Source organism: Triticum aestivum, chromosome 2A (assembly GCF_018294505.1).
Source record: "Triticum aestivum cultivar Chinese Spring chromosome 2A, IWGSC CS RefSeq v2.1, whole genome shotgun sequence".
Lineage (NCBI taxonomy): Eukaryota > Viridiplantae > Streptophyta > Magnoliopsida > Poales > Poaceae > Triticum > Triticum aestivum.
This window is the reverse complement of record NC_057797.1, coordinates 97,006,404-97,076,854: the sequence shown is the minus strand read 5'-3', so window position 1 is coordinate 97,076,854 and position 70,451 is coordinate 97,006,404. Positions and strand designations below refer to the sequence as shown.

Sequence of the window (70,451 nt, the reverse complement as noted above, 5' to 3'; positions counted from 1 at the left end):
TGATGCCTAACCGTCTGGAAGAAGCACAGTCTTCAAAGGTAACAAGCGTCGGATCCATGCAGGATCAATCTCTTCAGTGATGCTCAATCACTTTGGGTTTGTAGGTGTTTGGGTTTGGATTTTCCTCACTTGATGATTTTCGCTCAAAGTCCTCGGAGGATGGGATGCTCTCAAATGATAAGTGTCAGTTTCTCACGGAGCAGCCAACCAGCTAGTGGTTGTAGGGGGCGGCTATTTATAGCCTAGGGAGCAGCCCGACATGATAAGACATAAATGCCCTTCAATGATATGACCGTTGGATGGATAAGATATTTTGGGACAGCTGGCGCGTAGCACAGCAACGGTCGGAAATTTGAGGTTCAAATCCCTCGGGGCTATCATGTTCCTCACAGTGTAGGCAATTCGCACTGGCGAATTCCTAACTCCTCAGTCAGAGCAAAGTCCTCAGTGACCAGAAGAACTGTGTCTCTGTCACTGAAGAAATTGACTGAACTGTATGAGATTTCCAATGGCTTCACTCGAAGGGATTGGTAGGTGTAGGATTTGAGTTGAGCATCACATGGAAATTTTCTCCTTAGTATTTCCTCGACCCCCTTTAACAATACGGTGTTTCCTATGACTCAAGAAAGAGAAAATGAAACTACGAAAACAAAAGTCTTCACGCTTCATGTTCCTCGAATGAATACCAAGTCTTCAAGGTTACACCAATTTCTTCACTTTCAAAGTCTTCAGAAAGTCTTCAGAATATCAAAGTCTTCAGTCGAAGAACTTCATTTTTAGGGGTCGACTTTCTCTGTAAATATCAAACTCCTCATAGACTTATAGACCTGTGTACACTCATAAACACATTAGATCCTTAACCTATAAGTCTTCAATACACCAAAATCACTAAGGGGCACTAGATGCACTTACAAACATGCCCTGCAAAAACAAGTTAGACGTCCTCTACTTTGTTGTTGCAAGTTTTATGTGGCTGCTACGGTCTTTAGTAAGAACTGTTCTTACCTACTCATAAAAACCACAACAATTTTGCTGTTTTAACCTTCAACAAGGACCGGACGTAGTCACACTCGATTCAACTAAAGTTGGAGAAACAGACACCCACTAGCCACCTGTGTGCGAAGCACGTCGGTAGAACCAGTCTCGTGTAAGCGTACATGTAATGTCGGTCTGAGCCGCTTCATCCAACAATACCGCCGAATCAAAGTATGACATGCTGGTAAGCAGTATGACTATTATTGACCACAACTCTTTGTGGTCTACTCATGCATATAACATCTACGCATAGACCTAGCTCGGATGCCACTGTTGGGGAACGTAGCATGCAATTTTAAAAAAATTCCTATGATCACGCAAGATCTATCTAGGAGGTGCATAGCAACAAGAGAGGGAGAGTGTGTCCACGTACCCTCGTAGACCGAAAGCGGAAGCATTAGCTTAACGCGGTTGATGTAGTCGAACATCTTCGCGATCCAACCGATCAAGCACCGAACGTACGACACATCCGAGTTTAGCACACTTTCAGCTCGATGACGTCCCTCGAACTCTTGATCCAGCAGAGGGTCGAGAGTTTCGTCAGCACGACGGCGTGGTGATGGTGATGGTGAAGTGATCCGCGCAGGTCTTCGCCTAAGCACTACATGAATATGACCGGAGGCGTAAATTGTGGAGGGGGGCGCCGCACATGACTAACAATGTTTGTTGTGTGTTCTAGGCGCTCCCTCCCCACATATATATAGGTGGGAGGGGGAGGGGGACAGACATGGGGCACCCCAAGTAGGAGGAATCCTACTTGGGGCCTCCTCCAATTCGGCCTCCCCCTTTCCTTATCTCCGGAGGGGGGAAGGAAAGAGGGGATAGGGGAAAGGAAGGGGGAATCCTATTCCCTCTATTTCCTTTCCTCCTCCCCTTTTCCTTTCTCCACTTAGATCAGCCCATATGGGGGCGCACCATCCCACAAGGGACTGGTCTTTCCCGCCCTAGGCCCAATAAGGCCCATATCTTGGCCGGGGGGGGGGGGGGGGGTGCCCGGAACCCCTTCCGGTGATCCGATACGTACCCGATACCCCCAGAACACTTCCGGTGTCCGAATACTATCGTCCTATATATGAATCTTTACCTCTCGACCATTTCGAGACTCCTCGTCATGTCCATGACCACATCCGGGACTCCGAACAACCTTCGGTCACCAAATCACATAACTCATATAATACAAATCGTCATCGAACGTTAAGCGTGCGGACCCTACGGGTTCGAGAACTATGTAGACATGAACGAGACACCTCTCCGTTCAATAACCAATAGCGAAACCTGGATGATCATATTGGTTCCTACATATTCTACGAAGATCTTTATCGGTCAAACCGTAATGACAACATACATTGTTCCCTTTGTCATCGGTATGTTACTTGCCCGAGATTCGATCGTCGGTATCATCATACCTAGTTCAATCTCATTACTGGCAAGTCTCTTTACTCGTTCCGTAATGCATCATCCCACAACTAACTCATTAGTCACATTGCTTGCAAGGCTTATAGTGATGAGCATTACCGAGAGGGCCCAGAGATACCTCTCTGATACACGGAGTGACAAATCCTAATATCGATCTATGCCAACTCAACAAACACCATCGGAGACACCTGTAGAGCATATTTATAATCACCCAGTTACGTTGTGACGTTTGATAGCACACAAGGTGTTCCTCCGGTATTCGGGAGTTGCATAATCTCATAGTCAAAGGAACATGTATAAGTCATGAAGAAAGCAATAGCAGTAAAACTAAACGATCATTATGCTAAGCTAACGGATGGGTCTTGTCCATCACATCATTCTCCTAGTGATGTGATCCCGTTCATCAAATGGCAACACATGTCTATGATCAGGAAACTTAACCATCATTGATTAACGAGCTAGTCAAGTAGAGGCATAGTAGGGACACTTTGTTTTGTCTACGTATTCACACATGTATCAAGTTTCCGATTGATAGAATTCTAGCATGAATAATAAACATTTATCATGATATAAGAAAATATAAATAATAACTTTATTATTGCCTCTAGGGCATATTTCCTTCATATAATCCGTCAATCCCCTGCTTTAATTGTCATTGCTCTTTTCTTCATCCCCACTTCAGTTGCCACCATCTTCATGCCGGCCGGCCGCCCTGCCACTACACACTTACAGACACTCTGCAATCTAGCTTTCTCGTGGTTTGTACGTAGTGTAGCCATGTCGTTCTTCGCGAGCGACAGTTCCGCTAGTAGGCGCCCACTCTAAGATCAACCTCAGAATCATCGCGCTCGTCTTCCATGAGTCCGGCATCGAGCCCTAACCTCGATTATATCCAGTTTACGGAAGGGACGCCGCGGCCCGAGTCGTCGGACGATGACCAGATGAACAAGGAGCCGCTGAAGGACAAAGAAGACGATGATGAGGAGAAGGAATGGTGGAGCAAGGAGGACGAGGAACAATGATGATAGTGACGAAAAGCCAATGGTCAGCGGTAAGAAGCGTCCTCGCCAACATGTTTGTCGCGGGGCCATCCAACAACGACAACAACAACAACAACAACAACAATGACGACGACGACGACGACGACGACGACGACGACGACGACGACGACGACGACGACGACGACGACAACAACAACAACAACAACAACAACAATAACAACAACAACGACAACAAGGATTAAAGCAGACTGTATACTCTCTACCTATTGTATATCTGGACCTTAATATGTAATGCACTTGATTTAATTACCAATCTGGGATGTGTTTCTCTTGTCGATCTAATCGCAAATGATTAATAATACTAAATCGACAACGATCTTTCACATTATGGCACACAATTGGTTTTCCTCGATTGTGCTCCCTGTAGAGCACACAATTCACAACAACCAATCGTATGCCTATCTATAATTATCGCACACGAGTGTCCTTCAAAACTCGTCTCTGCACCTCTGAACTCATCACGCACACACACGTAATCTTGTAGTCGACCGTGTGCGCTACTTTGCACACACTTAGTTTTTGCAAAGTGTTTGCCAATCAACACCCACAATTACGAATCCAGAAATCGTCTGTGTTATTACTAAACCGTATAACTCAGCAAGCTACGACGCCTCATAGCGGTTTGACCTCGTCAACCGTCGATCTAGCTTACGAGTGGAACAGATCGTTCAATTGTTCCACTGTGCATCCCGATTGCCTAACGTGTAAGGGCCGCTGCTCCTGAGATTGACCCGGGCTTGTTCTAATCAACCGGGCCAATAAATTACTAAGTGGGTCGCAATTCTTGCTCTGCCCGTAGAGAGACCAACTGGCAACAGCAAATTGCCGACATCCCCCTAAAAAAAGCAGATTCCCAACTGGCAACCGGAAGTGGTGACGGGGTTGACCAGTGCCCAGTAGGTTATTTTTTAGGACGTAGGAATCAAGTGCCCCATCATCAAGTAAGAATTCTAACCTTGATTTTCTTTTCTATTGCTTTTGTACGGGGAGCCCTTGCCTTTTAACCTTCCATTATGTTTGATCCCTAGCGTTCTTTGTAATTCTCCTTTGGCATATGACTGTGAGCTTGGCGCTACTTGTGTAGTTTTCGTGTTGCACTATGTATCAACAATCAACTTCAGCAGTTAGAAAATTAGCATTAGTGTACATGAGTTGTCTCAAACATTCAGTTGGATCTATCAACTTAATAGCCCTCCTAGATATATTAGCAATTTGCACATTGTTCCTCTCGTGTGCAACTATGCCAATACCATTCACATATGTTTTACCCCCCAAAAAAACCACACCTACTTGGAAAATCCATCTCTGCACCCGCCCTGACGAACAAAATCAAAACAAATATTAGAAAAATTCAAAAAATTCCATTTTTTTGTGCGTTAGACAATTTGATGCGTGAGGTTCGCTCCAATTTTCAAATCATTTGGACATTTGACGAGTTCTTAGCAAAAGAGATAAATTGGGGGTCTGTAAAAATGTTTACTGTTTATGTACTGTTTTGGTCCGATTTGTCTTTTTTACCGAGAGCTGCTCAGATGTCCAAATAACTTGAAATTTGAAGCAGGCCTCACACATCAAATTTTCTACCTCACAAATTTTGTTTTGGAATTTTTTGATTTTTTTGAATTGTTTACAATTTTTTTTTCTAACAGGGTGCAGATGAGCATGGGCACCAAAACGCCCTACTCCTCTTACTTCAGCTACTTAAATAAATCATGCGATTTTGCATGCTAGGGCCTAACTTAGATCAGTTCGTCTTGGTATCTTCCGTTAATATGTGAGATGATTCCTCATCTTATTTCTGTCACTTTTTTGTCCAGAGGCATTATGTATAATTTGCTGAAATGCAGGATTGCTCAAATTTTATTGATTTCCTTGTTATGGTCCAAATATACCAAAAGATTCTACTATCAATATTTTTTTAATATTTTATAGTTCTTTTTTAATAGACTGGCGTGGCAACGCGCACCTTAATGGTCTAGTGATGACATATCGCACACGCACGAGGACAATTTTCCATGTGCCATTGTCACACACGGTCTGCATACCAAAAACTGCCCGATGGATGGGTCGTCGCACACGTTTCGTTTTCTGTCGCAGGAGTTTATTTTCATATCGTTTGCAATTCGTGCATCGCACATAGTTTGATCAAATGATGTGCAATACATGTGTCATCTTAGGCCCTTTCTGCAGTAGTGCCATTTGATGGCAAAATTCTCCACTTGTATGTGTTTACATGTTGAGATGTTAATATTTTATTCGTTAAAGGCAACTTCTTAGCTTTTGGTGCTAAGTTTTTTTTTGTTAGAGACAGTCTTAGAGGCAAGAAAAAATATGCAATGTAGGTGCTCCTATGGTTTTTCTTGTCGTCTCGGTCCGTCACTCAAAATCCTTTAATTGTCACATTACATTTCTAGGGCAATTTTGCCCCCTCCTTACAGATGGGCATCTAATTAAAATTATTTGTTCTCTTCTCTTAGTGCAACTCTAGCAGAGTCGTCACATTAACAACATTTATATCACATATAAAACATGTTTCATATGAATATGAAGGTTGCGGAGGCAACGCACAAACACAAAATTAGATATTTGTTGCCTCCATGATCGTGGGATCCGCTCGACAATGATACATTTTTTCCTCAATCTTCTGCCATCCTACGTGAAGCTGGGGCCACCTGAAGTCTTCTTCACGCTAAACGAGATCACACATGACCACCAAAAGGCGCCATGATACGCTGCCATATATGACGATTGAGAGTCCATATATGGAGGACGCTTCATAAATTATGACGATTCTACTATACCAGAGTATTCTTTCGGCCAAAATCGTTTTATTAATAGTAGTTATTATAGCGACCAGGCAGACAAGACAACTCTCCTAGAGTCTCTTACATACATATGCTTACAAATGGGACCCAGCCGAGAAAAATGAAAATTCCTAGTAAAAACATGTCACCTACACGTGAGACCCGCCCAGAAAAGAAAAAAGAAAAGAAAGAAATGCCCACCCTCGGGAAAATATTGAAACCTGAACGCAGCAGCAGGGATGAGTAGATAATGATGACGCGAGCGATCCTTGCGCGCGACCCGAAACGGAATGGCTCCGGCATGGCCGCTCCCTGATCTCATCCTAGCTGGATAACGTCGTCCTTATCCCAGCAAGTCCTACGGGTTATATTTGTTTGTTTGTTGGTCGATCAGTCCACTTCGGCGCTACCTGCTCCTCCTCCCCGATCCGTCTGATTCCTTCCCTCCCGGCTCGTGTCCACCCGGAGCAGGGGATCGCGTGGGCGCCGACGAGGCGGACCGGTCGCCGGCAGCCATGGTCGGGCGGAGCTCCCTCCCGGATGGGGCCCTCTTCCTCGGACTGGACAGCTCCACTCAGTGAGTCCTCCCTCCTTACCCCTTTTCTTGCGTCTTTTCTTCAGTAGCTTTTGGCTTTGGACGCGAGGTCTTCTGTAACTTGTTCGTGCGGATCGAATGTTGATCCTCGTTCTGGTCGATGGGGATGATGCGGCCGATCGAGGAGGTGTGAGGTTGAATTGCAACTGCCTTTTGTGGAAGAGAAATGTTGTTGCGTAGAATTGTACTCTTTGGTGATAAGATTATCTGGTTCTCTAGTATTTGTGGTGCCTAACTGAAGATGTTAGATGTAAGACAGTGGTACGCAGGGGTAGAGCTTCTTTTTTTTTAGTTCGTAATTGAAAGGTTTCCTCACTAGATTGAATCCAGAAAAACCTGAAATGTCAATGAGAATAGCTGGTGTGAAGATCTAATTATGAGATATGAGGTTTTATAGATGCAGACACTTATGTGTCAGGTTCTGGGTTCAGCTCTATGTCCATGCTAATCACCTATGCTCCTCACTCCTTTTAAACCACACACAGGCAACAGACCGAGGGGTGTACTTTGGGCATGTTGTTTCTTTTCATTTAGATCCCGCATGCTGATAAAGCCTTGTTTGCTTTACCCGACAATGCACCCACCATTTGCTTCAGATGTGCTTACTTTTTTTTTCTTGTTTTATCATGATAATTGTGCAGTTTACCACCATTGTGGGATCTAATTCTGCAATCTTATGCCACAGGTCTGTGAAAGCTACTGTGCTCAGCAATGAGTTAATAATAGTCGCTTCTGAAACTGTTAATTTTGACTCTGAATTACCGCACTACAAAACCAAGGGTGGGGTTTACAGAGATCCTACAGATGACGGCCGTATATATTCACCAACCATAATGTGGGTTGAGGCTTTGGAACTGCTTCTTGAGAAACTAAAACCAAAGATCAACTTCAGTAAGGTTGTGGCCGTTTCAGGGAGTGGGCAACAACATGGCAGCGTTTACTGGAAGAAGGGCAGTCAAGCTGTACTGTCTTCCCTGGATCCTGGTAAGAGCTTGGCATCCCAGCTTAAGGATGCCTTTTCTACCATGGACTCGCCAATATGGATGGACAGTAGCACTACCAAGCAATGCAGAGAAATAGAAAATGCTGTCGGAGGAGCATTGGAGTTATCTAAGCTGACAGGGTCTCGTGCCTATGAGAGATTCACTGGGCCCCAGATACGGAAGATCTACCAAACAGCACCCCATATTTATGAAAATACCGAGAGAATATCTTTGGTGAGCTCATTCATGGCATCCATCCTTGCTGGATGCTATGCAAGTATTGATGAAACTGATGGTGCTGGGATGAATTTGATGGATATAAACAAGAGGACCTGGTCAAAAGCTGTTTTAGAGGTTCACCCCTTGTCTGTTTAGCTACACACCAGATTTCTTGAATGGCTTAAATATGAAAAGTATTTAAACAAATTTCACATTTCTCTAAGAATAAAATATCAAATTGTGCACTTCCTCCTCCAGGCTACTGCTCCTGATCTTGAACAGAAGTTGGGAAATCTGGCACCGGCATATGCAGCTGCAGGTCGGATTTCTTCATATTTTGTAGAAAGGTGAGTTCTTGTTTTACTGCTGCACTTGTGTGGTGCATCTGTACAAATATGGTTATGTTCTTTTTATGCTACTTGTCAATTAAGTGTACACCTGCAACTCTGGAACTCCAGTATTTTCTGTCAATCCTCTTTTTTGCTGTCGAAGGGAATCTATTACTAATTGTATTTTAGGCACCCTCGATTATAGAAATAATTTATTAACAGGTAAGCTAGCTTAATGGTCTTAACAAGTGCCATCCTAATGGCAGAAGCAATGAAGATTATTGCAGTACCATCCCATAAGTTTATTGATGCAATATGCATTTGCAGGCATCAGTTTGACAAGAACTGTTTGGTTATTCAGTGGTCAGGTGACAATCCCAATAGCCTTGCAGGTACTTCACAGTCGTTTCTTTGATTCTTTCACAAATTGCTGGTGTTGTCATTTCCAATGCAGCTGTTATATCGTTTAACAATCACAGCCCAATTAGCAGCAAGTGATTATTACTTTCCTCTATTCATCTTAACGTTCCATTGGACCATTGCATTGTAGGTTTGACACTGAATACACCTGGCGATCTTGCAATCAGCCTTGGTACTAGTGACACAGTGAGTTGCAAGGATCCTGTATCAGTTGTGTTGTATTTTCTTTTTCAAGCTGCTGTTATACTTATGTCCTAATTGTATTTTAGGTTTTTGGGATTACTGCCGAAGCTAAACCAAGCCTTGAAGGCCATGTTTTTCCCAACCCTGTTGAACCGGATGGTTACATGGTGATGCTATGTTACAAAAATGGTTCATTGACCCGGGAAGGTACAAAACTGTTATCCTTCTATCTGTATTGCGATGTATGGCATCAGGAAACTACAATGGGATCCCAGGATCCATTGAGCCCAGCTTTTAAAAATTCAAAAATAAAATCATTTTGGAGTTCTGTTAAAATCTGGAAAAAAATACATGTAAATGCAGATGCTCGCTATGTACGCACAAATAAAAATATCTATTGATAAAACTTTACAAGTATGTAGAGAGTTTCTGCATGTTCATGTGGAATTCACAAAAAATGGGAAGTTCTAAATATGGGTTTGTAATGTTTGAAAATTCTGGGCTCCATCTAGCCTGGGAGCCAAAAGTCCACACTTTATGGTTTACTACTATTACTTCGCTGACACTACTGCCGATGTTATTTCAGATGTGCGGAATCAGTGCGCAGAAAAATCGTGGGATGTTTTCAACAACTATATAGGGAAAACACCCCCTCTGAATGGTAAGTTCTTGCAGAAGTTGTCTTGGTTGTTTCTGTTCCAATATTTTTAGCATGTATAAATTAAAAATTTGAATGGATCATCAACTATGATTTGTCTTCAGGCCTGCTAATTTTCTGTAGTTTATCATGGGTTAAAAACTTCCTCATGCTAATTGTCACAACTGACAGTGAATGAAGTGTGATTCTAAGTTTCTGACATCATGAAATCCATCTGTATTTTCTCATATAGATGGGAAGTTAGGATTCTACTACAAAGACCATGAAATCCTGCCTCCTCTTCCAGGTAATCATGTAGTAGTGTTATCAAAATTTCATCCATTTCTCTTGTAAGTTGTAACCTTACACAAATTTGCTTGTTTGACGCAGTTGGTTTCCACCGATACATTGTCAAGAATTTTAATGACGCCTCATCTGACAATCTGACGGAGCATGAGGTGCAAGAATTCGATCCACGATCTGAGGTATGCTTAATGGTCTTATCTGTCTCTAACTATATATGATACTAGTGGCAAACAAATGAGCCACACACTTGTGATTCCTTGCGCGTAGGTCCGTGCCATCGTCGAGGGCCAGATGTTGTCGATGCGAGGGCATGCCGAGCGGTTTGGCATGCCCAACCCACCAAAGCGGATCATAGCAACCGGTGGGGCATCCTCCAATGAGAGCATCCTCAAGTTGATCGCGCAAATCTTTGGCTGCCCCGTCTTCACAGTTGAGAGACCCGGTATGTGGAAACTCTCTGTTGTTCATGCGTAAAATTTACACAAACTCGTAAGTCTATCCACCAACGCAATAAAAGAAAAGCGACAGAACAGAGGAAAACTGATAGTGCTTGTGGAACTGTGGCAGATTCGGCTTCGCTGGGCGCAGCCCTGAGAGCTGCCCACGGGTGGCTGTGCAAGGAGGAAGGAGGCTTTGTTCCCATTTCCCGGATGTACACGGGCAACCTGGAGAAGACCTCGCTGGGCGCAAAGCTGGCGGTGCCGGCGCCGGGGGAGGAGGGCAGGGAGCTCCTGAAGAAGTACACGCTGCTCATGAAGAAGAGGATGGAGATCGAGAGACGCCTGGTGGAGAAGATTGGGCGTGCGTAGAGATATACTAGGACATATCATATGGCGCTGGGGCCATTTGAGCATAGGGATTATAGGAAACATATAATAAAGTCATTGGATCAACTGTTAATGCTCGCTGGTGTCGTGCGCGTCAGCCGTGAAGAATGTGCCGTGGTCCTGTGAACGGATAATTTGTGATGCATTCGTTATGAAAAACTGTCACATGTTTCTACAGATGAGTTCTTCCGGTTTTCTTTGAAGTGCACAAAATATGCTACAACTCGCCTTGCAACACCAGCACTTGAACTAAGTAGTGACGTTAGCCATGGGAAGACATGGTGTGCTCCGACGAGCCCGCTTCTTCGGTCTGAGAGATGATGGCCTCGAGGTTTAAGCGGCCATTTGACACTGATAGATGACCAAGGCGGCAAGGCCCTGTTTGGTTCAGCTTTTATCGACGGATTCCGCTACCGCGCAGCAGAATCTGAACCAAAGGGCAAATCTAGCAGAATTCGATTCCAGAAATCCGCTGCCAAAATCTGAACCAAAAGCGGAAGCAGCCCAGGACGTGCTTTCCAAAATCTGATTCCGCTGCGGGTCAAAATTTGAAAAAGCTATATCAACTGGTTTGCCAAATGACCTACATTTTTTTCACATGAGATTTTCCACAGCTGTTTTTTCACAGCAGATTTTTCACAGCTATTTTTAGAAATCCACAGCCGAACCAAACAGGGCCTATACTTTGCCCCTGATACCTATCCGTTGATAATTTTTGCTGACCGGATGCGGAAAAATGTCTTTGATCGTCTCTACCATGACGCCCGTTCCTTTAATCTTCATCTTGAAGAAGGATGCAGTAGAGAGGATTGGGTTCTTTGGTTGCGAGAAATGCGCGGCCGCATTGCGAATGCTTGCATACTGCTGCATATAAAAAGTTGAACATTTTTTAGCTAACCTGAAACTAGATGTGCGGTTATTTAGAGTGTGTGGTCTGAAAAAAAACATTGGGGTGGATGTATGCGGCTAGCTTTGAATGGCCGGCTCCCGCATTCCTGTTCACGGACTAATCCCCCTGTGCGCAGACGGATGCGGTGTCCGGTTTGAGGGTCAGCGTTGGAGATGTCCTTAGATGGCAACATTCGGGCAACAACTTTAGTTTACCCTTCTTCCATCGGCTCCAGGGTCATGAGGGGCATTCTATCCAGTTCCCATATATGTAAGCTCTTCTCATGGGATACGAAGGGTTCCAGGTGAAAGTCATGCCCTAACCATGAGTCTGGGGCAGCGCCTTTGGGCGTTATTCCCCTTCTTGGAGGCAGTTCCGATATATGCAAGCTCTTTTGGAGAGGAGGAATCCCGGGTGAAAGCCATGCTCAGACCTTGAGTCGGTAGTGGTGCCTTTAGGCGTTGTTCCCCTTCTTAGAGGCACCATCGTGGAACCTTGCCTCCAGTGGCGGAGCTACACAAAAATAGTTGGGCGGGCCAGACAAACAAGTGCACATTTTTGAGAAAATATAATGAATCGTGCTATTTCATTAGACGTAAGTCAGTCCTCAGCAATTTTTTAACTAGATCAGCAGATATATACAGCCGGTAAACAAAGCGGCCGCTGGTGCTTTTTTGTTTTTTGCTTTAGGGATGCCGCTGTTGCTCGGCTGCTCCTTGGAGCCAGTAGTTAATTAGTACTTCTCTATGGCTGGGTTGTGCGAATCTCCCACTAAATCGAGCTTAGAAGGGATTAGGGGCCTAGGCAGTGTCCGATAGTAGACCAGGCTCATGGGCTACCTACCGATGCATAGTATATGAACGAAAAATCACAGAGATCCTGGGCGGGCCACGGCCACTTCGGCCTTGCCGTAGCTCCGCCAGTGCTTGCCTCCTCACGTTCACAAATGGCTTGGGCTCTTTGATTGAAAACCCAAGTTCCAGTCTTTCTCAAGCGGGCAACAACGATGCCTACGTTGTTTCTCTCTTGGGGGTGTCGCCATGAAGAGCTAGCTCTTGGTTGTGGCCCGATGCCTCTCTTGCGTCGAGGCATGTGGATGTCGGGGAAGCGGCCCTGGATGGTGGTTGTGTGCCGAGGTGGCGACCTCGGGAAGTAATGTGACGACAACCCTATTAGGTAGGGTGGTGGTTTGCATTGGTGGGGGTGTCAATTTTGTTCTACTAGTGAGGCGGGGTTGTCGGCTCGGTCGTTGCACTCCAAAGGGGGCAATTTGACTTTATGTCGGGACGGCGACCCCAGAAGAGTTTGTGTGACGGTCGTGGTATGCGGGTGGTTGCCCTATTCAACTTGGGTTGTGGGTGACTAGGTCGTGCGGTGTTGCAGCTTGAGGGTGAGCGATTATATGTCGGGACGATACCAAAAGGTGGTGTGTTGGTGGACTATGCATGGCGCAACAGAGCAATGGAGGTCGAGGCGGCAACCTTGAGAGTTCGACCACATCGATTGCATTGACCTTGCGTCACATGGGCGGCGATGTTGATCGGTCGTCTTTTGCGACAATATAGCACGAAATATATTTTAAAGGGGAAAATGCCTACATGTCTTGATTGGGTTGCACCGATGGTGAAAGACCATGCACCCAACGTTCCGTGGCCTCCCCACCGGCGGGTAAGGCTGCTCTTTCAGTTGATGGCTCCTTTTCAGTGCCGGATAGTACAACTACGACATGTATGATCTTTAGGAGTCAGGATGGGACGACGCTATTTGTGGCTTATCACTTTTATGTTCAATTGCAATGATGCCTTAGAAGCGGAGATACATGCGTTGATGCAAGGGATGACTCTTACTTCAAATCCAACTTACATGCGTTTCAGTCATTGTCCAATCGGATTCTTCAGAAGACTCTATCCATATCAGGCGATGGATTGGCTTGGTTGGCATATGGGCATCTTACCGCGGAGATCAGATCGTTGATGGTTGACATGAAGTTTATTCCACAAAGGATTAGGAGAAAACAAAATAGAGTGTTCAATCATCTGGCAAACTATAGTCGTACTAAGTGTATTACCACCGCTGTGTGGTTAGAGCATCTACAGCGAGGCTCCTCAAACGACCCCTATATGTCTGGGTGGACGACCCAGTCAGAGAGCAGTCACAAAATTGCAACCCAACCGGGCTCCAAATACCGTCTCTATATGCTCGAGCTGACCGGCAATCCTCATATCCAGCCCATATCTACAACGAATATGAGAACACCCGGTCGCCCTCGGTCGTATCCGCCAGGTCGGACTGACGAGCAGGACCCACACAGACACATGTCTAAACACAACAGTCGGTGAGGATGCATTCATGCCGCCGCTCCGATGCGCCACCCAAGACTCCAAATCTAGCTATTTAAGCCGGATGGCGGAACCGCAACCCTATCCAGTTTCATTTCCATCCTCCCTCTCATCCACGCTGCCACCGTCCAATCCGCTCGAGCTGGTCGCCCGCCGGTAGTTATGGCCCGACAATGGATCACCATGTACGTCATGCTCACTCTGGAGCGGGGGTTGGAGCTCCTAGAGGAGATCCGAGCCAGGCGCGCCGCTCAAATTGCGTCCGGCCTACCTCCGGACTCTTCAGAGGAGGAGGAGGAGGAGGAGGAAGAGGAAAGTGAGGCTGATCCGATGTGGCTATAGATGCTCTTACACCAAGGACCCTCATGCATTGAGGAATTGTTGCCAGTGCACTATAACTCTATAAATCTGGAATAAAAACTCCTTCACCCCTGAAAAAAATGGCTTAGAAATTGAACAGCAAAAAGTTTTATAAGTACTCCCTTCATTTCAAATATAAGTCTTTCTAGAGATTCCAATAAATGACTACATACGAAGCAAAATGAGTGAATCTACACTCTAAAATATGTCTACATACATCCGTATGTTGTAGTTCATTTTTTTGAACACAACACAAACGCGCTCATATACACGCGTATATACTCACCTTTATGAATACACACACGCACACCCTACCCTTATGAGCACCTCTGAAAGACTGAACCGGCATATCATCTTGAAATTTATGAAGTCACCATAGGCACCTCGTCGTTGACGGGAACATCTCCTTCCACTGAATGCGCATCGCTCGAAATCCTGAAATAAATGCGAGCACTAAGATTTGAACCTCTAGTGGGCTGGGATACCACAGTCCTTCTAACCATCCAACCACAGAAATGTTTAAAAAGACTTAATTTAGGAATGGAGTAAAAAGACTTAATTTAGGAACGGAGGGAGTATTAGTGTACAGAAGGAAGGAGTATATATTTCAGAAAAATCGGAAAGACTATAAACATATTTTGTTTCTGTCTGGGTGTTTCTCCCCCATTCAAAACGAGTGCTCGTTCTGCGGCGCACTGTGAGCCGCCACAGGCAAACGGCACCCCGGAGAGCCGCGAATTCCCTCCTCCCGCCCGCCGAGTCCCGGGCTAAACCAAGACGTTCTCCCCGGGGATCTCCTGGGATCCGCTCCGCCCCCATCGGTAAGCGAGCTTCCTCCTCCTCCTCTCCCCCTCCTCTGCATTCTCGTCTTAGTTCCGTTCCAATTGGATTCGCCGGAAAACCCTAGCTAGGCTACGGAATCGGGGGATTCACCGGCTTGCGGTGGCCCGAGTTGGAGCTGTCTCGCGCTAGACGGGCCGATGATTCGGTGGGGGGTGGGGGTCGGAGCGGGGTGGCTACTGGTTGCCCCATCCGCAGATGCACGTATGCTCAAACAGTCGCACCTGTGACCGTGAGAAGTGATTTGTACAGGTTTAGGTTTCTAATCGCGTTTGTTTGGCTCGTGTAAGAAGTTTGTGGTCGATATTAGCGTATTCCTTTGGACAGTTATGTTTTGGTTCAGGGATACAAGTAACTAGTTCTGTGGATTAATTCCAGCCGAGCTTGGGTGGTCATTTTGTCCCATTTTTTGGGTACGGCGACAGATCTAAGTGAGTGTCTGATATGTATCGAGTTATAGGTTGTATCTACAAGGAATGGATGTAGTGGAGCATCTGGTTTGAAATTCATAACTTCATAAGATATCTGCTAATTGCCAAATTCAGAATGTCCACTCTTAAGCCATGCAGATCTAGCTACCAATTGCTGGATTATTCAGTGACTTTGCTTGCCACTTTTCTCTTGTTTGCTGTATCAAGCCGTGGCTTTGTTGTATTTTTTGTGTTGTGCAAATCATTGGTTTACAGTCTATATAGAATTGACTTGGATACTCGGCTGGATTCTGGCCAACATTTTCAATCGGTGGTTCCTCTAGGAACTTTATTGTTGGTTTGTGGCTGATGATTATTAGTGCGATGCAACTGGGGTGCTCTACTACAGGTTCTCTTCATAAAAGGGCACTGTGGAAGCTATGCATTTGGTACAAATTAAATGCCTTTGGATAGCTAGTGAATTCTTCTAAGGTGCTGCTGTGTTGCTTTAGCTTAACAATCAACCTTAGGTTTTAATGCAATGTAATGAGTTCGTTTAACTATGATATTCATTACATCATACAGTTGCAAGAAAAGCAATTTCTGCTATAGTTCTTCAGTTCATATATGCGAAAGCTCATCTGTGAAATCTTACCTTTGGTATTGGATTTGCTTACTATAATCAGTACTATTTGTGATTCCCGGATACTGTCTAATATACAATTTCGTAGTGCTAGAAATGTATTTTTGACCTAGCAACGACTAAATACTATCTTGGGATTTCCTTATGTTCTGGTACAGTAGAATCATAACGCCCGAACTTCATTCATTTTTCTAACTAAAGATGAAATGATATAATTGTGTCATTACTAACTAATATAGCTTAGGTTTTCCTTGCAGGATAGTGGGATCCCCTTCCATCCCCATTTTAAAAGCCAAGCGCTAGCAGTGGCTGGAAGAAGAGATCCCTGCCTTCACTTCCATTGACCCAAACAAATCATGGCTGCTGATCGGCGCCACCCGGCTGTGAACGACGTGTACCTGACGCTCGTCGGCGCCAGCAACACCCTCGCCGACGTCCAGCGCCGCCTTGACCTCGAGTTCCGTGCCTCCTACCCTGACCACGTTAGTAATCAAACTCCCCTTCTTCTCCTCTCTAGCCGCGTCCTTCCATAACAGGATCTGGCTGACGGTTTCATTCAGGCAAACCCGGCGAAACTGGTAGGGCGAGTGAAGCGGGTGCAAGAGGAGGTGGCTGCGCTCAAGGATCTCTGCCGCGACCTCCTCGCCCAGAAGCAGGTCAGTCAGATCCCCTTCTCGAATCCTCCACACCTTCTTCTAGGTTTACTGATCCCGTGATCCTGCGCGCGTGTGCAGGAGCTGATCGACATGATGCGCACGAGCCTGGCTGCGCAGCGGAGCGCCACGCAACGGCTTCTCGCCTCCTCCGGGCTGCCCCTCATGACCGACGACGAGGAGGCCGCCTGCGCCAGCCTCAAGCAGGTGACCCCCCACCCAAAAAACCCGCAATCTAGCTACAGGTCGTGAGAGATCTGATGAGTCTGTTCTCTTTGTTTACGTTGCAGGTGATCGACGAGTGGACTGATCAGCTGAAGCCAATGGCAGGTAGGTTTTCTTTGCTTTGCAGCAGTTCGTTGGATTTTGTGACGGGGAACTCACTCCAACTGGTCGTGGTTTCACTTGCAGGGGGTCCGGATGGGGAGAATGAAGACACCAACCAGATCCTCTTCTCCGCAATCCTTTAGAGAGACTGAAAACTTCTTGAGCATCGAACAATTTCTCTGTTGGAAGTTTTTCCTTCCATCTTGTGTGCGTTTTTAGCAGATTGCGACGGGCTTGTCAATTAGCGTCTTGTTGAGTGTATATGAGAAAAACAGTGTTGATTTCTTGGTTTGGGATGCTATTCCTGTTATGTATTTACGTCCAGTGTTCTGCACACAGTTTTCTAGCTGGCTCATCATGCATTATATTTAACTCATCAGCTCTAATCACAAAAAAAGAGAGATTTGTGAGCGTCGTTCACTTTTTTATGAGTATGGAAGAAACATGGCAATTCATGTTTTGTTCTCTTTGTGCCTTTTCAAAAGCTAAATTGTGAATCCTAATGTGATTAAGATAATGTTGTCATTGGCATGGTTTAGAATCTGACCATTTTCCAACCTTTTTTTGTTGAGAAATTGTCCTTTAAAGATGAAAGAGCATGCCTATGCGGCTTAACTGTTAAAGGGCAGTTGGTGATACATTGGATGCCTGGCTGTGGCGGATGAAGTGAGGTGAGAACATCTGTTGTGGTGCGGGAGAAAGCCGGCAATGCTGTGGCATGATGTCATAATGTGCTGCTAGGGAAAAATCGATTATGGATGGTCTAATGATACTGATACAATGACAATGATCGTGCAAATGTCTGTGTCTACTTCCTGCACCTGCTTGTTGAATGCCTGCTCCATGTTCGGTAAAAATGATCGCCTTAGTTTTGCTGGAAGACATGTGTTGCCTGTGCTTCATTTCATTAGTATAGTATCAACCAGCTTAGCATGTTTTCAGTTTTAATGAAGTGTTCCTCTTAGGGAAAATTTTGCTTTTGCCACTCTAGATTTTGCCAATTTTCCTTATGCCACTCTAGATTTTGACATTTCACTTCTGCCACTCTTAGTTTTTGACAATTATCACAATTGTCATTCCCGTGGCAAAAGCAAAATTTTCAGAGTGGCATTTGTGATAATTGTCAAAAGGTAAGAGTAGCAAAAACAAAACAAAATTATTTTGCTTTTGCCACTGAATGACAATTGTGATAATTATCAAAAACTAAGAGTGGCAAAAGTGAAATGTCAAAATCTAGAGTGGCATAAGGAAAATTGGCAAAATCTAGAGTGGCAAAAACAAAATTTTCTCTTCTTATAACTGTGCAGGTGATGGGGGCAGAAGCTATTTTGGCCAACCTCATCCAGCTTTTGCTGTTCCAGCGAAGTTTTATCTTTCTGCAAAGAAGACTAGGTAATCCAATAAGAGCTCATTGTTTACGATATTTAAATTTTGTGATCCAAATGATTTTTCATGTCCAATCCTCGACGTTCAGGACTATGTGAATATCTGTTCGAAACTGCAAATTTGTGTATTGGTGGCCATTTCAGATCCTTATAACTACCTGAAAGCCACATCTGCCCGAACTGGGATGAGTGTAGCAAAGGATCACAACAGTCAAAGGTTGAGGTGAAACTGACTGGATTTTGACACAGAAGACAACCGCCAACATTCACTTTCGGCAACGGCTTAATACTTGGAGAAGACTAGACACACTGGGTGGATGGGTAGAAGGATAGGCAAGGCAAGAAACCAAGGAAGATAGCGGGAGGCCAGAGGGTCGTTTGCTGGTTGCTGACAAAGAGATAGTAGGAGGAAGAACACCAACATTCATCATGATGCAGTTGGAAATTACACATCGTCAAATTTGATGTGTATGTTCATAGTGTGGAATGGTTTGTTATTCCGAAGCGATGCACAGGTATTTAGCTGTGGTTATTAATTTTGATCATTTGGACGGATCAAGATGTCTGGCAATGCTGACAAATCTCAGCTTGCAGCTGAGCAAATAAAGGCACAGGCCTTATCAGCTGCAAAGGGATTGAGCAGGGTTCAAGCTGAACGTGCAGCTGCGGCTGCTGCCCGCAATGTGAATGCCTATGGGTAGAAGGAAGAGGAGCCAAGCCGCTGACAAGAGAAGAATGAAGCCAAGAGACAGATTTATCTGGCGAGTATGGAGAAGGCTGCAGTACCATGTGAAACCAAAAGCTTCACCAACTTCTTCTGGTGATGCATATTCCCAATTTCAGAGGTGTTTCCAGCCTGGGTACTAGAGATATGAGTGCAAGAACGACTGTGCCTACATATTACGGACTTAAAGAACGCAGCAGCTTGAAAACCCCAAGTTGACGTAGTCGACTGTGTTAGAGTCCTATCAATTTGTGAATCTTGATCTTGAAAAGGAGAGGGAGGAGGAGAAGAAGCTGATGAAAGAAAAGATGGAGAAGGAAAAATCTACAAGAAGGGAGGGGAAAAGTAAGAGAAAAAAACCGCTCACATAATGGTTCAGATCGGCATAACAGTGAGGACTCTGTTCGACTCGGACACTGAATCATCAGCTACCGGCTCTGGATATTCTTCTGAAAGTGTCAGTTCTTCGAATTCATAGAACAAGAAGCGGCGACCCAAAGGGAAGCAGAAGAAGAGAAGGCACAGAAGGGACAGCACATTGTCATCGTCATCCGATTCTGAATCAGTTTTGGAGTCTAATTCTGTTGACAAGGGCAGCCAGAGGAAGACCCGTAAGGCGAAGCAACAGGTGCTGATGCTGATGAGCCAGAGAATGGAGGAAGTCAATGAGGAAGCCAAGTATGTCATCTCCATTTCACTCCACATACGTCCTCTGAGAAACAAATGCAACCGTTTCTTTGCTGAGTGCTAGTACTATCATTTTCCTGTACTAAGAAGTGCTTGAAGCTGTAGATCTTTCCTGTTCAAAGGTGTCTGTAACAACGGCTAATCATGTACCAGATTCATGTTTACACTCCTAAATTTAGTTTGGTTGTCTTCCTGAAAGTTTCTTGTGATCATTTCGCCCTGACTCATCATGTTGGGTTCTTGCTGTATCTTCGGAGATCTGGCTTCTTATTATTTCCTATGAGAAAAGACATCACCTGGGAGTTATTTAATGGCAACTTGCATCTCCTGCAGGATGCCAGATGATCGGTATGACAGTTTGTGTCCTGCCCTCTGACAAGCTCCTGGATGCAATTGACCAAGAAAAACTTAAAGTGATCCAGCTGTACCTGAGCTGTTTGGGATTCCTTCTACAATCTGCATCTGCATCTGCATGTAAGCCTTCTTATCTGAAACACTGAAATGCAACACCTTGAAGTATGGCTGCCCATTATGCAATGACATATTTGGAACACCAGATCGGGGCCTTCAATCAATCTGAAGAAGAAGAGCAGAGGACCCGAGGCATCAATGATTGGGGAGCTCAGGGACACGAGGGAGGATGGCATCACTCAGCATAATCAAAAGCTAATGAGCACACTCTGAGGAGCTGCCTGCCCCGAGCTTGAGCTGAGCAGCTGATCTTGCTTGCCATCATGTGCCTCACCATTGTTCTGCAGCTGGTTAGTTACTATTCCCCCTGTTCGGAAATAACCACCTGAGGAGTTTTTGGCTGTCATCTGTCTACCTCTTCGCCTCTCTCTTCTCTTTTGAGGTGGGGCGCGCACGATAATGGCTTCCTGCGCCCCGAGCACATGATCGACGGAGACGACGGGATTGTTCCTGTATGCGGGCTCCCAGTCCCAGGCTACCTGTGTAGTTTGCCTTGTTGTTTACTGCTTCACGTTCCAGCTCCAGAGCCGGTCGTTTTACTCGCTTTTGAACCAAGAGGAGGAATCTGTCAGCTCTGCTTGGATTTACTATTGGCCTCTACCGTCTCCATGGCCCATGGGCTGAACCGTGGTAGGTAGGTACGTATCTACTTGAGCTCCCTACAACGCAATTATACAATTCTGTCTTGTACATGTAGACGGTAGACTAGAGTACAGCAGCTCTAGTACTGTACAACCCCAGAGCATATACGTCTGAGCTTTCTGAAAATCTGAGTCATACATGCATGTAGACCACAGAGGACAACCAGTACATGTACACATGGTGCACACTTGGGGTATAAGATCTTGAAAATCAAGGTGATATTGTCTTGAGAAGAAAACGAGGTTAATCTAATCGATTGCTTCTGCTGTTGCTGCAAGTAGGCACATTGGATTCTTCTACTTAGGATTGGTGTACTGATAATTACCAGCTGATTAACTAAAAGTGTGTGGCAGGACAGCATATGTTGCTGCTCCTTTTCCCTATAAAGACAGCCACCATCTTTCTCTACCATGTCCAAGACAGACATTCTTTTGGTAGATAAGTTACAGTATATGGAGTCTACAGGCTTTTAGAAATCTCCTCATCTTTGGAGGGCTTTGGGCAATATGCAAATGCGTGCATGATTCTCCTTGATCCAAGCTGGGCCCACAGTGTTCTGAAAGCTGGCAACTTCTGATGATTCCAATTAGCCTTTTCTCACCTTTCCCGCCCTGCTCCTCTCACTACTATTACTACTCCCGGCTGCTTTTGCCTGTGGAGATCTAAATCTTTGCATCAGAATCTAGTGAGACATATGTATGTGTCAAAGGAGCTTGCTAGGACAATCATTGCTTGCAACATTCCTCCATCACTTGGTTAATTCCCTGCATATGCACTTGCCTAGCCCCTGGACCTGAACCTGTTCTCTTTTGTGCTTCAGAGAAGCATCCCATGTTAGTGCTTGCTGCTGCTCCTGCTATATGTTGGCATTTCCGGTTTTACCCTTTGGGGTGCCATTTACTTGCCTTTGCGATTAGTTAGGACTGTTTTCTACTCTGCTATTCAATACCAGAACCAGCTTTAGTGGTTAGCATAGAACTGTACACATCTCTTCAAAAAATAATCCATATATCATTGCCTAGATCGCTGTAAACACTCTAGTTATAATCCATATACGTGCAGATCGAGCTGAGTGTTTTTCAGAAGAAAATAAATCAAGCTGAGAAGTATGATTAATTCGCTGGCCCTTATATATGCTAGTAGTAAACCAGGCCATGATATTAGTGCATTGCACACACATCCAAGATGAAGATCTGGAAATGCGTGCTTCAAGGAGCTCGACAGAAACATTCACATCGTGAGGACCATGCGATCAGGCTGCTGCTACCTCAGTTTGCAGTAAAAAAAATTGCATCCGTTTGGGACCAGCTTCTCAGCGAGCACTAGCAGCAACTGCGGCGGTGAATGTTGTGGCTTTTAATCCACTTCCGTAAGCAGGCAAGCCTGAAACATCCCAGAGCCGTTCAGGGCTCATTACGCGATGGAACCACCACCGCGTTTATTATATCATAGTGAGTGCAGCATCTTCATCTACCCCCCTTTCCAGATATACTATAACACATGAGCTCTGACTTATTGATACAAGTGCTCTGAAAATGCTTCTTTTCCACCTCAATAAATTGTGGCTCAAGCAGGTATTGCCTGCTTTAAATGGTCGTGTATCCTTCTTAAAACATGCTCTTACATCTGTATATCACTTACTGTCCATTTTGCTAAAGCTGAAACATGCCTGCACATTTTTAATTCTGTCATGATCTTCTCCCCAGGGGCTACCGACTGGACTTCATCACGATTCAATACATGTTCTTTTCCTTAAACCATGAGTTAATTGAGTCCATACATGTTTCTTTGACCGGCAGCGGTTGGCGCCCTTAAAGCTGAGCTTGCATAGGAGGTACTACCTATCTGCCAGTACTCTCTTGACACATGCTATTAGTTTGCTCTTATTTCCAGCTCACCTTTTACCAGCACACTGATATATTCCTCTAGGGTAAAAGGAGAGTGAGCGGCCGATGCCAAGACAGGCATGATTAGATTCGGCGAGAGCAGGCAGGAAATGGCTAGCAAGCTCTATGCATGGGGCATGGCCGTAGGAACAGTAGAAAAACTTTTCTTTCCGTTGTACCGCATGGATGGATGGATGCATCATGCATGCAGGAGGCCAGATCGGCCAAACAGTAAATACACACACAAGCACAAGCAGCGGCAATGCTGGGCAAACATATGAAACTGTTGGCTTGCGCGACCAGAGAAGAGAGGAGAAGGGAAGAGGAGGCATCGGCGCATGTGACACCATGTGGGGAGCAACAGGAGACCGGGCAGGCGTCGAGAGCCCCCGGCCATGCACTTGTGACCCTGCTGGCCGGCTGGCCGGCTGAGAAGAGATATACACTAGTACCATACTATGATACCAGAGAGAGAGGGAGAGATGAGAGAGAAAGGGACAGCAGTATCATGGTGAAGTGTGGTGTGTAAGAGAGAGAAAGAGAGGATGATACACTGCACTGCACTGCACTGCCCTGGAGTCCTGGACTGGACTGCAATACGCGCGCCCCACATGCCATGCAGTGCTGCACATTGGTAGCTAGGATGCGCAAGCTCGAGTTTAAATGAGAGGTGAGAGAGAGAGGAGAGGGGGGAGAGAGGGAGATGGGGATTGGAAGCTTCACGGATGTGAGCCCTGGCGTCCACTCACGTGTGCAGTGCACGAGGTTGGACGCATGCCCTGCTCCCTTGCGACCGCCCATGACGCAGAGCCATGCACGGGCAGGGATGGGCTTGATTGTTCCGGCCACCTCGCGCCGTGCACTCACCGGCTGCCTGCCTGCCTGCCTTGCGTCGTCAAAGCCCTAGGAGATGGCCGATGACGCCGTGCAAAAATGACTCTTCATGCATCCATGCATGCATGCTCTTTTTCATCCATGAGAGCTGCATCAAACTACTAGTAGAAGGTTTCAGTTCATGGCTTCATGCTGTGATGCTTTAGTTAGTTTAGAATTGGATCAAGGTAGTTTGAATGTTTGAAAGGTCAGTGCAAAGCCAAGTTTAATGCTCTGCATCTAAGCTGTTCATGTCTGGAAAAGGCCCCCCTGCTCTTGCATGTACACAATACCTGCTTAGATCATGCACGGCCGGCATTAGTTTATCAAGGCGTAGAAACATCTAAATCTAGCGCTCAGAGGCACCACCCCCACCCCCACACCCCACGGCAGAACATGACAGAGGAGAGATGTGTGCATGCACATGTGTAAGACCTTGGGGAGGGAAAAGCTACACAGACGAGTGGTGGTAAATCACATCTTTACAGCCCTCCTTTATGTGCATGCACAGATGAGATCGACTTTAATCAGTTTCCACCTTAATGCTCTGACCTCCGCCTGACCCCCTCCCCTCTTCCTCCCATCTTTCTCTCCCCTTGAGAATGAAAAAGAGGGAAATGTTCTCTGAAAAGCCTCCTTTGTCTATCAACCTCCCCATGTTTGGAGTGTCTTTTCCCCTGCTTTTCCATTTTCCTAGATAAAAGAGCTCTTGTGCATGCATAGATGTGGTGAAAGAAGAATCAAACCTTTTGTCCGCGAATGCAACCACGGCAAAAGACGCGATCCATCTCTGCACCCATGCATCTGCCTTGCCTGCCCAGTTAGCTCTACTTCTAGCGCTCCATGCATTAGTGTCGTAGTAGTGACTAGTGACTAGTAACTAGCTAGCCTAGTACGTACGTACAGCAGTACACACCAAGGGACAAGCTTACAAACATGCCTAATAAGAAACCTGGAAAGATGTACTAGCTGTGGACCTACGTAGCGCACACATGCACGGCTGAGATCTATACATCTAGTATGTGCCAGTACCGTGCTGTACATAACCATTCAAGTCTAATCTAATCTATCTATGCGCGCAGAGCTAGGCTATAGGACAGCATAAACGTCTAGATCTCTCTTTAATCGAGTGCATCTAATTGATTGTCTAATCCTCCACAAGGCTTATTGCAGGTTTGTGAGTGGCAATCATGCTAGAGTCCAAGATGCAGCTGTTTTCTATGCAGCCTAGAGAGCCGGGACTGAGAAGGCAGGCAGGCAGAGGCAGGGCATACACACCACGTCCCCTCTTTCTTTTTCATCACATGAGCTCTATGCCTGTAGATTGGGCAAAGAACAAGCGGCTCCACGATCTTTTGCAAAGGTGCTGCCATCTCCACCGAGTACTATATACGCCCTCATTATTCTAGTAGCATCCTCTCTCAGTTCGTTTGCACGAATACAGATGCGTTGTTTAACATGCAGACAAGAGCGTCGCAGCAAATCGCATGCAGGCTTGTTTAATTAAGCGCCGTGTACAGTATCTCTTGCATGCAACAATGCATTGATATGATAAAGAACTGTATGGTTTCAGAGGAGAACGACAGACATTTGTGGAACACGATATTGTCTAGAAAACTGGTTTTTAACGGCATCTAGTATATGTGTGCATGGTGTCATCAAAATGATGATGAGATAATGTGGGCCTCATCTAGAGAAGAAGCATGGCATTCTTTTTCTTGTTTCACATCTCACTTGTCTCTACATTGTACACGCATATCTCTTTATTTTTTTGAGGGGTTGTACATGCATATCTTAAATATATATGAAATGTGACGATCTCTCTCTCATCAGCTTTTTCTCGCTCTTGCTCCCTTGATTATTTAATACATATTTCTCAGTCAAAGATAGATCTAGACCTGGCCACAAATGCAGTGGGCCACATGTGGGGGATGGGAAAGGTCATGTGATGTACTCATAAAATGTCTACTGCAAACACATCATCGGGGCACAGCTTGTCATATATGGAACAGAATCTTCCATAATATTCAAACTCCATAGCCAATCTCCACATCACTGCACGCTATAAAGCAAATATACAGTTTTATCATACATTCATGCATGCTTTTGCCTCTAGGCCTCATCATGCTGTGACTTGCTTCTTGCTAGTTTTATATCAGTTCTTTCCCCTGTTGTGGAGTATTTTCCTTTCCTTTCTTTCTTGGTACTCAAAGCTACAGGCTATGACGCTACATACATTTGATGCATGCTCATATATAGCTAGGGCCGTACCCCATCAGGGTACTGCACTAGTCTGGCTACAGATATGTAGCGCTGCCTCCTGTTTTGATGCATATGCATATGTTGCTTGCAGCTGGTGGTATCTCGATGAGTACCTGCATGCCAAAACCCTAAGCTAGCTAGCAGGAAGTAACTGCATCTATATCTGTGAATCGACCACCACCACCACCACCTGCAGGGCAGCCCTGGGCTGGATCTTGGGCAAGTTTGACCGACCGAGCCAAATTGGTGATTGTTGATTCACTGCTTTACTTCGCTTGGAGCGAGGGGTGTACCACCCCCGGACGGAAGTGTGGAGCGTGCACAAATCCAGCTAAACCCTGCGCGCAGAGCGATCTGATCTCACGACCCACTAGGGCCGCTCCTCAGAAGCCCTAAGGTTTTACTCGCAGCTGGCCGGTCAGTGGTCTGGCCACTGTGCGCACACATAGGCAGGCGGCAGGCAGCTCATGATGCGCGCTCTGCTCATCGGGAGTGAGGAGGAAGAAGAAGTTTGGTTCTGTTCCTTTGAATGCTGCACGCGGTTGAAAAGATGGGGTAGAGGAATGTTTGTTTGCTTGCACATTGATACTGGTGGCATTAATGGAAGCCGCAGCAGCAGGAGGCGGAGCAGCAGCAGCAGCCTTGCTAGCTGCATATGCTGCGTCCGTCGCCCGGCTCCTGCAAGCGAGCGAGAGGCCCGGCCGGCCAGTGTGGCAGCGGCAGGGGTGGTGGTGATGATGGAGGTAGCGGCGATGGAAAATGAAGTTGCATCAAAAGTGGATCCCTCCCAGCGAGCCCGGCAGTGAGCCCAGATGTGCATTGTTATTGTTACCACTCACTACTCACTCGCTCACCAGTCGCCTGTACGTATATTTACTCCCCTCCCTTTCTCTCTCTCTCTCTCTCTCTCTCGACATGTTGGCTCACTGGTTTTCTTTGCTTGCTGTGTGTGCGTGTGTGGCGTGGAAGTCACGGGCCTGCGTCGAGAGGTGCAAGTCACCAGGCACAGCGCAGGGAAAGTATCTTTGGCTGTTTCGCAACTAGACATGTGTACATGTCTGCGGCGTGCAGGGCTGTGCGTTTGCATGGGGTGAGAAAGAGACGAGAGAGGGAGAGGAAGAAAGGGAGAAGAACAATTTGGTCACTAAATACCACGAGGATACCGGCCGTCCGTGCGGTACAATCCCTTCTCTTCTCTTCTTTTTCCACATCCACATCCTCATCCTCTTGCATCGCAGCAGCAGAGCCAGCTTTACTTTTCCTTACTTTTTATTTTCTTTCCTCTCGCTTTTCTGACCGATAATAGTATATTATTTGATGATCTATCGATCGGCCCGTGCCCGCCCGCCTGCTGCCACCTCCATGGATCGATCCAGCTTTACTGCAAAATGTTCTCCTGTTCCATCGTGTGATCACATCCATCGCCGCCGTACACCCAACGGAGACTTAGGTTTTGGAGCCATCCGTTGAACCGGGCCGTCGATTTAATGCCCATCCATCTACTCTCATATCTGCATCCATCTCATGTACACATCCATCTCGGTCCTTTCCTGCTCCTTTCATCAATTTGTGCAGTTGCATGCAAAATTATTATCTTCGCAGGAAAAATATATATAGAAACTTATTGCATGTAAATTTCTGCAGCTTCAGTAATTACCTTGTGTCAAGATCGTAGGGACACTAGCCGTAGAACCCTTCAGAATTATCTCTGGGAATTCCACAACAAGTAACAGCAAGAGCCAAGAGAGAGAACCTTGCACTGTTTGACTAGTCTCCCTTTTTACACCTTGGCCATGGCGCCTTGTCTTGCCAAAAAAAGAAGATAGAGCTGACGTGGGTCTGAGAAAACCATCCTTGACCATTTGCACTGCAGTTTTGGAGGAAAATGCCCCATGCTTTAGTAGCATACAAGTTTTTCTCTCCCAAGAAATTAGTAGCAAAATATGTATCATAGCTATACATAAATCTGGAGAGATCTTCTGCTGAGATCTGAACATCTGATCAGTGTGCATGATCCTTACAAAGCTGGTGCTGCACATTGACCAGTACTATGGCTCAACTAAGCACATTAGGACTGTAGCAAACCTGCATATGTTAATTCAGTTGCAACATCGACCCTTCCTTGTGATTTCCTTCCAGCACCACCTTTGAACTTGAACACTCTGAAGCACATCCACGTATACAAGCAGCACTGCTGATGCACAGATATCGATGCGTACGCATATATAATGATGAGAGGGGAGGGGTCGGCTCTGCTGATCTAGTGCTACTATAGCCCTAGCTAGAGGGCGAAAGAGAGAAGGAAAGAGGGCGGTCCATCCAGGCAGCAGCTGCGCGCGTGACCCACACGAGAATATTTGGAGGCGTTCGTGGGCGTGGGGGCGTGTCATGTGTGTGTGTGTGTGTGTGTGTGTGTGTGTCTCTGTGTGTGTGTGTGTCTGTGTGTGTCTGTGTGTGTGTGTGTGTGTCTGTGTGAGTGCGAGACAGTGAGACTGGAGATATAGCTAAAGAGGCGCAGCCTTTCTTTCTTCCTCACTCCCCCCTCACTCTCCCTCTCTTCCAGTCTTCCTCCTCCCTGGGCTTAAGCTTATATTGCTGCTCCTTCTTCTTCTCCACCCGCCTTGAGTGACCGAGTCCCTGAGCTACTAGGTAGAAGCAGCGGGGTGTACGTGTGGTTGTGAGGGCCATGGCTTTCCTTGTGGAGAGGTGCGGGGAGATGGTGGTGTCCATGGAGATGGGCTCGGGGGCGGCGGGGGCGCACGGTGCCGGCGGCGTTGCTGGGAAGCCGGTGCCGGCGCCGTTCCTGACCAAGACGTACCAGCTGGTGGACGACCCCTGCACCGACCACATCGTGTCGTGGGGGGAGGACGACGCCACCTTCGTCGTCTGGAGGCCGCCCGAGTTCGCCCGGGACCTCCTCCCCAACTACTTCAAGCACAACAACTTCTCCAGCTTCGTCAGGCAGCTCAACACCTATGTATGTTACTCATTATCTGCTGCCACACACACAGAAGCATCATATGCACACCCACGCATGCATGTTTAGTCCAGAAAGGCTGCTCTTTGTTCGATTTGTTTTGTTAATCTTCCTCCGGTTTGCTAGCTATTAGGTCGTCCATGGCGTGTATATGTGTGGGATGTGTTCATGTTCATTATACAAGTTTTGTTTGGTTTGGTATTTTAATTTGGTCAAAGCAATGGTGCATGCATGGATGGCCTTGCATCCATCCATTGTTTCCTAGAACGTGACAAGCTAGATGCAAAAGTTAATGCACCTCTTTTCAAAGATTTTGTTTGCGAGGTGCATGGGAAAAGGGCTGTATATGGGTGTGATTTGTGACATTCCAACAAGATTATTAGTTCCTTGCTTCCTGGTTTGCGACAAGGAGCTGTCGAATAGATCAAGCTGTAGCTAGAACGCGTCCATCACCCACACTGTTCTTTTGCTGAATGAAATTTGATTTGATTTAATTTAATCTAATCTATGCCCCCCTCCATTTCTTACTACTTTTGTCTTGCTTTGCTGGCGATTTATGCAAGCTGGACGATTTTTCCGCTAATCAGTTAGTTCATCAGTTTTCTGTCAAGATGTATATATGTGTGATAAGCGAGGACCGTTTTGTTTCTATTTGCACATTTGGTTTCTTCTTTTAAAGCATGAGTTTACTAGCTGCACTTGCCATATGCTTCTCTTCTGTCACTTGGATAGCAAAAAACAAGTGCACAAACTAATGTGGATGCATACTAAGAAGTGGAGTTTGTACTCAGAAGCTTGTACACACTCTCCCAACATTGCCACACCACTCTCCACTGTCAATCATTGGGGGAAGATTGACACTATACACAGGTCGGATTTATGTATGTAGAGCTATGCCCTACGTATATATATACTACCATGCAATGCATTGCCACACCACACTACATGACATGACTACTATATATACGTGCAATAGCAACACTGAATATTCAGCCGCCATGTCATGTATCTCCCTGATGATCTCAAAGAAAACACAGTAACTATTGGGTGTTGATTTTTAACTAGCTAAGAACAGTTTGATTGATTTTTTTTTGTGCACTTGGCATTGCGGTTTGCTGCAGGGATTCAGGAAGATAGTGGCCGACAGATGGGAGTTCGCCAATGAGTTCTTCAGGAAGGGAGCAAAGCACCTCCTCGCTGAGATCCACCGGAGGAAGTCGTCGCAGCCGCCTCCGCCGTCAATGGTGCCGCACCAGGCCGCGTACCACCACCACTACCACCTCGGCAACACCTTCTCGCCACCGCCGCCTCCACCGCCGGCGGCTCATCATCACCATCACCCGGTGTACCAGCACTTCCAAGAAGAGCCAGCGGCCGCGGCCACGTCGCACGGCGGAGGCAACGGCGGCGGCGACTTCCTGGCGGCGCTGTCGGAGGACAACCGCCAGCTGCGGCGGCGCAACTCGCTGCTGCTGTCGGAGCTGGCGCACATGAAGAAGCTCTACAACGACATCATCTACTTCCTGCAGAACCACGTGGCGCCCGTCACGAGCCCCTCGTCGGCCGCGTTGCAGCGGCACCCGCCGCTCCCCGGCGCCGGCGCGGGGGTCGCCGCGTCCAACTCGTGCAGGCTGCTGGAGCTGGACATGGACGTGGACCGGGACTCGCCGGCGGCTGAGGAGGACGACACGGTGAAGCTGTTCGGCGTGGCGCTGCACCACGGCAAGAAGAAGCGGGCGCACCGCGAGGAGCGCGGTGACGTCGTCGCCCATGATCTCGGAAGCGAGGTCTAGGCTGCTGCGCCGGCGATCTCGCCCTCGATCGGTCGTGTATGTACATAGAGAGGAGAGAGGAGTAGCTGTAGCTCGCTCGCTAGCTAGCTAGGTAGCTTTGCAGGCTTGGTTTCTTTTTGCGCGGGTGCTGGTCGATTAGCTTGAGAGATGAGTTAGGATCAATGAGGTCATCGAGTAGTCTGCGAGATGAGTTAGGAACGTAGGATCAATCAGGTCTCGAGTAGTTTGCTGCTTGCCAAGCCCTTGCACCATTCTTCTTGATATGTTCTTTGCTGCCTTTGCCCCCATGCATGCACGAGGGCCTGCTATCTTGCTCATGCAAAAACTGGTTGCTCAATGCTATTAAGTGCAAAGTGTTCTCTTCTTTCTCTCATGTCATAACACGGGAATGGAAAAAGTAGAAGATTAGTGTGCCGTATCCTCTTCAATTCAATTGGATTGAAGAGGTGCATAAATTTTCTTCAAAAAATATTTGACATGGAGACACCACATGAAAAACAAAGGAATGGCAGATCTGAATTGGTGGAAATTTGCCCCAAAAATAGTGTGTAAAGGAATCATTATGACTTTTTGGTAAGGATTCCACTCCTGGAGTCTGATGACAGTATGACACACGGGAATAATTTTGAAAGCTGCAAATCCTCTCAAAATTATGTGAAATTCCGTTGAATCAAAGAAGCCCACAGAGTGTCAGCGTACGAGCCTACAATTCATAGGATGCAAATCCTCTAAAAATTATGTGAAATTCCCTTGAATCAAAGAAGCCCATGTAGTGTCAACATACGAGCCTACAATTTTCATGCGAGGGGTGGAGATAAACCTAATTTGGACAAACAGAAGACAACCCTCATAAAAATTTAAAATTTTGCATGCATGTATTGGAGAGCGCAGTTTGATGGACAACCTTGTTGTGTGAGATTAAGGAATACCTCAACCCACTGTGAACTAGCAATTCCAACATATTTTTATGATCTATTATTGAATTTACATTTATGGTGAGCTAGCTATATATACCTCCGTCTCGAAATGTAAGACGTTTAGTGTGATGGATAAAAAATATATAAATATCTAGGTGTCACATACAAATTATACAAGCTTCTGAAGGAAATAGCAGATTTATCATAAAAAACTGTTTATCTATTTATCAGATTTGTTTTTACTCACATGCAATTGCCTGTGCGCTGCAATAGGGCCTAATATGATTCTGTACCAAAATAATGGATTTTAATTTATCCATTGAAGGAACGAAGGGGCTGTTTGGTTTTTGCCTGCGCTAGCCCCACCAAGCAAGAATCTGCCACCAAAATATTGGTGCTCATCTAAACGGAAAACCCAGCCTGGTCAACGACCAATTTTTTAGGTCGGCATCCCCTCAAAAAAAAGGAAAAAACTAAAGGCTCCAATCCAAGCAGCCCCTAACTATTTTATCAGCATATTGCAAGCAAAACTATAATCAAAATCATACTCCCTCCGTCCCATAATATAAGAGCGTTCTTAACACTAGTGTAGTGTCAAAAACGCTCTTATATTATGAGCAAGAGGGAGTACATTGGAGGATGTGAAAAAGGCAAATGCATCTCACATTTAGGGAAAGAGGGAGCAATATAATTCCAAGTAAATATATACATGTTCAGATAACATTTTGCAAAAAATGATCAAGTACAGATAACAAGGTAACGCAACAAAAGTGTAGTTGTATGATGTAGTGTATTTGTTTTCTTAGCTGACAGATCCAGCAAGATCAGTATACAACACCAAAAATAAGTCGTAATCTCTCTTCTGGTCCCAACTACAAAGATATATCTTGTCTGGATATTACAACATATAGCAGGTGGATCAGCAGCTCAGTACAGGCTAGAGTGTGTGTAATCAACTGCATATATCCAAACATTTTGCCGTGTCTATGTGAGACAATTATGTCTCATGGTAAGGAGAGCAGGTCATCGTTTCTAACCATTAATGTCAATGACAGATTCACGCAGGTCATCTAGTGTAAACTGGCACTTCCCAGTTTTTGGTGTTCTTTTTGGGGTCGTCGCAGAGGGCAAGATCACTATCCAGCTCTTTCATTGTCTTCACAAATGTCTTTGCTCCTTGCATGATTAACCTTTCCACCATGAATAACTGGTAATTGTTCTCGATTATTGGCTCCAATATGCTACTGAAGTTAGATGAGTATGCCAACTTGTACCTGTACCCACACAATGAGGAACTCATTATAATCTTAGGCAGCTTGTCTCCTCAAACTAGATGCAAATTTTGTAACTCGCCATTATATTGTTAATGGTCGAGTTCCATAGTTATGCCGTAATGATCATGTGCATAATTATAAATGCAGGAGAAAAATAATGAAATAGATCAAATTACAACAGTTCCAGGACAGGAAGGCAGATTACTTAAGTACTACAGCTTCTAGTTCAATTGCTTAGGAATGGTCAATTCCTTAAGTATATGGAAACAAAAGAAAAAAAAATCCTTATGCAATGATCAAGCGAACACAGTTCAGTCAGTCATGGTAAACTATTTGCAGAAAACGAACTCTACCATGGTCATATCAGAGATCCTGATCCGTGATGCAAGAAAAGCAGATGGCAAATGGTGTCAGCCTTACCTGTCTGATAGAGGCGAGAAGAAGCCTGGTGTCCTTTCATTTGAAGCAATGAAAAGAGTGCGACCTTTTGGAATCCACTTTGCGATTCTTCTTTTGATGAACTCAGGGCGGGTATCTCTGTCCAGATGAGGATGAAGGCTCCTCTCAACACCAAATCTATCTTTCCTATTCTTCAGTAGGTCACCCCGTCTGACATGAATAGCATCATATTCACCAAGGATCTCTTTTATCTGAAGAAAGCACACCAGTTTAGTGACAGAAGATTGATGTATCACTGAACATACACAAACAATACATTTTCTCATACTACATGGGATATTATGTTCTGCCTGACCAACTATACACAACCAAAAAAACCAAGAGCAGTCTCTTACAACTACAATAGACTCTGAAGTTCTTTCAAGAGAAGCAGGATGCAGCTAGCATATAAACAATTAAATATGAAGAGAAAGTAGGGACTGCACGAGTAATATCATACCACACCATATTCCAAGAAATAAATGTAGCAAAATGAAGCTCTGGATTACTGAGAATGCATTTAAACAAAATCTCATGCTGGCATGAGCTGAGAGTGTACTGCAAGAAATAATTATTCACCAATCACTAGTAAGTTAACGGTATATGCAGATACACACTGCTCCCTGCTGAGACATGTGTTCAAACGATATAACCACAAAAGTACACCAAAGGAAGTGCATAGATTTGCTTACTGGAGGATGTGGAAATCGAGGCCTTCTAACTGGGAACTTAGCATGATACACACATGGTTACTCTCATAACTAAGCGTCAAATTTCAAGGATTTTGGGTTGCAGATTATATTTTTCTTTGGCATCAACAGAATCCACGTGATTTAAGAAATCACCCCAAATAAAAATCAAGAATAAGATTAATTCAGAACAAGCAAGTTAGTGCGATAAAACATATTTTTATTCGAACGGAGTAATCAGATCCGATTAAAACATGTGATACATGGCAGAAAATCATTCTAATGAAAATATACCTTACGTGCTGCAACTCTCAGTTTTCTAGCTGGCATAGTTGGCAGGAAAGTGTATGGTAACATCACAGAGGTACGCTTGGTCCGATCCTTGCACTCCATAAACCTGAACTGTAATGATGATTAAGGTCTATTCTTCAAGTTTAGACATAACATATAGCTTAGGTTTGGTGTGGTCACTAGAACTTGAGGCCATCTGAAAATAAAAATTAAAGAACATAAAGACCCTGATGGACTTGCATTCTCACCAAGCAAGAGGACTTGCAGTGCGGTTTACAAGAAGAGCATCTGAGTAAAGTGGATTATCTTTGAGTTCATCTCTGCTAACTCCTTGCACGTGCACTACGTCTCCTTCTCCTAGTTTTGTACTTCTTGATACTATCCCATACCATGAACGCGGATTGTCCAAAACAACAGGTACAGTCTTCGATATGAGGTCTATATCATATAAGGATTCCATTGCACAATAGCTCGTTTCCCATCTGCAAAAACATCACAGATTCAATTTCCAACTCAATTTGACAAAACAGGCAGACATAAGTGCTTAAGAAACAAGACCTTGGATTTGAAGTTGCGTTGCTTGAATCAATTATCCCCTTTGTGTTGTGCACTGAACTAAGGCACATCCTCGAGGGCATGACAAATATTCTGCAGAGAAACCACAATGCAGTGTCATTGCACATTAGCATATCCTGACCCACATTACACATAGCATTTGCACCAATTTGCCTCCTAAAAATGGATCATCCTTTGCAATTTGGAAGCATAATCTACAAAATTTTCACCACCGGGGTACCCATTCCCGTTTCATGAAGCCTAGAACCACCTTGCCACCTCACAGCAGGCCGCAGGAAGCGACGAGGACGAGAACGAGATTGATTTGTTACCTGTCGAGGAAGAGGGCCTCCTCGAGGGCGCAGCGGAGGCTGGACTCCTGGTGGCCGAGGCCGGCGCAGGAGCTGCAGTGCTTGCCGGGGCAGTCGATGCGGGCGCCCCAGTAGAGGTACTTGCGGCTGCTCTCCCGCTTGTCGACGCTCCTGGGCTGGAACCCCAGGTAGGAGAAGGAGTGGGTGAATGAGAGGACGCAGAGGATGGAGAGGACCGCCCCGGTGATGACAGCGGCGAGGATTGCCCTCGCGGTGGGCAGCGGCAGCGGGCTCCGCCGGCTGTGGCCGCCGGTGATCCGGTAGGGGATCGCCATGGGAGGGAGGGGGGGGGGGGGGGGGGGGACCGACAGAGCGATAGAGGGGCAAGGTTGTGCGCAAATGTCTATTTTTTCTATTCATTCTTTTTTTGAGGGGTTTTTCTATTCATTCTTCGAAGTATTGGAAAGCGAGTAAGCAAGGTTGTGCGCAAATGTCTATTTTTTCTATTCATTCTTCGAAGTATTGGAAAGCGAGTAAGGAATCAATCTCTCAAGTGGGCCATGTTGCTTACGATGACGGGCCACTGGGCTAAAATATCCTTTGTGGGTGGACTGAAATTTGCTCAGGTGCTCCCTGAAAAAACGGGCGCACCTATATCTCGCCTTCAGCGAGTCTGAAGAGCGAGCTGGGCCGGCCCACGAGGCCGGGAGGCCAGAGCCTTTTTTTCTTTTACCTTTTCTGTTTTCTTTTATACTTTTGTTTATATTTTAAAATATCCTCTCCCCCCCCTCTCTCTCTCTATATATATATAAAAAATGTTGAAAAAGTATTTAGAAAATGTTGAACATGTATTTGAAAAATGTTGAACAAGGATTTGAAAAATATTGAATAAGTATTTGAAAAATTTTGAACAAGTATTTAAAAAATATTGAACAAATATTTGGAAAAATGTTGATTATGTATATAAAAATATTGAAAAAATATTTGCAAAATGTTGAACAAATATATGAAAAAATGTTGAAAAAGTATTTGCAAAAATTTTATTCATGTATATAAAAATATTGAATAAGAATTTGCAAAATATTGAACATGTATTTGAAAAAAATGTTGAACTAGTATTTGAAAAATGTTGATCATATATAAAAAAATGTTAAACAAGTATTTAAAAAATGTTGAACCATTATTTAAAAAAAATGTTTATCATGTATATAAGATTGTAGAATAAAAAAAACAAATAAGAACCAAAAAAAGGAAAAAAAGTCAAAATACACCAAAGGAAAATGAAAAAAAACTGAAGAAACTAACAAAAAACCCAGAGAAGAAAAGAAAAGAAAAACAGACCTTATATAACGGGAGCCAGTAGTACACGCCTGCCTTATTTCCTTTTAAGTAGAACCCGTCCTAGTAGTAAAACATGTCGTGATAGACGACGCAGTGGCTAAGCTTGTTTCATGCGTACCACACTGGTACAGCAACATGCTATACAAACGGTTTTTAACCCTCCGCGACGACATTTGGAACCGTCGCCAAGTGAGTGTGGGTGATAGGGGGTCCTTTCCACACGACCCAGAAACCGTTGGGGATAGGCCCTCCCGGGACACCAAATGAGCTCGTGTGCGATCGGGCGAGGCATAGAAACCCAATCATTTTCGTAGGTATGTACATCCCACACGGTGAATCCCAGAAAAACATTTTCGTAGGTATGTATATTACACACAGTTCTTTGAGTGGAAACGTTTGTGCAAGGTGGCCTAACGCAAACAGTTCACTGCCGGAAGCCGTGTGTGATTGTTAGTTAATCAAACATGCCTACTTTCTAGAAACCGTGCGTGTTGTTTGAGTTCATCGCCCACTGTGTTGTCTGAGTAACCGTCTGCAATAGAAAACCCCAATAAGCAGGGTAATTAGCTTATTATTAATAATTCATGTACTAATCAAATTGATATTTCTTATAGAACAAATCAGATATTTCATATCCGTATAACAACAGCCAATATTTCATAATCGAATTACATCAGATAGCTTCGGCACTTAGTTACGCCATTACACAATAGCACCAAGTTTCACATGCAGCATCAAAAACCTTTGGAAAGTGGCATCATACACGGTAAATAGACAGATGAATCTCATCTGGGAAACTGCAGAAGCGGAAGGCAAATATTGAGCCTTCAGTGATGTCGAATGTCCTTGCAACTTTAGGCCAGTGGCTATGGATAATTGCCCGCCCAACCTGTGTCCTCTTCAGCAAAACTTCAATATTGTACCGTGGGGTGTTGAATGAATACCTTCCTCACCTCTTGACCATGCAGGTGGTTTGAGAGGTAATCATTGGTGAACTGCTTTGAAAAGTACTGAAAACAAAGATATGCATAAATAGCTATTATAAATTTTAAAATGACGCGAGGGGTAAAAACAAGGTAAAAGAGTTAGTACCATTCTATAGTTGACCGATGTCTTCTTCACTGTGCAAACAAAGATCTTGCTGTTATTCGTCGCAAGTTTCTTCATCCAAACAATCTTTCTGAGTTTCTTGACTTGACTGATATTCATGGACATCTCATTTCCCCATATGCAAAATGGGTCGAACAGTGGGTCTAAGCCTCTGACAGCAGGACCTACATGTGCAAGACCAAATTGTAAGAAACCTAAATCTTAGAATGATTCCTGCAACTGCACAATAATGTGCTATTAGCCAAAGGACCATGCTTGAATAAACCTCGATGGTAAACCGCAGTGTCTCCCATTGTTTCCCTGCAACACACATAAGGAAGATCTTGATCAGGTTAACTGAGAGTTGCCATACTATCAGTAGAATATGTATTGAGTACAGCCAAATTTGATTGGTGTCACATGCATAACAATACAAAATTGTACCCACAACAAATGAGAATCAAATTGCAGAACTAAACCAAACAGTTAAATGGACAGCAGACCAAATGAACCAAAATAGTTAACTGAGCACGACATTGCAGAATAGAAACATGTACTAGAAGATAAGTCAGTTAACAAAACAAAGAATGCTTGAGAACAGTACTACGAAATGTAGCAATTTTTGGACCAAAGTGTTAACTGAACATTACATTTCAGAGGACCAAACTGTTAACTGAACATCAGATTGCATATTAACATTACAGAGGACAAATCACTAGAAGACACTGGCGGTGTCCTCGAGAAAACATCACAAACTGTATTTTAAAGTAGACAACCGCGTGGCGGTGTCGACAATGGCCTCGAAGACGAGGTGCTCCTCCAAGATCTGGTGGTCGACACGCATGGCAGCCATAGCAACCTCGTGCACGCGTGCGGCCGCATGCTACTGAGCTCCATGTTATATTGCATGCAAAATGGTTGTGGGCGGCTCTTAATTGGAGGAGGGGGACAGTGATTTTGGTGGAAGGTGTCGCGCCGTTGGTCGGGGCATGTGGGACGGGAAAAGAGGAGGATGGTGTGGGTGGGGTGTGTATTACCTGACCATATCGACGAGGCCGCGCAACAAGAAGAAGGGGCAGTGTCGGTGCGGGAACGACACCTATGGGATCACAAGAATCCCTACTACGGTTGGCGGGGCGCGGGGTCGTGACAAGAGTGGATCTAACAGGTAGCACACGGTTCGTTTATCCAGGTTCGGGCCGCAAGGATGCGTAAAACCCTACTCCTGCTTTAGTGGACTGTATATCTGTGTTCTTGAGCTAGCTATGGGGCGTGAGGAGCTCCAAAAAGCCGAATCCTTCTCCTGGTCCCTCGGGCCTCCTTTTATAGAAAAAGGGGTTGCCACAGTGGCACACAGGAGGTGGAAAGGGAACAGTGATGCGAGGTTATCCCTCGCATTACATGACAAGGCGCATTTAATGCGTCTTGCTTAGGTGTCCTTGCTTTATCGGGGACGGGGGAGAGATCTGCCTCGTCCGTTGCCGCTCCTTCTTGTGTCGACACGCGCCCTGGCCAGTGACGCCTGCGATGCCACGTAGGTAGGCAGGCAGCTGAGGTGGCGCAGTGGTGGGTCTTCACGAAGATCTGCATGCCGCCACGCAGGTGCCTGCCCAGCTGGTTGGGTCGGCAGCTGCATGCGAACGGCGGTGGAGGTTTAGTCGGCGTGGGCCTGATGATGGCCCTGCAGGTGTCCTCGGCAAGGGCCTTGCCGGGGCCCCGACAAGGGTCTTGCCGAGGCGCCTGCTGTCATCCCCGGCAAGGCGCTTGTCGGGGGCCTTGTGGTCTTCCTCGGCTGGGATCCCGCCAAGGGTTGTCGCCTCCTTAGTGCGTATCTGATCTTGAATGTCTTCGCGAAGATCTGCATGCTGCCATGGGGATGTCTCCCGAATCCTTGCCCTCTAGGGGCAGTGGACTCAAGGGTGATTCGCTCCGTAGGCGCGGGACGAGTCGCCACGGGAAGGGTCTTGCCGAGGCTGCTAGAACTGTCTCCCGGCAAGGATCTTGCCGGGGGAGTCTGCTTCGTCCCCTTTGCTCTTCGTGGTCTTGGCCTTAGCGTCGTAGTTCTCTTGAGCTTCAGTCTTACCCTGGCTTACCTCCCTTGCCTTGCTTGGTGTGGTGGTGCCCACGGCTCAGACTGCCTATGCACAGTTATAGGGGTACAAAAAGTGTACCCCTCTTTTTGTACACCGACAGGAGCCCCCGGGCCTGGTCCACACATAAGCGCAACGCGTTGTTTGGGCTAGGCCCAAAAACGGTGCGCGGGCAGGCGGGGCGGTTTTTACCGTGGTAAGATTCTTCGCGCGCTGCGCTTCCCACGATTCCCGCGCGTGGTGCAGCGTGGGGAGGTGCACATGACGTGGGCGGCATGCGTGGGGTTGGTTCCCGCAGGCATGCGTCACATCGTAGTAAAGGGGGCGGTTCGCGCCTTCCCCATAAACGGAGGGAGGCATGGAGGCGTGGCCCATTTACTGAATGGGGCCGAGGCGCGGTCCTCGAGGCATCCACTCCCCACGATCATGGGGTGGAGAGAGGTCACCTCACCCGCCCCCTCGGTTCTGCACGTTCGCCACGTGTCTCCCATGCACTTGGGGTGGCAAACGGTGGAGGCAGGAAACCGGGCCGTCATTGGTTGGGGCAACGGGTCGGCCCTGGCTCCCTGCGCCTCCCGTGTCTTGATTGGCCGAGCGGGGTGGCCAAGCCCCAACCCCGAACCTTTATAAAGGGCGGGAGGGGGAGGGGGGATGGCGTCCCGCATTCTTTCATCTTCTTCTTCCTTCAGCTTCTGCTCCTCCCTTCCATCCGTCATGGAGAGATGGAACCCCGGTCCTTCAACAGTGGCGGCGAGGGTCGCCGCTCGACAACGCGTCCCTCCTTCTCCTGCGCCTGCGGTGGCAGAGCCAGCCGCGAGGGGAAGGAGGAGGGGGCGAGGCCGTGGGCGAGGCCGGGGCGCTCAGGGAAGAGGAGGACGGGGTGGCGCGCCGGCCTCGCCTGCGCCAGCAGCTCCTCCTCCAATGGAGGGCCATGTTGGGGATGACCCTTGTGAGTTCTTCGTTAGGCTGCACTGGCCGCCGCGCCGTCGCCTTCGTCTCCCGACTCCATTTGCGCGGGAGATGGAGCTGGATCCGCCGGAGTCGTTGTGGCTGCACATGAGGGGCTGCGGGATCAGTGGCACACGGGCCCGCGTCGACTTCCCCGCCCTCACATGATGTATCTCCGTCGGGGATGGAAGACGTTTGCCCATATCCACCGCTTGACGGAGGGGCTCACTCTCCATTTTAAGCAGATGGAGGGTGGCCTTCTCTCCGTCAAGGTCTTCGGGTGCTTTGGGACCCGTGCAAGGTGCTGCGTGGAGAGCTCTTCTGATAGTGAAGACTCCTCCTCGGGCAGGAGTGACAAGGAGGACAGCGGCATCGACGACGAGGATAGTAGGCGGCAGGATGACGGGTCCGATTAGGTGTCGGGTGCCGCTCCGTGCGGAACTGGCGACCCCATCATCCGCGTCACCGACTCCCTGAACTTCTCGGGGTCATCTCCTTGGGCGACTGGCGTTGGGAGGCTGCGGAAGAGGAAGAGGGCGGGCGGCAAGGCCGTCAAGTCGGAGTACACGGGCACCGACGCCTTCGACGCATGCTGACGTCCTGCCGCCTCGTCTTCGAGCTCTGCTGTAACGCCCTCGATGCGGCTATATCTCCCACGTGTCGAAGCACGACTTAGAGGCATAACCGCATTGAAAGCAATGTCGCAAGTGAGGTAATCTTCACACAACCCATGTAATACATAAGGGAAAGAGATACATAGTTGGCTTACAATCGCCACTTCACACCATTACATGAATAAAGCATTACATCATCCAGATACAATCAAGGTCCGACTACGAAACCAAAATAAAAGAAGAACCCCAAATGCGACAAAGGTCCCCGATCGACCCCAACTGGGCTCCACTACTGATCAACTAGAACGAAACAACACAAAGGGCAAGATCTTCATCGAGCTCCTCCTTGAGCTTGGTTGCGTCTCCTGCTCGGTAACATAGGCACCTGCAAACTGGTTTTTGGGAGTATCTGTGAGCCATAGGGACTCAGCAATCTCGCACCCGCGAGATCAAGACTATTTAAGCTTATAGGAAGGATGGAGTAATGAGGTGGAGCTGCAGCAAGTGACTAGCATATATGGTGGCTAACATACGCAAATGAGAGCGAGAAGAGAAGGCAAAGCACGGTCGATAAAAGTATGATCAAGAAGTGATCCTATAGCAACCTACGTCAAGCATAACTCCAACACCGTGTTCACTTCCCGGACTCCGCCGGAAAGAGACCATCACGGTTACACACACGGTTGATGTATTTTAATTAATGTCAACTTCGGGTTTTCTACAACCGGACGTTAACAAATTCCCATCTGCCCATAACCGCGGGCACGGCTTTCGAAAGATAATACCCTGCAGGGGTGTCCCAACTTAGCCCATCACAAGCTCTCACGGTCAACGAAGGAATAGACCTCCACCCGAGACACTCCGATCAGACTCGGTATCCCGGTACAACAAGACATTTCGACAGGGTAAAACTAAACCAGCAACACCGCCCGAATGTGCCGACAAATCCTGATAGGAGCTGCACATATCTCTTTCTCAGGGCACACTCAGATGAGACTAGCTACGAGTAAAACCAACCCTCAAGTTTCCCCGAGGTGGCCCCGCAGGCAGCTCAGTTCGGACCAACACTCAGAGGAGCACTGGCCCGGGGGGGGGGGTTAAAATAAAGATGACCCTCGGGCTGGCCGACCCAAGGGAAAGAAAGGGCTAGGTGGCGAATGGTAAAACCAATGTTGGGCATTGCTGGAAGAGCTTTACTTAAGGCGAACTGTCAAGGGGTTCCCATTATAGCCCAACCGCGTAAGGGACGCAAAATCCGGGAACATAACACTGATATGACGGAAACTAGGGCGGCAAGAGTGGAACAAAACACCAGGCATAAGGCCGAGCCTTCCACCCTTTACCAAGTATATAGATGCATTAATTAAATAAGATATATTGTGATATCCCAACAAGTAACATGTTCCAACAAGGAACAACATCTCCATGTTCCAACAAGGAACAAACTTCAATCTTCACCTGCAACTAACAACGCTATAAGAGGGGCTGAGCAAAGCGGTAACATAGCCAAACAACGGTTTGCTAGGACATGGTGGGTTAGAGGTTTGACATGGCAATTTGGGAGGCTGACAAGCAAATGGTAGGCATCGTAGCATTGGCATGGCAAAAGAGCGAGCAAACTAGCATAGCAAAGATAGTAGTGATTTCGAGGGTATGATCATCTTGCCTGAAATCCCGCAAGGAAGAAGAACGAGTCCATGAAGAAGACAAACGGCCGTAGTCGAACGAATCCTCACAACTCCGGAACGAAACCGAAGCTAACAAGAGAAGCAAACCGGAAAGAAGCAAACAACCATGGTAAACACACAAGCATAGTCAAGGCATGATGCACAATCAAGTATGATGCATGTCCGGTTTAATGAGGCATGGCATGGCAATGTACACAAACAATCCTACAAATTAAATGGAGCTCAATATGCAACGAGTTGCATATTGACGAAACACCACGATAAGTTATTTAGTTTGATCCCGTTTATGTACCCAACAATATTAAATGTTGTTAAGCATGGCAAGAGGGTGAAGCAAATGAAAACTACCTATCTAGTCAAGGTTAAATGAGGCCGGAAGCAACAAACAACAATTCCGGAGAATCCCCATATCATTTAGCAATTTAAAGCAAGCAACAAGTTTAAACATTTTAAATGTTGTTATCATGATGCGGATGACATATACAAGTTTTATGCAATTTTATGAAAACGATAACATGAACATGTTATGAAGCATTTGGTCACCATGGCGGAACAAAAAGGGTGCCACGGAGGCGAAACAAAAATGGTGCCACGGCAACATATCGGTTCCGGTAGCTCATGGAGATACCGGTGCAAAAGGAAGTGAGCGTGAGCGAGTCATGCAAGATGGTGGGGTGCTCCCGGCTTCCGGGTTCCCACGGGACGGTGGCACGGCAAAAGAGGGGCATCGCAAGGACGATTCGATCACGATGCAAAACTCGAGCATCTCATCGCGGTCGTCGTCTCGGGGTTATACCTTTGAAGCGTGCATTCGGGGCGAAACGCGTGGGCGGAACGCGTTCGTAGTGGAAGTAGTCGTTCACGGAGCGGTCGTCGTCGGAAGTAGAGGAAGCAGTCATTCAAGCGTCCGATGGTAATAGTACTCGGTCGTTTCGAAGAGGTACTTGGGGTCATTCGAACTTGCCGATCTCGTCATCTCGAAGGGGTACTTGACGTTCTTAGCGATTCCGAAGACGAGGTAGAGGTACACTTGTTGTAGGGGTACTTGTCGGATCCACGGCGACGGTAGAGGTACAAATGTTCTCGCGGTACTTGTCGGTCCAGTCTTGGTGTAGATGTACATCGCAAACGTAGTGGTACTCGTGGACTTCGGCGCCGGTAGTCGTACACGGTTCGTAGGGGTACTTGGCGTTCTTGGTGATTCCGAAGAAGGCGGTAGATGTACTCGGCGAATCCACAAGGCGTGCACGGGTCGAAGTGGAACTCTTGACAAAATCCACGGGACTGACTTGGCATGCAACGAGCACGGCGCGATGGGCATGAAGGGCAGCGCTGGTTCTCTGCTCCAACGAAGCAGAACGACGGGCGAGCGGGCGGCCGACCTGGTGTCTTAGAGCAGCGTGGAAAGGCGGTGGTGAGCGACCGGATCGGAGGCAAAGGAGGTCACGGGAAGCTGGTCCGGCGGGATCCGGGCAAAGGAGGGCCGACCTGGGCGCAGGTCGCCGGATCGGGAGGCGATGGGCCTCGGCAGACCCGAGCAGAGCCAGGAGGAGGAGGTCGCGGGCGACGAGAGGGTGCAGAGCTGCGTGAAGGAGAGGCGGGGCCATGGTAGGCCTCGTTGGCGGCGGAGCTAGGCTTCACCGGAGCAGGGGGGCCTCGGGCATCATGGGGCGGCGCTTGGAGCTCGGGGCAGAGGAGGTGGAGAGGCGCGGGACGAGGACGAGGCAGGAGGTCGCGCGAGGTGGAGGAGGAAGGGCGAGGCCGCGGCGCTGAGGAGGTGGTGGTGCTCGCGGGCTGACGAAGCAGGGAGGCGCGATGGAGGTCGTCGACGCGGAGAAGTAGCAGGCGAGGCGCGGCCATGGCAGGACCCGACGGATCCGGACGGGGCGGCGCTGGAGGGCGACGCGAGGCAGAGAGTGGAGGGAGGAAGAGACGAGGGGGACCGAGCGGGACTGCGAGCGAGAGAGGTGGGGATCGGGCGATGGGTGCGAGCGATGCGGCGCTGGAGGGAGGACGAGGGAGATGGAGATCGAGCGGAGGGGAGACTAGGGTTAGGTAGCGGCGTGGCTGGGCCTTGGGCCTAGGGAGACTGGGCCGACCTGGTGGGGAGGGGAATGGCCCGAGGCCTGGCTGGGTCTCTCCCTCACTCTAATGAAAAAAAAAACAGAACAGAGAAAAGAAAGAAAGAAAGAGAGGTTAGGGAAGAAAAAGCGCAAGGGGATATTTTTCCCGGACTCGCAAAAATGCGCTTGTTCCAAGAAAAATAGAAAGGCCATGATTGAAAGATTTAAATTCAAACTCATTTGAAATTCAAATGGGTTTGAACTAGGACTTGATGAAAGGAAGGTCCAAAAATGTTCGGATTTTTGGTGGAGCTCCGGAAAATGATGAAATAAATATTGGCAAGGTTGGAGACCAAACTTGAAGCAGAAAAGGAACGAAATTATTTTGTAAGTGTGTTTTGGTGATTCCAAAATAGTGGAATATTTAATTATAGCTCCCTAATAATATTGAGAGGCTTTAATATGTTATAAAGAGAAATCACGAGTGAATTCCCTCAATTTAAATGGATCGAAAAAAAATCCATACGATTTATTTAGTAGAGGTTTTAAAAATTAATGATATGATGGCATGATGCAATGCAAATGATGCAGAGATGAATGCACGAGCAAAACAAAATCACACAACGAATCTCGGAAACCTTGGAAGGCATCTGAAGCTCCGGTCTTGGGGCGTTACAACACTCCACCACTACAAGAGGATCTCGTCCCGAGATCTAGAATGACACCGGAGGGAAAACAGAAGAGAAAGAGAAGAGGTAAAACTAAGTTGCTTCTTTGACAAACGAGTGAAACCACAAACCTTGAAAAAGGTTAGGCCGTTTCGAGAAAAGAATACAACGAAGATGAACGAAGTTGAAAACACTCCATTAGAAAAGAGGAACAAGGGAAAACAACTTCGGGTAGCACTCCGGTTGAGAAGTTATGCAAGACTTGATACGGTGAAAAGAACTTGAGCAGAGGACACGACACTCTGGTTACACAAGATAGAGAAGGAATAAGACTGATATAATTTGGATAGCACTTCGACTGTAAATGGAAGAAATTGAACATGATCTTGACAAACCGAGATGAGGAGTGAAAAGAGCAACATCACTAGACCCCCGGGAGAAAGAATAGAATAAAGATAATTGAAATAAGAGAATTGAGAAGAAAATGTCAATTTCTGCCACAAAAGAGTTTGAAAAGGCATCTTTAGGAGAAGGGTCGAACGGAGTTGTTGGAAAACCAACAATGAAAAGCACAAGCTTGTAGTGGGCTTATGGAAAACATCTCAAAATTATGAGGTGACAACCGGCCACTAACGGAAACAATTGCTTGCTTGAGATCAACGAAGAGATGAAAACTTCTCCCACCAAGATGATAAAGAGATAACTTGGATCATTGGCAAGCACCACAAATAGCAACATTTCCAATGGAAGGCTTTTAGGTGAAATATAACCCAAGATAACTCCAAAGAAGAGATCGATGGATTTAAAATATCTCATTCTTGATAACTTGTGACTCACGAAGCAACGAAGGGGAATTATCAAGAAGGACATAATACCACCTCCAAAGATACGGTAGAAAGAAATTGCACTCCGGATAGCAAGATGAATAATGCTTGAGCTCCTTAGAAAAGAATCTCCGCGAACTCTTGGAGAAGGGATAAAATCGTTGATGGACCACCATGTATAGCCTCCATGAAGAAACTCCGGTAAACAAAAGAAAGATCCAAAATAATTGAATGATGTAAAGAATAAGATTTAAGCCTCGTAATGATTTAGATAGAGAACTCCGTGATAATATAATTGAAAGAGGTTGGAACTCCGGGAAAGAAGATGAGCACTTGAACCCAAGAATTTAATCATCGAGAACAAACTCCGGTAAACAAAAGGATGAACAAACGGAAGGAAAAAGAAGTTGAAAACACAAGGTGAATCCTTGCAATGATTTAGATGGACCTCCATGGAGATGTAATTGTGAAAGCTTGGAACTCTTGGGAAAGAAAAGATAAAGCGTCTCGAACCAAGAATGTGATATGATGCACCTCCGGAATAAGGAATTAAATCACTTGGATGGAACAAGAGTAAGAATTACATTATGCTTATCCTTCACCAATTTAAATTGATGACCATAAACGGATATGGCATATTACTTATTCTCGTAGAAAAGGTTAAGAGAGATAAGAAAGAAGAAGAAAAATCTTGAACGAACCATCGTACAAATTGAAAATGAATTAAGGGAAGACAAAGAAACACCGGGAAGAATAGTGAAATGAACGAAGATGCCTGAGACAATCTAGATACATGAGAACGAAGAGAGCACGAGCCGATTAAAGATCACTTGAACAAGGCACCGGTAAGATCGGAGAATGATAACTGCAAACTGAGAATGAATAAATCTTCGATGATGGGCTCCAGATAATCAAACTGAGAAGACTCTTGAATTACTCCAGATGGGTGAAAAGAATATCTCACAATCGAACACAGTTATGAGAGGATGGCAACAAGCTAGAATCACGAATCTTGAAGAGAAAAGAGCAAGATTAAAGAGAAACTCTTCTTCGGTCTTCAAAATCCGAGAATGACGACGAGAACACCACCATGAATTATTTAGACACTCCGGAAGAATCAAAAGCGAAGAGGTTGAGCCAACTATGAAAAGAATTTGAAAGATCTTGGAGAAAAGCATTTGACTGATGATAACTCACTCTTACGTCAAACTTAGAGAAGAATTTAGGATAGCTCTGGGAAAATAGAAGAGTCAGGTAAGATCCTGGGAAAAGACCTGTGGGTTAGGGCCCACTGAAAAGATACACCGTAGAACGATTTCAAAGAGAGATTGCACCGGTTGAATTTAAATGGCTTGAATGAGATAATGTCCTTGAAAGAGCTTGAACGAAAGCAGAGTGTAAGCACGAATCTTCGGGATTTCTTGAGCACTCCGGAACAATTTAATAGCGAGAGATGGATGATTAAGAGGTGCACCGGCATAAGAAAAGCATTGGAAAAAAAAGAAAAGGAGTATGCTTAATACCAAAGCTTGAATTAAATCCACCGGAGAAGAAAAGAACGAGGAATGACGAACTTGAAGCTCCATTAGAATCTTCATGAGAATCACGGGATAAGAACATTGACGGAAAAGAATGGAGAAACTTCCCATCAATAAAATGGATACTTGAAGAAGAAATCTTAGTCCTTGAAGAAAAACAAAAGGGAGGGAGGGTGGGAAAAACAAAGGCAACTTGGAGACGGATGAAACAAACACCGTTGAGAAGAAGAGATAATTGATCTTACTGATGTTGAAATGATTGGATCCACTTGAGGAGGAGCACACCGGTTAAAAAGGATTGACAGCACAATCTCGATGATCAAGAAGGATTAGTATTCACACCGAAGTATGAGAACACCATTTGGAAAAGGTATGGAATCAACATTTGACTTCGAAGCAACTCGAATACCACAACTCAAAACAAAACAAAGGATTGGCTTGCAAAATAAGCCAGAACAAACATATGATAGAGATTTCGTCTGAAGTTTTCGTGGTGGGGCCTACACGGGCTCGATCGTACAGCACCATCATGTACAAGGCAGTGCACATGACATACGAAGCGTCCCCGAGTCGGCATAGCCAAGGACTCTTTAAGACACAACGAGACCACTGTAAAACCAACCGTGAATAGGCGGACCACTAGACGTCGAACCCCAATTTCATATCATACATCCGTCGGAAAGATATCCTAAGAGCTACTTGAATTCCCACCTATGGAACTCCCGAAATTTTCCGGTTATGCAATCAGGTGTTGGGGATACAGGGGAAGCATAATATCTCACCCAAACTAGCCAATCCTACATCCAGCTGTATCCATCCTTCAACACATAACCAAGAAACCTTCGGAAATCATCTACCTCAACCTTCGAAAATCATCCGTTATACAAGTTATGGCGATACTCCCGAACTCCCGCCCCAGTACTGGGTGGCGTCGAGGTTATCTCACCAACGAACTGCATAAAAGAGATTTTCGATGTCGGCGTACTAAACTCAGGTATTCCAGAATTGCAACGATAAAATTATGATGACAACACCTCAGAGCTCAACTCCCCGGGACACTTCCACAAAACCCCTGACAGGAGGCACCAAGACAATGATCTCATCATAAAACCATCGGAACGATTCCAAGATACCCGCGTGATCCTAAATTTTTTTTAGTGAAATTTGAGAAGAGAAAAGTCAAAACTCTACGTCAGGATGCCTCGCAAGAGTGACGAAGGGACTGAGGAGTAAAAAGAATTCCTAAACTCTCCGATATATAATTCCTAAATGACTCAAAACATTTTTTTCTAGACTCAAACTCGGCCGCTAAAAACGATCAAGCAATGGGGCTCCTAAGGTCGGGGAAGGCTCTGATACCAACTTGTAACGCCCTCGATGCGGCTATATCTCCCACGTGTCGAAGCACGACTTAGAGGCATAACCGCATTGAAAGCAATGTCGCAAGTGAGGTAATCTTCACACAACCCATGTAATACATAAGGGAAAGAGATACATAGTTGGCTTACAATCGCCACTTCACACAATTACATGAATAAAGCATTACATCATCCAGATACAATCAAGGTCCGACTACGGAACCAAAATAAAAGAAGAACCCCAAATGCGACAAAGGTCCCCGATCGACCCCAACTGGGCTCCACTACTGATCAACTAGAACGAAACAACACAAAGGGCAAGATCTTCATCGAGCTCCTCCTTGAGCTTGGTTGCGTCTCCTGCTCGATAACATAGGCACCTGCAAACTGGTTTTTGGGAGTATCTGTGAGCCACAGGGACTCAGCAATCTCGCACCCGCGAGATCAAGACTATTTAAGCTTATAGGAAGGATGGAGTAATGAGGTGGAGCTGCAGCAAGCGACTAGCATATATGGTGGCTAACATACGCAAATGAGAGCGAGAAGAGAAGGCAAAGCACGGTCGATAAAAGTATGATCAAGAAGTGATCCTATAGCAACCTACGTCAAGCATAACTCCAACACCGTGTTCACTTCCCGGACTCCGCCGGAAAGAGACCATCACGGTTACACACACGGTTGATGTATTTTAATTAATGTCAACTTCGGGTTTTCTACAACCGGACGTTAACAAATTCCCATCTGCCCATAACCGCGGGCACGGCTTTCGAAAGATAATACCCTGCAGGGGTGTCCCAACTTAGCCCATCACAAGCTCTCACGGTCAACGAAGGAATAGACCTCCACCCGAGACACTCCGATCAGACTCGGTATCCCGGTACAACAAGACATTTCGACAGGGTAAAACTAAACCAGCAACACCGCCCGAATGTGCCGACAAATCCCGATAGGAGCTGCACATATCTCTTTCTCAGGGCACACTCAGATGAGACTAGCTACGAGTAAAACCAACCCTCAAGTTTCCCCGAGGTGGCCCCGCAGGCAGCTCAGTTCGGACCAACACTCAGAGGAGCACTGGCCCGGGGGGGGGGGGTTAAAATAAAGATGACCCTCGGGTTGGCCGACCCAAGGGAAAGAAAGGGCTAGGTGGCGAATGGTAAAACCAATGTTGGGCATTGCTGGAAGAGCTTTACTTAAGGCGAACTGTCAAGGGGTTCCCATTATAGCCCAACCGCGTAAGGGACGCAAAATCCGGGAACATAACACCGATATGACGGAAACTAGGGCGGCAAGAGTGGAACAAAACACCAGGCATAAGGCCGAGCCTTCCACCCTTTACCAAGTATATAGATGCATTAATTAAATAAGATATATTGTGATATCCCAACAAGTAACATGTTCCAACAAGGAACAACATCTCCATGTTCCAACAAGGAACAAACTTCAATCTTCACCTACAACTAACAACGCTATAAGAGGGGCTGAGCAAAGCGGTAACATAGCCAAACAACGGTTTGCTAGGACATGGTGGGTTAGAGGTTTGACATGGCAATTTGGGAGGCTGACAAGCAAATGGTAGGCATCGTAGCATTGGCATGGCAAAAGAGCGAGCAAACTAGCATAGCAAAGATAGTAGTGATTTCGAGGGTATGATCATCTTGCCTGAAATCCCGCAAGGAAGAAGAACGAGTCCATGAAGAAGACAAACGGCCGTAGTCGAACGAATCCTCACAACTTCGGAACGAAACCGAAGCTAACAAGAGAAGCAAACCGGAAAGAAGCAAACAACCATGGTAAACACACAAGCATAGTCAAGGCATGATGCACAATCAAGTATGATGCATGCCCGGTTTAATGAGGCATGGCATGGCAATGTACACAAACAATCCTACAAATTAAATGGAGCTCAACATGCAACGATTTGCATATTGACGAAACACCACGATAAGTTATTTAGTTTGATCCCGTTTATGTACCCAACAATATTAAATGTTGTTAAGCATGGCAAGAGGGTGAAGCAAATGAAAACTACCTATCTAGTCAAGGTTAAATGAGGCCGGAAGCAACAAACAACAATTCTGGAGAATCCCCATATCATTTAGCAATTTAAAGCAAGCAACAAGTTTAAACATTTTAAATGTTGTTATCATGATGCGGATGACATATACAAGTTTTATGCAATTTTATGAAAACAATAACATGAACATGTTATGAAGCATTTGGTCACCATGGCGGAACAAAAAGGGTGCCACGGCGGCGAAACAAAAATGGTGCCACGGCAACATATCGGTTCCGGTAGCTCATGGAGATACCGGTGCAAAAGGAAGTGAGCGTGAGCGAGTCATGCAAGATGGTGGGGTGCTCCCGGCTTCCGGGTTCCCACGGGACGGTGGCACGGCAAAAGAGGGGCATCGCAAGGACGATTCGATCACGATGCAAAACTCGAGCATCTCATCGCGGTCGTCGTCTCGGGGTTATACCTTTGAAGCGTGCATTCGGGGCGGAACGCATTCGTAGTGGAAGTAGTCGTTCACGGAGCGGTCGTCGTCGGAAGTAGAGGAAGCAGTCGTTCAAGCGTCCGATGGTAATAGTACTCGGTCGTTTCGAAGAGGTACTTGGGGTCATTCGAACTTGCCGATCTCGTCATCTCGAAGGGGTACTTGACGTTCTTAGCGATTCCGAAGACGAGGTAGAGGTACACTTGTTGTAGGGGTACTTGTCGGATCCACGACGACGGTAGAGGTACAAATGTTCTCGCGGTACTTGTCGGTCCAGTCTTGGTGTAGATGTACATCGCAAACGTAGTGGTACTCGCGGACTTCGGCGCCGGTAGTCGTACACGGTTCATAGGGGTACTTGGCGTTCTTGGTGATTCCGAATAAGGCGGTAGATGTACTCGGCGAATCCACAAGGCGTGCACGGGTCGAAGTGGAACTCTTGACAAAATCCACGGGACTGACTTGGCATGCAACGAGCACGGCGCGATGGGCATGAAGGGCTGCGCTGGTTCTCTGCTCCAAGGAAGCAGAACGACGGGCGAGCGGGCGGCCGACCTGGTGTCTTAGAGCAGCGTGGAAAGGCGGTGGTGAGCGACCGGATCGGAGGCAAAGGAGGTCACGGGAAGCTGGTCCTGCGGGATCCGGGCAAAGGAGGGCCGACCTGGGCGCAGGTCGCCGGATCGGGAGGCGATGGGCCTCGGCAGACCCGAGCAGAGCCAGGAGGAGGAGGTCGCGGGCGACAAGAGGGTGCAGAGCTGCGTGAAGGAGAGGCGGGGCCATGGTAGGCCTCGTTGGCGGCGGAGCTAGGCTTCACCGGAGCAGGGGGGCCTCGGGCGTCATGGGGCGGCGCTTGGAGCTCGGGGCAGAGGAGGTGGAGAGGCGCGGGACAAGGACGAGGCAGGAGGTCGCGCGAGGTGGAGGAGGAAGGGCAAGGCCGCGGCACTGAGGAGGTGGTGGTGCTCGCGGGCTGACGAAGCAGGGAGGCGCGATGGAGGTCGTCGACGCGGAGAAGTAGCAGGCAAGGCGCGGCCATGGCAGGACCCGACGGATCCGGACGGGGCGGCGCTGGAGGGGCGACGCGAGGCAGAGAGTGGAGGGAGGAAGAGACGAGGGGGACCGAGCGGGACTGCGAGCGAGAGAGGTGGGGATCGGGCGATGGGTGCGAGCGATGCGGCGCTGGAGGGAGGACGAGGGAGATGGAGATCGAGCGGAGGGGAGACTAGGGTTAGGTAGCGGCGTGGCTGGGCCTTGGGCCTAGGGAGACTGGGCCGGCCTGGTGGGGAGGGGAATGGCCAGAGGCCTGGCTGGGTCTCTCCCTCACTCTAATGAAAAAAAAACAGAACAGAGAAAAGAAAGAAAGAAAGAGAGGTTAGGGAAGAAAAAGCGCAAGGGGATATTTTTCCCGGACTCGCAAAAATGCGCTTGTTCCAAGAAAATAGAAAGGCCACGATTGAAAGATTTAAATTCAAACTCATTTGAAATTCAAATGGGTTTGAACTAGGACTTGATGAAAGGAAGGTCCAAAAATGTTCGGATTTTTGGTGGAGCTCCGGAAAATGATGAAATAAATATTGGCAAGGTTGGAGACCAAACTTGAAGCAGAAAAGGAATGAAATTATTTTGTAAGTGTGTTTTGGTGATTCCAAAATAGTGGAATATTTAATTATAGCTCCCTAATAATATTGAGAGGCTTTAATATGTTATAAAGAGAAATCACGAGTGAATTCCCTCAATTTAAATGGATCGAAAAAAATCCATACGATTTATTTAGTAGAGGTTTTAAAAATTAATGATATGATGGCATGATGCAATGCAAATGATGCAGAGATGAATGCACGAGCAAAACAAAATCACACAACGAATCTCGGAAACCCTGGAAGGCATCTGAAGCTCCGGTCTTGGGGCGTTACATCTGCTTCCGGCGCCGCCATCACCATCCAGCCTTTGGACGGCCACCAAGATGTTCTCTTGGTGTCTTCTGCCACCCGTAGCTCGCATAGGCACTCCTTTTGTCTCTTTCGCCTCCTTGACCTGCCTCCTGAGGTGAGGGACAAGAAAGGGATTACAGGCACCTTATCTCTTTTTAGTTTGTAAGCCTTCGGGCCTTTGTTGAATTTAAAACTTGTAATCCCATCATTCATGTTTTTCATTCCCTATGGACTGTACCTGAGTGGAATGTTTTTAATGAAAAAGGGATGCTTGCCGGGTCATTTGTTTGCGGGTGGAACCCACGACAAGGAGTAAATCCTTGATATCTTCAAGATAAACATTTCCTTGCCCGGCAACAGGCCTTGCCGTCTCCCCACTTCGCTCGACCTTCCTCACGCCTTTGGCGTAGGCAGGGATGAGGCAGGTTCAGGCTCCTTGTTTCATCCTTTCGCTGCCGTGACTATGACCAAACTTGGCCCCAGGAATGAGCCCTAGGGCCTAGAGTTATGGGAGCATGATAGCTTAGGGGAAAATGAGGTTTCACATACCTCAGTCCATAATGGAATGCATGATAAGGGATGAAGAACTCATCTGAAGCTGCAGCCCCTGGCAACCCTGGTTCGCCGTGGGTGAATCTTTGCTCTTGCAGCCCCCGGTAATACTGGCTTGCCGGGGGCTAGATGCTGGTCTGTTCATCTTCTTTTCCTCCCCAAGTGGTTCGGCACGGATATCCGTGTGTCCTGTGAACCAAAGAAGACAAAAGAAAGACAAGGAGACACACACTCGACCTCTAAGCTAGGGGTTAGTCGCCGCTAAGCACTATCAACCCTAACCAAGGACGAGACTCGACCTAGCATGCGTGCTATAACTCAGGGCGCCAGCGCTTCATTTACTTATGCTCAGGGTCTGCGCCTGGCTTTGTACAAAGGGTTACACGCGTCATCGGCAATGCTCGTACAAAAGGTGGCTTGCCGGGGGGCCCGGCAAGCCGCGCCTTACGGGTAAAACTTGCAAAGATGCTCAATGTTCTAGGAGTTACTCACCGGAACGGCATCTTCGGTCTCCAGGCGGACTGCGCCGGGCCTGTTGACTCGTATTACCCGATAAGGGCCTTCCCACTTTGGCATCAACTTGTTGGAATTTTTGGCCGATTGAACGTGCCGAAGAACAAGGTCGCCTTCCTCAAAGCTTCGGGCATGAACCTTGCAGCTATGGTAGCGGTGCAAGGCTTGATGGTAGCACGCTGCTCTCATAGCCACCCGAAGACGATCTTGCTCAAGGAGCGTTGCGTCATCTTGGCGCAGTTGCTCTTGCTCAAGCTCATCATAAGCGAGTACTCGAGGTGACCCGTATATGAGTTCAGTGGGGAGAACTGCTTCTGCCCCGTATACCAGAGCAAAGGGTGTCTGGCTGGTGGCTCAATTTGGTGTCGTTCTGATTGACCAAAGAATCGCCGGCAGTTCATCAATCTAGTGCCTTCCACTCTTGTGCAGCCTATCAAAGGTCTTTGTCCTTAAGCCTCGCAGTACTTCAGCGTTTGCCCTCTCAGCTTGACCATTACTTCGTGGGTGAGCAACGGAAGCGAAACAGACTTTGCTACCGAGGTCTTGGGTATATTGCATGAAGGTGCGGCTTGTGAACTGTGTACCGTTGTCGGTGATGACCCTATTGGGTACACCAAAACGGCACACTAGTCCCTTGAAGAATTTGACGGCTGACTAAGCTGTGACCTTCCTTACTGCTTCCACCTCTGGCCACTTTGTGAACTTGTCGATTGCGACGTACAAGTACTCAAAGCCCCCGACAGCGCAAGGGAAAGGGCCCAGTATGTCGAGCCCCCAGACCGAGAAGGGCCAGGAGAGAGGAATGGTTTGAAGGGCTTGAGCTGGCTGGTGAAGCTTCTTTGAATGGAACTGACACGCTTCACACCTGGTGACTAGTGTCGTCGCATCCTGGAGGGCGGTGGGCCAGAAGAAGCCTTGCCGAAACGCTTTGCTGGCAAGGGCCCTTGACCCGATGTGGGATCCACATATGCCTCCATGTATCTCCGCCAACAGCCCCAGTCCTTCCTCTCGAGGGATACACTTAAATTTCACGCCGTTCGGCCTCTTTCTGTACAGGACGTCATCGATGAATTGGTACATAGTAGAGCGACGGGTTACTTTTTCCGCTTCTTCCTGCTCCTCAGGAAGTTCCCCTGTTTGGAGGAATCAGACGGTATGCTGTGCCCATGCTAGAGCCTGGGGCTTGACGGCGAGGACTAAAGGCATTTCCTCCGCTACAGGAGCGGCTGTCTCGACGGCAAGAGCTTGATGCTCCGCCGGAGCTAGCCGTCCCGTGGCGGGCTCCGTATCTCCGGCAACATCCTTAACGGCGGCTCCGGGGAGCTCGGCGGGAAAGTACTTGCCGGGACCTGATTTCCTCCTCTTGTTTTGCTCTGTTGATGGATCAACGGATGGCTGAGTTAGTTGAAGCACAACGGTACCTGGTTCCACAGGTAGCTTGAGGGCAGCGAGTTTTGACAGGTAATCGGCGATATCATTCTCCGCTCGGGGAACATATTCTGTCTGTATACCGTCAAAACACCCTTCCAGCTTTCTCACTTCATCGAAGTAGGCCTTCATCAACGGGCTCTGGTAATCCTTGTTGACTTGCTTGACGACAAGTTGCGAGTCGCCTCTAACGACGAGTTTCTTGATTCCAAGGTCCGCCGCGATCCTAAGACTGGCAAGCAGCCCTTCGTACTCAGCCGTATTGTTTGTTGACACCTCCCTGGGGAAGTGCATCTGGATCACGTACTTGAGGTGCTCTCCGATGGGCATGACAAGCAGTACGCCAGCCCCGGCGCCCTGTAAGGAGAAAGCTCCATCAAAGTACATGATCCAGTCGCAACTTGCCTCCTTGCCGGGGAGAGCAATCTCTTGGGCTTCTTCGTCAGGCATCGCGGTCCATTCTGCAACGAACTCTGCCAGGACTCGGCTTTGAATCGTCGAGGTACTCTCAAACTTGAGGCCAAAGCTGGACAGTTCCAGTGCCCACTCTACGATCCTTCCCGTTACGTCTGGATTGTGTAATATCCGTTGCAGAGGGAGGCGAGTGACGACAGTGATCTCGTGCGCCTGGAAGTAGTGATGCAGCTTCCTCGAGGCCATAAGAAGTCCGAAGAGCAGTTTCTGCACACCGGAGTACCTTGATCTAGCCCCCTGCAGAAGGGAGCTAACAAAGTAGACCGGGTGCTGCATCATCTTCTTCCTTGGAGGCACTCCAACCGGCTGCGTCATCTCGGCATCGATGGCATCGAGCTCCGTCGCTGCTATTACCTCATCATCAATTTCTCTCTGCGCCACTAGTGCGGCGCTGACCACCTGGTTTGTTGCCGCCAGGTATAGCAGCAACGGTTCCTGTGGCCTAGGTGCAACTAGTATTGGCGTGGAGGAGAGGTACCTCTTCAAATCTTGCAATGCTGCTTCGGCTTCTGGTGTCCAGTCCATCGGGCCCGCCTTTTTCAAAATCTTGAAAAAGGGAAGGGCGCGCTCGGCGGACTTGGAGATGAACCTGCTCATGGCGGCAACGCAACCGGCAAGCCGACGCACATCCTTGACTCGCTTGGGCGCTTCAATCCTCTCTATAGCTTTGATCTTGTTTGGATTGGCCTCTATCCCACGCTATGACACAAAGAACCCGAGAAGCTTGCCAGACAGGACGCCGAAGACGCACTTCTCAGGGTTCAGCTTGAGATTGATCTTGCGTAGGTTTGCAAATGTTTCTTGTAAATCTGATATGAGGGTTGCCCTGTTTTTGGTTTTGACCACTATATCATCCATATAGGCTTCCATATTCCTATGGAGCTGGGGTTCAAAACCAATCTGGACCGCCCTTGCAAACGTTGAACTAGCACTCTTCAACCCGAAAGGCATCCGTATAAAGCAATACGTACCACATGGGGTGATGAATGCCGTTTTCTCTTCATCTTCCCTTGCCATGAAGATCTGGTGGTAGCCGGAGTAGGCATCAAGGAATGACAACATATCACACCCAGCTGTGGAGTCAACAATCTGGTCGATGCACGACAACGGGAAGGGGTCTTTGGGACAAGCCTTATTAATATCTGTGTAATCAATACACAACCTCCACTTCCCATTTGCCTTGCGCACTACCACCGGATTGGCCAACCACGTTGGATGGAGCACTCCTCTTACCAAACCCGCTACTTCCAGTTTTCGGATCTCCCCTGTGATGAACTCTTGTCGTTCGAAAGCTTGCTTTCTGACCTTCTGCTTGACGGGCCGCGCATGAGGACAGACAGCAAGGTGGTGCTCAATCACCTTGCTGGGAACGCCGGGGATGTCGGATGCTTGCCAGGCAAACACATCGACATTCGCCCGCAGGAAGGTGACGAGCGCGTTTTCCTATTTGTCGTCAAGGGTGGAGCTTATGGTAAAAACTCCTCCCGTGCCATCCTCCTTGACAGAAACCTTCTTGGTTCCCGGCGGTGTGGCCCTGGACTTCTTGTTTCTGTCGGCGGAGCTCTCTGGCATGTCCTCGACGGGAGCGCTACACTCCGAAGAGGTGCGCTTACCGGAGTGGGTGCCTGAGGTCTTACCGGTCTTCTTCTTTTGCCTTCCCGGGGCTCCAATGGCAGGAGCAAGCGCCTTGGCAGTGGCGGCTGCTGCAACTGCTTGTTGATAGAGTTGGTCAGCGCAAATTAGCGCATCCTTCTTGTCGGACGGGACGGTGATGATCGTCACAGGCCCCGGCATCTTCAGCGTGTTGTAGGCGTAATGTGACACCGCCATGAACTTGGCCAGCGCTGGGCAACCAAGGATCCCATTGTAAGGCAAGGGGATCTTGGCAACGTCGAACACAACCCTTTCTGTCCTGTAGTTCAGATCGCTCCCAAAAGTGACGGGCAACATGACCTTTCCCTTAGGTTGACTTCTTCCCGGGTTGACCCCCTGAAACGTGCCCGTCTCTTCGAGGTCTTCATCAGCAATCTGCAATTTCTCGATCACGGCAGGCGAGATTAAGTTCAGACCGGCCCCGCCATCGATTAGCATCTTTGTCACCTTGAGGTTGCGTATTGTTGGTGAAACCAACAATGGCAAGCACCCGACTGCAGTAGTGCGATCAGGATGATCCTCATTGTCAAAAATGATAGGTGTGCTGGACCACTTCAGCGGCCTTTGGGCATCAAACGACGGTTCCGCCGCTGTAATCTCACGCGCCCACTGTTTAAGCTGGCGGTGAGAGGTATGCAGCGAGGCGCCGCCATCGACGCACATGGCCTCTGTAGCTTTCTGAAATCCTTGGTCACCAGACTCATCGTCCTCTTCGTGATCATCGTCTTCTGGCTTTTTGTCACGGCCCCGGGCGGGCCTCTCCCGCTGTTTATCTTTGCCGTGACGGCCCGCCTGGCCGTCACACTTCTTGCCGGACCCCTCAGCACCATCCTAGCCTTTCTCCTTGTCCCGCCTCTCATATTCAGCCCTCTGCTTCTTAGCAAGGAGCTCAACCTGTCGGCAGTTCTGGAGATCATGGCCTTTGGTGCGATGGATCTTGCAGTATTGCTTGTCAGAGTTTCCTGGCTTCTCGGCAGCCGCCAAGGCCCGGCAGGCGACACATCCGGCAATTTCCTTGCCGGGGTCATCTGCCTTGGTTTTCTTGGTGGAGCCGGAGTCGCCAGATCCCTCGGCGGCAAGCACAACTTTACCTTTCCGCTTCCTGTTACGGCGCCGGCCTTTCTTCGTCGGGGCGGCAGTATCCTCATCCGAGGAGTCGGTTTCCACGCCGGCATCTTCGTCAGGGTACTTCCTTCCCTCTTCAGCCCGGGCACATTTTTCAGCAAGAACATAGAGTTCTGCCACATCTTTCACCTTGTTCATTGCCAGTTCTTCGCGCATCTTGCGGTTACGCACGTTCTGATGGAACGCGCTGATGATGGCGGCAGGGTGAACATCAGGGATATTGTACTGTACCCGGTTGAATCTCTGTATATACTTGCGCAGACTCTCGCCTCCCTTCTGGGGAATGACATGCAGGTCGCTTGCTTGGCCGTGGGCTTGGTGACCCCCAGTAAAGGCGCCCACAAACTCATGGCACAAATCTGACCAGGAGGAAATAGAGTCTATCGGCAAGTGCATCAACCATGACATGACATTAGGTTTAAGAGCCAATGGAAAGTAATTTGCAAGCACCTTATCATCACGGGCTCCGGCGGCTTGCATCGCGATGGTGTAGATGCTGAGGAACTCAGACGGGTGAGTCTTGCCGCTGTACTTTTCACCAACGTCAGGTTTGAAGGTGCGGTGAGTGGGCCACTGGAACTGTCGCAAATCATGGGTAAAAGTCGGTCAGCCTATCTTGTAAGGTAGGCCTCCAGGGCTCTTCGGGGCCGGGTGGTTCAGAGCAGGCCCTGCTCGCCTGTCTGACTGGTGGCACGCTCCGCGCTGGCGCTCGATAGTGGTTCGAGCGTCTTCATGGGCTCGTTCCCGAAGAACTTGGCGCTGGTCACAGTGGGTCCGTGGGTCAGATGATGCTATGGAGATGGCGTCGCCCGCGACATCGCGACGAGCCGGCGCCCGCGGTACCAGATGGGGAAGAGGTGAATGCACCATGGTCGCGGCGCCGCCGGCTTTGCTGCCACTGGTCTGTGGGACTCCATCGGAGCGTCGACCAGGGGGCCTCACCGGACTTGGTTCGTCTTTGTTGGCCACCGCAACAAGGCATCGGATAGTGGCTCTCCATTCGTCGAGTTTCCCCGTAGTGGGAGGAAAATCGAGGAGCAACTGCGCGCGCCAGGGCCTCTGCTGGCGTCGGCAGCAGTGAAACCTGCATGGATCGCGATGCGCTTCGACTTCTGACCATGTGAGAAGGAGCTCTATCACGACCCCGCGGTCGCATGCCGCTTTCACCAGCGCCTCGGCGAGTGGGCAGGTCTTCTATATCTCGGGAGTGGCGCTCGGGGCTCTTCCCGCGGCGACGCCCAGGGTCTTCGGCGTGATTACGCCGTTCGTCACGCGCTTCCTGGGAGGAGCGCGCTGTTGACGCCGGCGTGGGAGTCTTGGAGGCCTTCGCGCTGCCTTCGGGCGGGGCGGCGATGACCTTGGAAGGCCCCGCTCCACCCACGAAGGACTTGGCTCCGCCTTTGGATTTGGCGACGTGTGGCCCGTTACCAGGAACACAAACATCGCCGCCTCCCAAACTCCGGCTGCTGGGATGGTGTTGGTGTTCGCGAGCAGCGCCCCGGGTCCTCTCTGCGACCGATCCGCTGCTCGCCCGCGTCGGGACGGGCTGTCTGGCTTCCGACTGGCCAGCTGCCACCGTCGTCTTCTTCTTGGGCGCCATGATGACGAAGAAGCGCCGAACTAACTGCTAAAGCCGATTCTCACAACTGCGCCCCCTACCTAGCGCGCCAGAGATGTCGGTGCGGGAACGACACCTATGGGATCACAAGAATCCCTACTACGGTTGGCGGGGCGCGGGGTCATGAGAAGAGCGGATCTAACAGGTAGCACATGGTTTGTTTATCCAGGTTCGGGCCGCAAGGATGCATAAAACCCTACTCCCGCTTTGGTGGACTGTATATCTGTGTTCTTGAGCTAGCTATGGGGCGTGAGGAGCTCCAAAAAGCTGAATCCTTCTCCTGGTCGCCTCGGGCCTCCTTTTATAGAAAAAGGGGTTGCCATAGTGGCACACAGGAGGTGGAAAGGGAACAGTGATGCGAGGTTATCCCTCGCATTACATGACAAGGCACATTTAATGCGTCTTGCTTAGGTGTCCTTGCTTTATCAGGGACGGGGGAGAGATCTACCTCATCCGTCGCTGCTCCTTCTTGTGTCGACAAGCACCCTGGCCAGCGACGCCTGCGATGCCACGTAGGTAGGCAGGCAGCTGAGGTGGCGCAGTGGTTGGTCTTCACGAAGATCTGCATGCCGCCATGCAGGTGCCTGCCCAGCTGGTTGGGTCGGCAGCTGCATGCGAATGGCGGTGGAGGTTTAGTCGGTGTGGGCCTGATGGTGGCCCTGCGGGTGTCCTCGGCATGGGCCTTGCCGGGGCCCCGACAAGGGTCTTACCGAGGTGCCTGCTGTCATCCTCGGCAAGGCGCTTGCCGGGGGCCTTGTGGTCTTCCTCGGCTGGGATCCCGCCAAGGAATGTCTTCACGAAGATCTGCATGCTGCCACGGGGATGTCTCCCGAATCCTTGCCCTCTAGGGGCAGTGGACTCAAGGGTGATTCGCTCCGTAGGCGCGGGACGAGTCGCCGCGGCAAGGGTCTTGCCGGGGCTGCTAGAACTGTCTCTCGGCAAGGATCTTGCCGGGGGAGTCCGCTTCGTCCCCTTTGCTCTTCGTGGTCTTGGCCTTGGCGTCGTAGTTCTCTTGAGCTTCGGTCTTACCCTGGCTTACCTCCCTTGCCTTGCTTGGTGTGGTGGTGCCCGTGGCTCAGACTGCCCGTGCACAGTTATAGGGGTACAAAAAGTGTACCCCTCTTTTTGTACACCGACAGGCGACAGCGAGGAGGCCGCACAACAAGAAGAAGGGTCATCGGCGAGGAGGCAGCGCTGCAAGAAGAAGGGTCGTCGGCGAGGAGGCGACGCTGCAAGAAGAAGGGTAGCCTGCGAGGAGGTGGCGCTGCAAGAAGAAGGGTCGCTGGTGAGGAGGCTGAGCTGCCAGTAACCAGCAGTGAAGGTTTGAACTTGGAAAGCAAGGAGAAACAGTGGAAATGTTGCTTTAGGTGGGAGGGAGGGGGCGGGGAGATAGATATTCCCGCGGTGGCAAAAATATTTTGCTCGGTACCATGAGAAACTGGCGCGCAAGTGTGGTTCAAGCGGGGGCGGTGGACTGTAGACGACGAAGCTTCTTGCATAAGCCAGACAAGACGGTACGCCAAGATATTTTATATCACATCCCACACGATTCTTTCTAGTAAACTTTTGTGGTACACCTGATTTTTTCATTATATTTTGAAAGACAAAATGGTGTTACGGAGGAAAAGGATGGTGTTTGAATTGCTAGAACATTTACGTATAGTAAACATGCAACTAGTACATGAGTGTCGTGTTTAAATTTAGAATTATTTCGGATTCGTTTGGCATTTTTATGCATTAATTGAGTTCATGGGCATTTAATGTAAATTCAAATTTGAACTACAAGCACATGCTCCAGTGCATCAAAGTTTGCTGAAAAATCACATGTGTGTCTTTGGGTGAATTTATAGGTCTCATGCAAGAAATGGGAATGAAATTCAAACATGTGGGCGTTGTCGCTCGGCCAGAAAGGTTGAGAAACTTGGTTTTTAATTCTTGTAAATCCAAAACACGCATGGAAATTATGAAACTTGGCATGGTGTCATGACATGGCACCAACATGCTGCGTTATTTTTTTGGCCGAATTGGGACAAGCTTTGGTGTAAGCTTCTTGCAAACTGGACTTCCCTCAAGAAAGCTCATGGTTTCGAGAGGGAACGTTTCATCTCCGTGTGCGAAACGACATACGTACACTGCCTTCTCCCGCCTTAATTCTTTTACAGAGGCAGATTACACCAAATAGAAGTATCGTGCTAAATTATAGAATTATTCCGGGTTCGTTTCGCCTTTTTATACATTAATTGAGTTTCTACGCATTTAATGTGCATAATTCAAATTTAAACTACAAGCACATGCTCCTGTGCACCAAAGTTTGTTGTAAAATCACATGTGTGTCTTTGGGTAAACTTATAGGTCCCATGCAAGAAAAAGGAATGAAATTCCAACATGTGGGCGTCGTGACTCGGCTGGAAAGATTGAGAAACTTGGTTTTTTAATTCCTGTAAAGCCAAAACACGCTTGAAAATCATGAAACTTGGCATGGTGTCATGACATGGCACCAACATGCTGGAGCAAATTTTTTGGCTGAATTGGGACAAGCTTTGGTGTAAGCTTTTGCAAACCGGAGCTTCTCTCAAGAAGGCTCGTGGTTCCGAGAGGGAACATGTCACCTCCGTGTGCGAAACGACATACGTACACTGCCTTCTCGTGCCTTAATTTTTTACACATGCAGATTAGACCAAATAGAAATATCGTGCCAAATTTTGGAATTATTCCGGGTTCATTTGGCCTTTTTTATACATTAATTGAGTTTCTACGCATTTAATGTGCATAGTTCAAATTTGAACTACAAGCACATACTCCAGTGCACCAAAGTTGGTTGCAAAATCACATATATGTCTTTGGGTGAATTTATAAGTCCCATGCATGAAATGAGAATGAAATTCAAACATCTGGGCGTCGTGGCTCGACAGAAAAGATTGATAAACTTGGTTTTATAATTCCTGTAAATCAAAAACACACCTGAAAATCATGAAACTTGCATGGTGTGATGACATGGCACCAACATGCTGTGGTAATTTTTTTAGCCAAATTGGGACAATCTTTGGTGTAAGCTTCTTGCAAACCGGAGCTTCCCTCAAGAAGGCTGGTGGTTCCGAGAGGGAACGTGTCACCTCCATGTGCGAAACGACATACGTACACTGCTTTCTCCCGCCTTAATTTTTTACACAGGAAGATTAGACCAAATAGAAGTATCGTGCTAAATTTTAGAATTATTCCGGGTTCATTTGACTTTTTTATACATTAATTGAGTTTCTGCGCATTTAATGTGCATAATTCAAATTTGAACTACAAGTACATGCTCCAGTGCACCAAAGTTGGTTGAAAAATCACATGTGTGTCTTTGGGTGAATTTATAGGTCCCATGCAAGAAATGAGAATGAAATTCAAACATGTGGGTGTCGTGGCTCGGCCGGAAAGATTGAGAAACTTGGTTTTTAATTCTTGTAAAGCCAAAATACGCCTGAAAATCATGAAACTTGACATGGTGTCATGACATGGCACCAACATGTTGCGCTAATTTTTTGGCCGAATTGGGACAAGCTTTGGTGTAAGCTTCTTGAAAACCGGAGCTTCCCTTAAGAAGGCTCGTGGTTCCGAGAGGGAATGTGTCACCTCCGTGTGTGAAAGGACATACGTACACTGCCTTCTCCCGCCTTATTTTTTACACAGGCAGTTAGACCAAATAGAAGTATTGTGCTAAATTTTAAAATTATTCCAGGTTCGTTTGGCCTTTTTTATACATTAATTGAGTTTCTGCGCATTTAATGTGCATAATTCAAATTTGAACTACAAACACATGCTCCAGTGCACCAAAGTTTGTTGAAAAATCACATGTATGTCTTTGGGTGATTTTATAGGTCCCCTGCAAGAAATGTGAATGAAATTCAAACATGTGGGCGTTGTGGCTCGACCGAAAAGATTGAGAAACTTGGTTTTTTAATTTCTGTAAATCCAAAACACGCCTGAAAATGATGAAACTTGGCATGGTGTCATGACATGGCACCAACATGCCGTGGTAATTTTTTTGGCCGAATTGGGACAAGCTTTGGTGTAAGATTTTTGCAAACTGAAGCTTCCCTCAAGAAGGCTCGTGGTTCCGAGAGGGAACGTGCCACATCCGTGTGCGAAACGACATACGTACATTACCTTCTCCCGCCTTAATTTTTTTTACAATTAGACCAAATAGAAGTATCATGCTGAATTTTGAAATTATTCCGGGTTTGTTTGGCCTTTTTATACATTAATTGAGTTTTTGCGCATTTAATGTGCATAATTTAAATTTGAACTACAAGCACATGCTCCAGTGCATCAAAGTTGGTTGAAAAATCATATGTGTGTCTTTGGGTGAATTTGTAGGTCCCATGCAGGAAATTAGAATGAAAGTCAAACATCTGGGCATCGTGGCTCGACCAAAAAGATTGAGAACCTTGGTTTTTTAATTTCTGTAAATCCAAAACACACCTGAAAATCATGAAACTTAGCATGGTGTCATGACATGGAATCAACATGCCGCGGTAATTTTTTTGGCTGAATTGGGACAAGCTTTGGTGTAAGCTTCTTGCAAACCGGAGTTTCCCTCAAGAAGGCTCGTGGTTCCTAGAGAGAACATGTCACATCCGAGTGCGAAACGACATACGTACATTGACTTCTGCCGCCTTAATTTTTTTACACATGAAGATTAGACCAAGTAGAAGTATCGTGCTAAATTTTGGAATTATTTCGGATTCATTTGGTCTTTTTTATACATTAATTGACTTTCTGGGCATTTAATATGCATAATTCAAATTTGAACTATAAGCACATGCTCCAGTGCACCAAAGTTGGTTGAAAAATCACATGTGTGTCCTTGGGTGAATTTCTAGGTCTCATGCAAGAAATAGGAATGAAATTCAAACATCTGGGCGTCATGGCTCGGCCGGAAAGATTGAGAAACTTGGTTTTTTAATTCCTGTAAATCTAAAACACGCGTGAAAATCATGAAACTTGGCATGATTTCATGACATGGCACCAACATGTTGTGGTAATTTTTTTGTCCGATTTGCGAAGGCGCACACATTAACAATCAACAAAGTCATTTTCGAACAAGTGCTGTCACATTTCAAATCGGAAACACAAGTATTATTGAAACTGTGGGCGTTCTACTTAGCAATTACGTGCCACCACACGTCCCTTTTTTATTGGCTAGGAGGTGTCGTGCGGGGTAGCTATTTGAGTACGGGAGGCGTGCGATTAGACCCCTACGCGTGCTCATCGGGACGAGAGCCCTTTGACCTTTACCACCGTGCACCTCCCTCTCAACGTCTCCATTAATGGCGCCCGAGCCCCTGTTCTATGGCGTGGCTATATGTCTCTCTGGACTGAGATTTAAGAGAGAGAAATGAAAATCTGAAAAGAAAGTTTTGCATGGACTGGATAATAATTGTCTTACATATTTAGGAACATAGTTAAAATCCCCGCAAAAAAGGAACATAATTAAAAAAAAGCTACATGCGGCAATGCCCGAAATACACAAGGGCAAATGAAGAAGGAAGACAACAATCTGGCTCGCTGATCTCTACTTTCTTGATGCGTTGCTGCAGATCGCGGGAACTAGTCTCTGCGACGAGCGGCGATGAGCTCTTTCTTGTCCTCAAGACGCTGCTTGAGAGCATCCACGGATTCCTCCACCAGCCTTCTACGCTCGATGCGCATCATGGCATTCTCGTCTATAAGTTTCTCGATGATGACGCCGGTCCTCTTCAGCAAGACAGTGGTCTCCTTCTGCTGCTTCGCACTTCCGATGATCTTCGCCCTTAGCAGGTCGCGCTCGACCCGGAGCTTCACATTGCTCTCATTTAGTTGTCAGATGACGCCAGTAGCCTGTTCAAAAGAGGCTTTCATGTCGTCCTGCAACCTCGCCTAGCCGGAGATCTGATCCATCTAGCTATGGACGATCACATGCATGCGCCTGTAAGAGTCCTCGCCTGCCCGGGAGACATTTTCCCAGGCCGCTGCGGCGCAGGAGGACATCTCTGCTACATTCGCAGCGCGGTGGGACATCTCTTCTGCTTCTGCGGTACGGCCAGACCAATCTGCCGCATCGATGTCACGACGGGACCTCCGTGCTGCTTTGGCGGGGCGGCAGGAGCTCTGTGCTGCTACGGCCGCGCGGCAGGACATGCCGATTGCGTTCGCGGTGAGGCGGGACATCTCTCGTGCTTCCACTTCCATGCTCGCATCTCCCTGGTGGCAATCTCTCGAGCCAGAACTCACGCTGGCCATGGCTGACACAAGGGAACAATGATGATTGACTTGTTTTTTTGTGTGGATGAGAAGTTGAGGAGGAATGTGCAATCATCTTGGAGTGGTTGTATTTATAACCGAGTACTAATACGCTCCTAAGTGGGAAACTGTTTAGGTTTTGATCGGTGTGAACAGGTTTGCAATTTGGAATGTGACGGGACGCAGGCTCAAAATTTACTGATGGTTATAAGTGCGGCACTATTCCCGGAAGGCGTAACGTGGGCACGTACGCCTTCTCGGCAGCGTACTGACGTTTGCAACATAGGGTGCACCGCAATAGGCAATGTCAGCACACGTCTTGTTCCAACAATCGTGCGCGTTCGTTATTACCATTGCACACGATTCTTTTAATTAGAATGTGTGTGCCCGTCTAGCGCACACACGTTGATCTATCTAATAGTTTTAGTTTGTTGTGGCTAATCACAAACAGTTCATTCGTGTGAAGCGTATGCCATCAATCGCAGACATTTTGATATGGCTGACCCGTTTCTGTTCTGTTGCCTAATTGCAAATAGTTAGTCATTGTAAAGCGTATGCCCTCAATCGCACACACCTTTACTTAGCTACCCGTTTCTATTGTTCCTCCTCATCACAAACGGTTCATCTGAGTGAACCATGTGCTATATATCGCACACACATTCATCTGGCTGCCTGTTTCTTTTGTTCCGCCTCATTGCAAACAGTTCATTGAACTGAACCGTGTGCCCTGCATCGCACACACAACTAAAATCTAAACCGTGTTTGATGGCTCCGCCATCGCAAAGGTTTTGCACCTTTTTTGACGGTTCTTTTACACCACCGTTTGTGATTATTGTGTCGCACACAGTTTCGTCGAAGGGTCTCTGATCGTAGTGTCGCGTTAGTAGCATCCTACAGTAGTGCCAGCCGGTCATGGGATTGATCCCTGGTAGCGCCCTTTTTCCTTCTTTTGTTTACATATACACAAATCATCCATTTTCTTTTCAACAAAAGGTTGTTCAGATAGTACTCGACAAGAGATTAAAAAACATTGGAAGTGCCAAATGAAAAAAACGAAGAAATACCTTGGTTTTCCATCTGATGTGGGCCAAAGGAGGGTTGCCTTTAAATATCTTAAAGATTGTATCTGGAACGATATAACCTCTTTCAAATTAGTGGCCCAAGCAATTCCTACACATTCCATGGCATGCTACAAACACCCTCGAGCACTTTGCAACCATATTAATGGACCGCTCTGTAAGTTTTGGTGGGGCTCAAAGAAGGGTGAAAGAAATTTGATCTTGATGTCTTGGGAAGTGATAACTCAACCGAAATTGATGGGAGGCATGTGTTTTAGGGATATTGAACTTTTTAACCTCACACTTCTTGCTAAGCAAGCGTGACTACTTCTTCAGGAGCCTTAGTCTTTGAGTGCTCATATCTTACAGGCAATTTATTACCCTTTGTGTTAATTTTGGAGTTGATCTTGGCAAGTTGCCTTCACATGTGTGGAGATTGATTCTTGAAGGGAGAGATACCCTCGCTTTGGACCCCATAAAGTTGGGACATGCAAAAGTACTAGAATCTGGTCCGAAAACTGGACCCCTAGCTTCAATTTTTCTAGTCTCACAAGCAGGTCGGCATGCAACAAAAGAAATTTTATATTCCTACCACTCCAACCTTGCCCTGAAAGGATAAGGAATGGATAAGTGTGAGATCTAGAATGACTATTGGAGGGATTTCAAACTCAGGTCGGTAAGCTTTGAATCTAAGAATCCACCTCTGCTTTTGAGTGACCTCATTGATCGTACACTGGTACTCGTCGGTGCTATACAAATGATTTTTAACCCCTTTCTATGACGGTATTTGGAACCGTCGCCAAGTGAGTGTGGGCGATTGGGGGGGTCCTTCCCACATGATCTAGAAACCGTCGGGGATAGGCCCTCCTGGGACACAGGCTGGGGCAAAATGAGCTCATGTGCGGTCGGGCGAGGCATCGAAACCCAATCATTTTCGTTTGTATGTACATCCCACACGGTGAATCCCAGAAAAACATTTCCGTTCGTATGTATATCACACACAGTCAATCCAAGGAATACGTTTCTGTTCTTATGCACATCCCACACAGTCAATCCAGGGAAAACGCTTCTGTTCGTATGTACATCCCACATAGTCAATCCAGGGAAAACATTTCCATTCGAATGTACTTCCCACACAGTCAATCCAGGGAAAACGTTTCCGCTCATATGTACATCCCACACAGTCAATCCAGGGAAAACATTTCTGTTCGTATGTACACCCTGTCGTGGAATTGTCACGGCAGATGTCCTAGGGTGAGGACTTAGTCGTGAGGCCAACACATCTATGTGATAGCTTGAGAGGGGTTGATCGGAATTGAGAGACGCAACGTAAGACAAAGATTTAGACAGCTTCGGGCCCCGGGAAACATCGTCCGGTAATAGACCTACATGCTGTTTGTGGCTAGATCTCATTATGCTCATGAGGAAGTCGCCGCATAAGCCGGCTCCCCTTTAGTTGTGTCTAGCCTTAGCGATTGTTTCTTGTTTGCTTGTCCCTCTTGGTGAGCCCTGCCCCTCCTTATATATGTTGAAGGGGCGGGTTATATGACTAGTCCTAGTAGGATTAGGATTACTCTATTACAAGTGGAGTCCTAGTCTTGCTTCCTTTGTAGGAGAATATTCCTTATGCCTTCCTCATAAACCGGCCCACCATCATATGAACCGGCC

General features: G+C 47.3%; 4 protein-coding genes and 1 pseudogene across 6 annotated transcripts; 4 read left to right on the top strand and 1 right to left on the bottom strand.

The window, feature by feature from the left end:
- The first annotated feature begins 6,562 nt into the window (after positions 1-6,562).
- LOC123187785 (xylulose kinase 2) lies at positions 6,563-10,992 on the top strand. Its single transcript, XM_044599715.1, has 11 exons — positions 6,563-6,893; positions 7,597-8,248; positions 8,372-8,460; positions 8,770-8,834; positions 8,993-9,048; positions 9,132-9,252; positions 9,632-9,706; positions 9,936-9,989; positions 10,073-10,167; positions 10,256-10,430; positions 10,556-10,992. The coding sequence occupies exons 1-11, from the start codon at positions 6,832-6,834 to the stop codon at positions 10,795-10,797; spliced, it is 1,686 nt and encodes a 561-aa protein (XP_044455650.1). The 5' UTR covers positions 6,563-6,831; the 3' UTR covers positions 10,798-10,992.
- Positions 10,993-15,046: 4,054 nt separating this feature from the next.
- Positions 15,047-17,648, top strand: LOC123187784 (uncharacterized). Of its 2 annotated transcripts, none has more exons than XM_044599714.1 (6): positions 15,047-15,224; positions 16,554-16,778; positions 16,857-16,952; positions 17,031-17,156; positions 17,240-17,279; positions 17,361-17,648. In XM_044599714.1, exons 2-6 carry the CDS (start codon positions 16,653-16,655, stop codon positions 17,417-17,419), a joined length of 447 nt encoding a protein of 148 aa, XP_044455649.1. In that variant the 5' UTR covers positions 15,047-15,224; positions 16,554-16,652; the 3' UTR covers positions 17,420-17,648. The 2 variants fall into 2 exon arrangements, with proteins under 2 accessions (XP_044455649.1, XP_044455648.1); XM_044599713.1 differs by having other exon boundaries at positions 15,056-15,224; positions 16,541-16,778.
- A 221-nt stretch (positions 17,649-17,869) lies between these two features.
- LOC123187782 (pre-mRNA-processing factor 40 homolog B-like) lies at positions 17,870-25,778 on the top strand (annotated as a pseudogene).
- Positions 25,779-28,478: 2,700 nt separating this feature from the next.
- Positions 28,479-31,344, top strand: LOC123187781 (heat stress transcription factor B-4b). The gene is made up of 2 exons (XM_044599712.1): positions 28,479-29,183; positions 30,305-31,344. The coding sequence occupies exons 1-2, from the start codon at positions 28,893-28,895 to the stop codon at positions 30,974-30,976; spliced, it is 963 nt and encodes a 320-aa protein (XP_044455647.1). The 5' UTR covers positions 28,479-28,892; the 3' UTR covers positions 30,977-31,344.
- Positions 31,345-32,666: 1,322 nt separating this feature from the next.
- LOC123187780 (uncharacterized) lies at positions 32,667-35,793 on the bottom strand. Of its 2 annotated transcripts, XM_044599710.1 has the most exons (6): positions 35,473-35,793; positions 35,144-35,233; positions 34,834-35,067; positions 34,589-34,691; positions 33,588-33,817; positions 32,667-33,167 (listed from the first exon to the last, which is right to left on the bottom strand). In XM_044599710.1, the coding sequence occupies exons 1-6, from the start codon at positions 35,784-35,786 to the stop codon at positions 32,960-32,962; spliced, it is 1,179 nt and encodes a 392-aa protein (XP_044455645.1). In that variant the 5' UTR covers positions 35,787-35,793; the 3' UTR covers positions 32,667-32,959. The 2 variants fall into 2 exon arrangements, with proteins under 2 accessions (XP_044455645.1, XP_044455646.1); XM_044599711.1 differs by lacking the exons at positions 35,144-35,233; positions 35,473-35,793 and having other exon boundaries at positions 34,589-34,696.
- Between the last annotated feature and the right edge of the window lie 34,658 nt (positions 35,794-70,451).

Bases quoted from the DNA above. Each gene is read 5' to 3' on its own strand.
- LOC123187785 (XM_044599715.1), top strand. From the start codon at position 6,832: ATGGTCGGGCGGAGCTCCCTCCCGGATGGGGCCCTCTTCCTCGGACTG. The intron at 9,049-9,131 runs GTGAGTTGCAAG...ATTGTATTTTAG, and splicing joins GCCTTGGTACTAGTGACACA to GTTTTTGGGATTACTGCCGA. The intron at 9,707-9,935 runs GTAAGTTCTTGC...TTTCTCATATAG, and splicing joins GAAAACACCCCCTCTGAATG to ATGGGAAGTTAGGATTCTAC.
- LOC123187784 (XM_044599714.1), top strand. From the start codon at position 16,653: ATGGCTGCTGATCGGCGCCACCCGGCTGTGAACGACGTGTACCTGACG. The intron at 16,779-16,856 runs GTTAGTAATCAA...GGTTTCATTCAG, and splicing joins GTGCCTCCTACCCTGACCAC to GCAAACCCGGCGAAACTGGT. The intron at 17,157-17,239 runs GTGACCCCCCAC...TTTACGTTGCAG, and splicing joins CCTGCGCCAGCCTCAAGCAG to GTGATCGACGAGTGGACTGA.
- LOC123187781 (XM_044599712.1), top strand. From the start codon at position 28,893: ATGGCTTTCCTTGTGGAGAGGTGCGGGGAGATGGTGGTGTCCATGGAG. The intron at 29,184-30,304 runs GTATGTTACTCA...GGTTTGCTGCAG, and splicing joins TCAGGCAGCTCAACACCTAT to GGATTCAGGAAGATAGTGGC.
- LOC123187780 (XM_044599710.1), bottom strand. From the start codon at position 35,786: ATGGCGATCCCCTACCGGATCACCGGCGGCCACAGCCGGCGGAGCCCG. The intron at 35,068-35,143 runs GTCTTGTTTCTT...ATGTTTTTGCAG, and splicing joins AACGCAACTTCAAATCCAAG to ATGGGAAACGAGCTATTGTG. The intron at 33,818-34,588 runs GTATATTTTCAT...TGCTTTCTTCAG, and splicing joins TGAGAGTTGCAGCACGTAAG to ATAAAAGAGATCCTTGGTGA.